The sequence below is a fragment of the Triticum urartu genome, chromosome 4A (assembly GCF_056163025.1).
Source record: "Triticum urartu cultivar PI428250 chromosome 4A, HENAU_Tu73, whole genome shotgun sequence".
In the NCBI taxonomy this organism is placed as follows: domain Eukaryota; kingdom Viridiplantae; phylum Streptophyta; class Magnoliopsida; order Poales; family Poaceae; genus Triticum; species Triticum urartu.
The window spans coordinates 333,150,942-333,223,030 of record NC_141876.1 but is presented as its reverse complement, the minus strand read 5'-3'; the positions used below and the strand labels follow the sequence as shown (position 1 = coordinate 333,223,030).

General features: G+C 45.7%; 1 long non-coding RNA gene across 1 annotated transcript; it reads left to right on the top strand.

The window, feature by feature from the left end:
- Window positions 1-28,514: 28,514 nt before the first annotated feature.
- LOC147975764 (uncharacterized) lies at window positions 28,515-31,919 on the top strand. The gene is made up of 2 exons (XR_015602074.1): window positions 28,515-30,420; window positions 31,661-31,919. It is a non-coding gene; the product is annotated as an uncharacterized LOC147975764 (long non-coding RNA).
- Window positions 31,920-72,089: the final 40,170 nt, after the last annotated feature.

The window sequence follows — 72,089 nt, the reverse complement described above, 5'->3', positions numbered from 1 at the left end:
TACCAACATCCAAGCTTAAAATATATAAGTGAAGCACACAAAGCATTCTATAAAGCCATACTCAAAAGATTTAAGTGAAGCACAAAGAGCATTCTACAAATAAATAAAGGGCTATCTCATAGTAGCATGGTTCATAAAGGAAAAGAAAACAAAAATAAACATAGAAGACGCATATCATGTGAACAAAACAAAAACCGAGGTATACCAATAATTGTTGAAGAAAAAAGATGGGATGCCAACCGGGGCATCCCAACCTTAGATGCTTGAGTATCCTTGAAATATTTACTTGGAGTGCCTTGGGCATCCCCAAGCTTGAACTCTTGCCTCTCCTTATTCTTCTCTTATCGGTAACTCCGCGGTCTTCGAACACTTCATCCACACAAAACTTAACAAAAAATCTTGTGAGATCCGTTAGTATAATAAAACAAATCAGTACTTTTAGGTACTGTTGTAAACTCATTCCAATTTCATATTAGCATTATATATATACTGTATTCCAACTTCAGCATGGTTCATACCCCCCGATACAATCCATAGATTCATCAAAATAAGCGAACAACACATAGAAAACAAAATCTGTCAAAAATAGGACAGTCTGTAGCAATCTGGAAATTTCGTATACTTATGTAACTCCAAAAATTAGGAAAAAATAAAAATTTCATAGAAGTATTGTGTAAAAGTTTCAAGATTTTATCACACTCCAATAAAAACATAAATTCAATTACTACAGCAAAAGTTTCTAATTTTTCTGCTGCACACACCAAACAAGCAATTTAAACATTCTAAAGCCAAACCTTGACACATTATTTTTATAATACAATGGATATATACAAGGGGATGATTATTTTTGAGAAACTTCCATGAAAAATTCTACATTGTTTCCATGAGCATGAACACAAGTGTTCAAGGTCGACCCTCACTTCTCCAATGCACAACCTTTCAATCACTTCTCTTTTCGAAAAAGTTTTTTGGCATAAGAGGCAAGTAATTTTTTTTGTATTTTGCATTATTTTAAAAAAATTGTTTGTTTCACCCACAACTAAAGGAAACAAAAACAAAAGGGAAATAAAAATCTACTTAGTGAAGAAACCAAACAAGCAGACACAAGAATATCAACCCCACGCTATTGCTCCCCGGCAACGGCGCTAGGAAAAAGCTTGATAATCCCCAAGTGCAAGGAATCATTTTAGCAATTTCCAAAGGTGGAAGTGATAAGTATCGAGTGTTGAACCCACAAGGAGCTAAAGGTAAGATCAATATTCTCTCAAGTCCTGTCTACCATTGATATGACTCTACGTACACTGAACGTTTGCTTCCATCTAGAAACAAGAAAGAAAACTATGTTGTGGGTATGAAGAGGATAGCTTTGCATGATATCGTAGAACTAAAATATAAAAGTAGGTGCTGTTAGCATAAACTTAGAATATATTATAATATATTACAAATAGGGAGTGTGGAATAATGATGGGTCGGTGTGCGTAATTGTCCTAGACAATTGTTAACAAGATCGGTTGTCGTTATTGCAATTTCATATGAGCGAGAGGCATAAGCTAACATACTTTCTCTACTTGGATCATATACACTTATGATTGGAACTCTAGCAAGCATCCGCAACTACTAAAGATCATAAGGTAAAACCCAACCGTAGCATTAAAGTATCAAGTCCCCTTTATCCCATACGCAACAACCCCCTTACTCGGGTTTAAGCTTCTGTCACTCTATCAACCCACTATAAGCAAATAATGAACGTATTGCAACACCCTACAGCGGGAATCCTTGAAGTGTGCGTGGCATGAAAGGCACCATTGGGCAGCACCAAAATAAAGCATACAACTCAAACCAATCTAGATCATCAATCAACTCAAAAGACAAAAGAAATCTACTCAGAACATCATAGGATGGCGAAACATCATTGGGTCACAATATGTGGAATAAAGCACCATGTTCAAGTAGGGAATTACAGCGGGGTGCGGGAGAGTGGACCGCTTAAAAGAGATGAGGAAGGTGATGAAGATGGTGAAGTTCATGAAGATGATCACCGCGGCGATGGTTCCCCCGGCGACACTCCAGCGCCACCAAGAGAGAGGGGGAGAGAGTCTCCCCCTTGTGCTTCCTACTCCATGGCCTCCCCCCTAGATGGGGAGAGGTTCTCCCTCTGCTCCTTGTCCTCCATGGTGATGAAGGCCCCCTCCAGTTTCCTCCTCCATGGCCTCCGGTGATGATGGCCCCCTCCGGCAGGGTGCCAAAGAAGGCCTAGATTGATTTTTCGTGGCTACAGAGGATTACACCGGCGGAACTTCCGATCTAGGTTTCTTTATGGGTTTTTTTGGTATTTATAGGAATTTTTGGCGTCAGTCTCTCGTCAAGGGGGGTCCACGAGGCAGCGGCAAGACAGGAGCACCCTCCCGGGGTGTAGGGCGCGTCCCCCTACCTTCCCGTCGGCTCGGGACTCTTCTAGCCCAACTCCGATGCCTCGGAGGTCTCTTTTGGTCCATAAAAAAACACCGTAAATTTTCAGCCCATTCCGAGAACTTTTATTTCTGCACAAAAAATGACACCACGGTAGTTGTGCTGAAAACAACGTCAGTCTAGGTTAGTTCTCATCAAATCGTACCAAAACCATATGAAATTGTTGTAAACATGGCATGAATACTTCATAAATTATAGATACGTTTGAGACATTTCAGAGTTGGATGAGATTCACCATGTAATTGAGTTAGTCTTGGTAGGGCTTGATCTCTAGTATCCATTATGTTCTGATATTGATGTTGATATGACATTGCCATGCTTAATGCTTGTCACTTTGGGCTCGGGATCCATGATTTAAGATATGAACCATTTATCTTAGCACCATCATATTTATGTTCTAGATCCAATCTCGCAAGTCATATTCACCTATTACATGTTATGATCCGTAAACCCCAGAGTGAGAGTATTCAAGATAGTTTCCGCTGATGACCGTAGTTTGAGGAGTTCATGTATTGCCTATGTGCTAATGCTTTGTTCCGGTTCTCTATTAAAAGGAGGCCTTAATATCCCTTAGTTTCCATATGGACCCCGCTGCCACGTTCTTTCCGTAAGCATGTATAACTATTTACGGAATACTTGCCTACATTATATTTATGAACTGGACCTACTTTTGTATTGCCCTAGGTTATGACTATTATATGATGAATATCATCGAACGAATCTACTGATCCAATGCCTACGAATTACCTACACATTGATCTTGCTAAGTTACTACTGCTACTATTACTGTTACACTTGCTACAAAATCATTGATATCATTGTTACCGCTACTGTTACTGTTACCACTACTATCAAAACTATCATACTACTTTTGCTACTGATCACTTTGCTACAGATAATTGATCTGTAGGTGTGGTTCAATAAACTCAGCTGCTAATACTTACAATTATTCTTTGGCTCCCCTGGTGTCGAATCAATAAATTTGGGTTGAATACTCTACCCTCGAAAACTGTTGCGATCCACTATACTTGTGGGTTATCAAGACCTTTTTCTAGCGACATTGCCGAGGAGCATAGATATTTGTTGAGTCACTTGGGATTATTATCTATTTATCACTATGAACAATCTGAAGGATACCAAGACTAAGATTTTTCCCTCTAAGACGAGGGGAGGTAAGGAACTGCCATCTAGCTCTGCACTTGATTCACATTCTATTTTGAGTAGACTTGCAACACCACCACATTCTATTAATCCTGATATGTCGCAAGTTATTGATGATGCTACTTCTATGAGTGCTACCCATGATGATGCTAGTACCTTGCTTGATGATAATGTGCCACTAGGAAAATTTCTGGATGAACAAATTTCTAGAGCTAAAGATATGGAGCATGCTGAAACTAATGATATTATTGAATCTGAAAATCTCGAAACACCTGTTAGACCTAACGCTCCTAGATATGAATTGCCTAAGATACCGAAAGATTATGTTATGGATGAGGAGACAACTAAAGATTTTACTCCTTGCAATGATAGAGATGATCTTAAGAAATTATTATGCACACTACTAGGAAAAGGCCTACTAATGGCGCACCTAATTTGGCCATTAATGGCGCATTAGTGGTGCGCCATTAGTGCCACGCCATTAGTATATTTTACTAATGGCGCACCACTGGTGCGCCATTAGTATCTGGTATACTAATGGCGCACCCCAGATGCGCCATTAGTATATACAACAGTGCGCCATTAGTATGCCTCCCAGGGGGCCATGTATACCCAGGTGCTTTGGCATACTAATGGCGCACAACAACAGGATGCGCCATTAGTAACTTCGGCATACTAATGGCGCACTGTTTAATGATGCGCCATTAGTATCCTTTGGCATACTAATGGCGCACTATGAAGTGATGCGCCATTAGTATGAATATTAGGTTTTTTAATTTTTTAATTTTCTGTTTTTTGCACAGGTTACAAAATGTATAATTGGACAAAATATAGACAGCACACATCAACAACAGATTCATCGAATACAATAGAAGATTAGTCTCTGAATACAATTCATCATTTTAGTCTCCGAATACAATTCATCATATTAGTCTCCGAATTGAAAAGACCGAACAAAGATAGAACATTATATTACAAGTCTCGAGACCGCGAGTTTGTCTTCACATTACAAGTCGATATCGATCATCTAAACTACCATCACATAGAAGAGAGCTGCGGTCATCACGATGAGAATCATCACGATGAAACTCGTCTTCATCCGGTTCCTCCAACACTCCCTCCCCTCTCCCGCTAGATAGCGGGCGTATCTAGATTCGGCCTCGGTCCTAGTGGCGTACCCTTTGTAACTGTTACCGCTGAATCGGTGAACCTGTCTCCGACACTCCTCCCAGTCGCCGTAGACTCCGGGAACCTTACCCTTGTACACGACATACCACGGCATCGCTATGCAGTAGCCAAACGAAACGTTAGTACCAATTCACAGACAATACATAAGCAATATATAAGTATGCAACAAAACGATTGGAAGAGAAAAGCAAGACATTAATAGCATCGATTACATCTAAGTTGAACGACTCTCGAAACCAAAGAGACATACTACATGTTCATTAAAGTTTAATTACAACATGAGCCAATCGATGTTTCAGAACTAGACACAACATCACTGCTTTCGACTCGACTCAAGGGACCGGAGTGTGGATGAAGCCGCCGTCTATCGTGGGAGTCATGAAACAACGGGCGTTGTCAGCCTGCATTTGTAGGATTGTGTCGATGTCACTGTTGGACGGTTGATTTCTGAGGTAGAACTGCCCCGAGGTACGAAGGACATCTTGATGGATGATTTCCGCAAACTCCGACTGGATGCGAAAGAATTCTTGTCTGATGTCCGCGTCCTGGATTGCCGACACGCTCGCGGCCCAATCTTTGAGTCTACTCGGTAGCAGAAGTTGATGATGGTCCCGTACGATCGCCCGCATGTGATGGATGGCGTAGTTGGCACCCTTCTGGCCGCCAGGCGGCTGCTTGACGCAGCAGAACGTCGTATTGTGGGAGAACACGTGCTTGCCGTACTTACGAATAGGCCTGGTGAAGGTGCCTCCAGATTTGACGTAGCCGGGGAGAACATCATTAAGAACCTTCTTGACATTTGTGTAGTCTATGTTCGACTGACGGTCCGGGTCGAAATACGTGGCCATGGAATATTTGGGGCTTAGGAGGATGAGCGTGCAATGTGTGTCACTGCAGAAAACACGGAATGTTAAAAGAAAAACGATCCAAATCTAAGAATTCATATGTTACGGGGCGGTTGAGGGGAGGACTTACTCGGGAAAGTAAGGTACGAGGAAATTATCCTTATCTTGGTTTGCCAGAATGACGCCTTCGAGGTAAGAACTCGCGACTTGCCGGTCCCCAGCGCTGCCCAAGATCTTGGCACGCATGTAGAAGGGGTCGACTATCACGATGTCTGGGGTCTTGTCGCGAATGATCCGCATCTCCATACTCAGCGAAAATAGCCGAACGAAGGTGTAGTGCAGCGGATGAAGGTTCAACATAGCGTGGATGTCATCAAACCGCAGGACGATCGTACCCCCGATGGAGTTATCCACAAAGCCCTTGCCTTCTGGCACCTTGGCCGCGAAAACCGGGTATGCCACATCCTTCTCTCCGAGACGCCGCTTCTCCAAAGAAAGAACACTGTCATGCAGACTCCGCATAGCGCCGGTTGCAGCATCGAGCATATTTCTCGGTAGCATCGGCCTACCCGCCACATGCACCCTCCTCGAGATATCCTCAGGTGAAGGTGGCCCGTCCTGAGCACGGATCGTACTCGGTGCCGGCTGGCCCGCACCCTTGTTAGTCTTTCTTTTGCGTGCCTTCTTCTTCTCCTGTAATGGGACCGAGTTCTGCTCACAGACCGCCTTCTTGAGTGTGTTGGGGCTGATCATATTTCGCACCTCGCCTATCTGAGGCTCGGTGAAGTCGGCAGCTGGAGGCGTCTCCTGAGAGCTGAACTGCAGACGACGCCTGTTGCAACTTGGCTTCTCCGCGGTACCAGCTAGATCGCGCACGTCTTTTGTTGGGTTGGGTTCTTGAGAAGGAGGCCCCATGAAGTCGCCACCGTACCCATGATCGGCAAAGTACTGATCGACGTTGGCAAATGTATCGTCGTCGTCGTCGTTCTGATCCTGTGCCATATGCATGTTTGGATCCAGTGGCATAGGGATGTCCGGCACCGTTGCGGCGGTCTTGCCATGGGGCCAAATTGGCGCCGGCACGATTGGCGGTGTTGTCTTTGGGGTGGTGTCCCCCGCCCCCAAACGAATCTGGCTCTTCGGCCAAAGCAGGGGCCAGCTCAGGCAGGCGCTGAGGGTCATCACGTCATCATCGTCGGCCCCGACGGGTCGAATCGGAGGTAACAACTCGTCGCAGCCTGGCAGCACCCGAACCAGTTGAACCCTAAACAAGTTGGGTGGCATCTGGGTACCGTGGAACAAGGGGTTGCCCGGTTGAACGATTTTGCCCTTGGCGACATCGACCAACTCGTTGTTCACGAAGTGCAGGAGAGTGCACGGAACGTCGGCGGTGCCCTGCGAAAACATGTAGGGCGTTAGGGATGCCCAGTAAAAGGCAAGGAGATGAAGTCCTCGGCCGAGAGAGGCTTAATTAGTTACCGTGATGATGGCGTCGAGCTCGGCTAATGTCGAGGCACCGCCAACGGCGGGCGTGCAGTTGACGGAGGGGCCGCTTGCTGCAGAGGTGCCGGCCGGCGTACACCCGGGTGCATTAAGCTCCCGTGCCGGCGTCGGAGACACCAATGCCGCCTCCGCCGGAGACACCAATGGCCCTGCCATCGCGTTTTGCGAGTTGCTGGCCGTGAAGCTAGGAATCGGGGGCGGCCCCTGTTGGCCGCCCGCAATCCACGCACTAATCCCCTGGATCAAGGTAGGCACAATGGCGGTGATCGTCGCTCCGAGTTGTTGTTGCACTTTCTCTTGGACAATCTCCGGAATCCGCGCCACCTGTGCCCTGAGTTCTTGAACCTTGCGCGCCTGGCTTTCCGAGCTGGTCTTTTTCTCCTTTCGCCCACCAGTGTTATAGTATGATGACCATTTTGTCGACAAGCCTTTGCCGGCCACACGACCAGCTGACGTCGGCTTACTGAGCTTATCCTTGTTCTTCATTACATTCAACGCCCTATTTAGAGCGGTGTCCCAAGGGTTGCTCTTAGTCGACCCCGCGCTACTGCTTTCAGTCGCCTGCGGAAGGAATGTGAACCATTTAGAAATTTGGCTTCATTAATTAGAATGCAACCATATGGAGCTAATTACGCGGGGGTGTATTCCTTACCAAAACAAGCTCAAGCGCCCTGGTCTTCGGATCCATGGTAAGCTCCTTTGTTTTCGGGTCCTTCTTGTACCGGGCCCTGACAAAGTTCCTGGTCTGCTTGTCACCGTATTTATCGAAGAGGGGCGGTAGGCCTTGCTCGGCACGGTCCGCCTCCTCCTTCTCCCATATAGGCTCCGCCACTCTGTAACCGCCGGGACCGAGTGTGTGTTCCCCTAAGTTCAGCTCCCGCATTTCTTTCCCCCACTTACTTGATTCGGAGTTTGCGGTGCTCGAGCAATTGATCTTGAAGTCATTGTAGTCATCTTCGGTGATCGAAGGATTTTTCTCCTTGATCTTCTCATAACTCTCACCTTTCTCGATCATTCTCTTCACATTGCTTTTCCAAGTAGACAGGGCCTTGCTCATCTTCGTGAGGGCAGCATTGTTCACTTTATTCCCTTTGAGGCTTGTGTTTTCAAATTCAGCGGGGAACTTGTATCGTTCGTGCAGCTTCGTGAAGAGGAGGTTGCGCAAATTCCGTCGGTCAGGATGCCTCAGGTTCTCGGTGTTGATCGAGACGGTGCTCCGGAGAATGCACCCGAGCTGAAGCGAGTACCCCTTGACTATTCGTTCGGGCGCCGTTGGATTCCCGTCGGAGTCCACTTCAGTAACTTCCTCCTTGAGGGTGCGGAGCACGGTCGGGCGCCGGTCCTTCCGTTGCCTCTTCGGTTGGCTGCCATCTGTGCGTGCGCCGCCATCATCAGTGGTGGCATCCTCGGTGGCACCATCAGTGGTGGCATAAGTGGGGTCATCCTCGGCGGTACCATCAGTGGTCTCAGGATCGGTGGGGAAGGCGGCGTCCTCATACAAGTGAGGTTGTTCCTCCATCTCCCGGGACAGCTCCCAGAATGCCTTGACGCCCGAACCCCCGGCCTCATCGTTGTTGGCCATGTTTCTCTCTAAATAGGAACAAAGTTTGGTCAAAAAGTTGGTTATTGTCAAGGAACAAGATCATGGTCTCATCATTTAGGGTTTGTCGACACCGAGGCATCCTAAAAGCCAAGCTTTTATCATTGAGGGTTTTTCGACGCCGAGGCACCCTAAAAGCCTAAGCTTTCATCATTTCGGTTTTTATCGACACCGAGGCACCCTAAAAGCCATGCATTAGTCACAAGTATGCCGGGGCACTTGATCCTACTTAATTAACTACTAAGATACCCCGGCCCATGCATTAGTCACAAGTACCCCATATGTCCTATTTTTTAGCAAAGTCATGCTAAAATTCACGGAAAATTTTAGCATGACCTTTGCTGAAAATAGGACATATGGAGTACCCGAATTTGCCGGAACGGAAGTTAATCGACATTCCGGCAAACTCAAGGGCCTCTCGGGGTACCTGCAAAATCATTATCCAATGAAGGAATTGTGCCGCACACTGCTGCCTCACACTGCTGCCAAAATCATTATTGACATGCTGAACTTGTATTTCACTCTGCATAGCTGAACAGTCTAACAACCAGAAATATATAACAAGAACTGCACTGCAACGATACAAACAATATATAACAAGAATGAGCCTATACAAAAAATTTAATCATGGAGATTACACTGAAAATATGGGCTAAATTACACTGTAATTCTAGGGTATATTACATTCAACTGTAATTTACTATTGTCTATATTTACCAGGAGAGATTACACTGTAATTTACTAAATCACATTCTTAAATTACAGAGAAAACAACATGCAACTTTCACCTTTGCCCTGTTACTATCCAGGGAGAAAAGATTCTTGTTTTTACTCCCAATAAAAATCAGGAAAGCATCTACATCAATGAACTCTTAGGAAGAAGAAAGTGCAACATACAGTGAATGCATAAACAAGAAGAGTGTCAAGTACATAGTAAAAGAGATACCTAAAATCACATTTTACTAAATAAACTGCTCCTCAAGTTATGTTATGAAAAAACCATATTCAGTTTTGAGGCACCAACAATAAAGATCCTACACAGCAACAAACCAGCTAAACTAGCATTCCACTACTATCCACTAGATTGGATATTCAGTCACAACTGCTACATTTTCAGTTTTTTGAACAACAGATAACATCCTAGAAGGTCCCATTTAGTAATCCTATAGCAATAAAAACACCAGAAGCCGAGCAAGGATACTTAGATGGAAATATTGCAATTTATTGCACTAAATGTTGATCAAATGGCAGGCAAATTTTAGAGGAAATGGCAAGTACATTTGCATGCAGTCTATATGCAGTATGCGTTATACTAGTACACCCTCAGATCATCTTTTACTTATCAACAATTAAACAAGGGGAGGAGGGTGGAGGATCATGAGGCTTCATGGTGAAAAGGACCAAAACTAAATGTACTAAGAGCAAAATGCCCAAATCACAATGGTCAGTGGTCTGGCCATTGTGAACACAAGTACCAACTGTCTACACCTTCAGTCAGATATGGACCATCAAAATGGAAAAAAGAATAGGGCAGTGGGGCGCGGGGAGGATGGGGAGAGGGGGAGAGGGGGAGAGGAGGAGGGGGAGCTCACGGGGGCCGTAGGGATAGGGCAGTGGGGCGCGGGGAGGATGTCGGGGACGAGGTCCGGGTGGTGGTGGTGCTCTGCTGACGGTGGTGTGGACGGGGCGGCGTCCGGGCGGCGGGGTCGCGTCGAGGCGGTGGGGCAGCGTCGAGGCGGCGGGGCAGCGGCGTGGGGGCAGGGTCGAGGCGGCGTCGGGGCCGCGGGGCAGCGTCGAGGCGGCGGGGCAGCGGCGTCGGGAGAGGAGAGGGGAAGGGGATCGAGGGCGAGGGAGAGAGAGGGGATAGGTTAATTTGGGCCGGGGAGGAAATATGGATGGGGGCGGCACAATACTAATGGCGCACCACCCCTCGGTGCACCATAGGTACATCCATACTAATGGCGCACCTCACCGTGGTGCGCCATTAGTAGTTTTTTTTCTTATAGCAATGGCACAATACTAATGGCGCACCACCCCTCGGTGCGCCATAAGTACATCCATACTAATGGCGCACCTCACCGTGGTGCGCCATTAGTATTTTTTTGTAAGACAGTAATAATTTTTTAAACTTGTTTAAATCATAACAGTAATATTTTTTTTATAAGACAGTAACAGTAATATTTTTTTATAAGACAGTAATAATTTTTTAAAAAATATCATCAAACAGTAATGCCGGTGGAGCGGGGGAGGGTGCGGGGGGTCGGCGGCGGCGGTTGAGTAGGGGAGGGGTGCGGGGGGTCGGCGGCGGCGGCCGGTGGACCGGGGGGTGCTCGGCGGCGAGGGGGACCGGATCTGGCGAGGTGGGATAGCGATCAGGATGGAGGGGGATCGAGATCGAGTGTCCATGAAATTTAAAAATATTCATGATAGTTCAAAAAGTGCCCATGAAATACAATCGAGAAATGAAGGCTACGATTTAAATACAATCGATCTTAGCTAGCTATTTGTTCACAATCTTCTTGCCCTTCTTTTTCGCAAATGGAGTTCTTCTGTGGAACGGACGTCCTTTAGGTAGGGTGGTCCTGCTTCTTCTTGTGGTGTATGCTGCTACTTCATCATCGTCGTGATGTTTGATCCTCGGGTCGCCGTACTTGTCGAAGTCTTGCTCATTGGCTACTCCATCCATTCCGATGATCTTCCTTTTGCCTCTCCTCACGACAACACGACTGGGCTTTGACGGGTCGGTAATGAAGAAGCATTGGTCCACTTGGGAAGCCAGTACCCATGGCTCATTTTTCGCGGTGACGTTTGCGCCCGCGGTCTTGGATTTGGCTTCGGGTATAACCATGGTGGTGAAATACCGGTCTTCTTTTAGGACGCTCTTGGCCCATCTGACATGGAACATCGGGACCTTCTCTCCAGCGTAGCTCAGCTCCCAGATCTCCTCGATCCTTCCGTAGTATCTGTCCTTGTCATTACCGGTGTAGGATTCCATCGTTACTCCGGAGTTCTGATAACCATCGCTCTTCATGTCCTTGGCCTCGGTGTAGAATGTATAGCCGTTGATATCGTATGCCTCATAGGTCATCAGGTTGTGCTCGGCGCCCTGTGACAAGGCGAATATGAGTTGTTCTTCCGCGGAAGAATCCTCATGTAAAGGGTACGACAGAAGCTTCTGCTTGAACCAACACGTGAAACATGAGTTGTGCTCTTTGAGTATATCTCCGTCCGTCCTCTGTTGGCCTCGGTCATTGTACGTCTTCTTAATAAAGGTTTTGCACTCTACCACCCAAGGATCGACCACGTCTATGTGTTGTAGCGCGCCTAGGTTTGCTCTTTCAAAGTCGGCGAGTCGCCATCGAAGTCGACATGCATTTCGCGACGACCCTCACGGTGACCCCATCCAGCGAGCCTGCCGAGGTGCCTGTTGACGGGCAGACCAACGGGGTTCTCGATGCCTAGATAATTCGTGCAGTAGGAGATGCACTCTTCAGTCAGAAAGCCCCTGGCTATGCTTCCCTCTGGACGTGACATGTTGCGAACATATCCTTTGATGACACCATTCATCCTTTCGAACGGCATCATGCTGTGCAGGAATGTCGGCCCGAGTTGGATGATATCGTCCACGATATGGACCAGCAGATGCACCATAACGTCGAAGAATGCGGGCGGGAAGTACATCTCAAGCTCGCATAGTATCACCACGATCTCTTCCTGTAGCCTTCTGAGTTGCCTCATGCCAACAGACTTCCGAGAGATGATGTCGAAAAAGTTGCATAGGCCAAATAGGGTTTCACGGACGTGCGCGTCCATGATCCCACGGATTGCAACTGGAAGTATCTGCGTCATCAGCGGGTGACAGTTGTGAGACTTCATCCCGCTGAACTTCTGCTTCGCTGGGTCTAGGTATCTGCTTATCTTCCCTGCGTAACCGTAAGGAAGTTTTACTCCTACGAGGCAGGTGAAAAACTGCTCGATCTCCTCCTGACTTAGAGTGAAGCACGCGGGAGGGTAGTCATTTCCGGTCTTCTTGGCCTTTTTGCCTTTGCGACGACTTTCCGTGTCCTGCTTCGCCTCATCATCATCATCATCATATATAGCGTGAAGCTCCTGCCTGATGCCCATTGATTTCAAGTCTGCCCTTGCTTTCGGCCCATCTTTGGTCCTCTCTGGCATGTTGAGCAGGGTACCAAGCAGACTCTCGCACACGTTCTTCGTGATATGCATGACATCAGGGCTGTGAGGCACACGGTGGATATTCCAGTACTGCAAGTCCCAGAAAACAGACCTCGTTTTCCATACCTTCAGCAGCGGCTCTGGCGCCTTTCGCTTCTTTCCCGGCTCTGGTGCCTTTTGCTTCTTTCCCGGCAGTGGGCAGTCTTTCCAATTTTTCAACAACTCGTCTATTTCCTCGCCGCTCCTCGTACGCGGGCGTCCTCGGGGTTCGGTTTCACCATCGAATAGATCCTTGCGTTTTCTCCACGGGTCATCGTCGCGAAGCCACCTTCGATGTCCCATGAACACGGTTTTTGAAGACCCGGGATCTCTATCTAGCTGGCGATACGTTGTGTCATCCATGCACCTGACGCATCCAGAAAATCCGTGGACCACCTGCCCCGCGCATATCCGTAACCGAGATAGTCGTGCACCGTCGTGAGCAGCGCGGCTCTCATAGGGAAATATTCTTTCTCTGCGGCGTCCCACGTATTGGCTGGCGTTTTCCACAGCGTGTCAAGCTCCTCTTTCAGCAGCCCCAGATACAGATTGATGTCGTTCCCTGGTTTTTTCGGTCCTTCAATTAGCATACTCATGTGTTCCTCTTCATGCACAACCAAGGGGGAAGGTTGTACATCCACACAAACACAGGCCAGGTGCTATGTGTGCTTCTCTGGCTGCCAAACGGATTGACTCCATCGGTGCTCGCGCCCAGCACGATGTTCCTTGGATCGTTCCCAAATTCTAGGTCTTCGAAGTTCAACGCTTGCCACTGGCTCGCATCCTTAGGGTGACTCAGCATCTTGTCTTTTTTATCTACCTCCGGATCATTTGCGTCATCTTCTCGCTTCTTCTCCTCCCTATCCGTGTGGCAACGCAGGAGCTTTGCTACCTTAGGGTCCGCGAAATACTGCTGCAGACGAGGAGTGATCGGAAAGTACCACACCACTTTTCGAGGAGCTTTCTTCCTCTTCTTGTATCGAGTGATGCCGCACACCGGACATATGGTAGACTCCGCATGCTCGTCGCGATAAATGATGCAATTGTTCATGCACACATGGTATTTCACGTGCGGTAAATCCAGAGGACACACGATTTTCTTCGCCTCCTCCAAACTGGTCGGGCACTTGTTCCCCTTGGGAAGATGTTCGTGCCAGATGACATGTTCTCGTCGAAGCATGCGTCGGTCATTTTGTGTTTTACCTTCATCTCCAGAGCCATGAGCATTACTTTCAGGCGGGTATCCTCGGGCCTGCATCCTTCATACAATGGAGTAACCGCGTCTAACTCAAGTTGATCCATCTTGGCTTTCTCTCGGGCGGCAGCTCTTGCGTTATCCGTCTGCTTGAGAAGTAGCTCTTGAATATGAGGGTCCTGCACCCAGCCCATCGATGGTCCAGCGTCGTCTGCTCCGTCGGCATCATCATCTTCATGATCATGCCCATCGTCTGCTCCGGCATCTTCCTCATCATCATGTCCTGCATCTTCTACCTGATGACTGTGTACAGCATCACCGTCGTGATCATCTCCTGGGGATTCTTCGTCTTCTCGCCCGCCCGAGCCGCGGTGGTTGTCTTGCTGCCCTTCCTCATTTCTTGCCCGGCCCCCATGGACGACTTCGTAGTCATCTTCATCACCTTGCCACCGATAGCCATCCATGAAACCACACAAGAGCAGGTGGTACCGCACCTGCCCGGATTCCGGGTCCGCAATAAGGCTCTTCAGCTTGCATCTTCGACACGGACATCTTATCTCCGTCTCGTTCTTTTGAAGCATCTCGGCCTTCGCGGACCTCAAAAACCTATTCACGATGCCTTCGGTCATCATGCAGACCATGGTCGCCTGCGGGGTAGAGCAAAATGATATTTTAGAACCAAGAAAAAATTTGGCATGACTTTCCCTAAAAATAGGACCAAAAAGAATGCTTAATGCCAAAATTCTCGCCGAAACAGAAATGAATCAACATTCCGGCAAAATATTGGCAACTATCGCATTTCAAATACCGGTACACCTCCAAACACAAACACATATGCAACACCACAAACATATGCAACACCACGAACATACATAGATCTAGCTAGGCCATAAAGAGTGCATGTGCACATTGTTGTAGGGAGAACAACATAAATATAGCTTCCCCCCTTACTTACCTATCAAAACAAGGTAATTTAACCACTTAAATTGAATGAATCTATGGTGGAAATGAGGTGAAAAAGAGGAGGCACCCGAGACAAGGAGGAGGTGGAGAGAATGAAGTGGGGAGAAAGTGAGTGTGGGTAGGAGAGGTTGTCCAAAATATCTTGTTGCTGCCCACTTACTAATGGCGCACCAACTCTAAATGCACCATTAGTAATCCAGGTTACTAATGGCGCACCTTCTGGTGGTGCACCTTCTGGTGGTGCGCCATTAGTAGTTTTGCACTGTTACGCAGTGCGCCATTACTAGTTTAAACTAGTAATGGCGCATGGTGGAACAGTGCGCCATTAGTAGTTTTGCAAAAAAGGGAATAAAAAATATAATAGAAAAAACAACATTAGTGGCGCACTTTCCGGCATTGCGCCATTACTAGTTACAACTAGTAATGGCGCACTGTGTCTGGATGCGCCATTAGTATGTTTGGACAGGCGCACTAGTTAAAAAAAATTGATACTAATGGCGCACCCTGGGCCAGGTGCGCCATTAGTAGTTTCAACTCTAATGGCGTATCAGAAGGTGGTGCGCCATTAGTATATACTAATGGCGCACCACTTGTCTGGTGTGCCATTAGTGTCAATCCCATCTATAGCCCTTTTTCTAGTAGTGGCAAATTGAAAGAAAAATCTTTGAATGCTAAAATGAAATGTGATCCTAAGTTTTCTACTTCACTTATCTTTGTTGATGATAAGGATTATGAATTCTCTATTGACCCAGAGTTAATCACTTTGGTTGAATCTGATCCTTTCCATGCTTATGAAAATGAAACTGTTGTGGCACACCTTACCAAATTAAATGATATAGCCACAATTTTGATCATGTGGATAAAATTTGCTACTATTATATTCTCAAATTATTTCTGTTCTCATTAAAGGGTGATGCTAAGATATGGTACTATACTCTTACTCCTGGTTGTGTGCGTAGTCCCCAGGATATGATTTACTACTTCTCTGAAAAATATTTTCTTGCTCATAAGAAACAAGCTGCCTTATAGGAAATATTTAACTTTATGAAAATTGAAGAATAGAGTCTCCCACAAGCTTTGGGGAGGCTTCTCCAACTGCTTGATGCCTTGCCAGATCATCCACTTAAGAAAAATGAAATATTTGATATCTTCTATAATGGACTAACCGATGCTTCGAGGGACTTCCTAGATAGTTGTCTTGGTTGTGTTTTGAGGGAACGAACTATTGAACGAGGTGAGGAATTATTGAATAACATATTGAAATATTATGATGATTTAAGTCTTCCTGAACCACCACCTAAACCCACTCCGAAGAAGAGGGGTATCTTATATCTCAGTCGCGAAGACATGCAAGAGGAAAAAATGTATGAAGGAAAAAGGTATTAAAGTAGAGGATGTTAAAATTTTACCTCCTATTGAAGAGATACATGGACTTGATATACCACCACCCAATGTGGTAGAGGTAAACTCTTTGATGAAATTTGATGAAAAGGATAATCCTTATAATAGGAATCCTAGTCAGTGCCTTTATGAGTTTGATAACTACATTATAAAACAAGATCACTTCAATGAAAATGTTATGAAACAATTGAAATACAACTCTGATATGATTGCTCGCTTGAGTGACTTATTATTTAGAATCTCCAATGATGACAGAGGTGTATGAAAACATGCCTCTATGGTTCACACTCAGTTAGAACAAGTTGCTAAATCTCAAAGACAATTTCTTGATGAAATGAACAATAATATCAATGTTCATGATGTTAGAGTAATGACTAGAGGAGGTAGAATGACTCAAGAACCACTTTATCCTGAGGGACACCCTAAAAGAATTGAAAAAGACTCAGATAATTAACTCTAATGCACCTAGTCCTTCTAAAAAGAAAAATGATAGGACTTTTCATACCTCTAGTGAACCTGAAATAGAAAAACCGCCTGACGATAATAATGATGTTTCTATCTCAGATGCTGAAACTCAATCTGGTAATGAACATTCACCTAGTGATAATGAAAAAGATAATGATGATGTTCATGAAGACACTTGACCAAACAATGATAAAGAACCAAATAATGATATTAAGATAGAACCAGTTGTTGATCTTGATAACCTACAACCTAAAAATAAAAGATATGATAACAGAGACTTTGTTGCTAGAAAATATGGTAAAGAAAGAGAACCATGGGTGCAAAAACCCATGCACTTTCCACCTAAATCAACTAGTAAGAAATATGATAAAGAATTTGAACACTTTGGTGAAATGCTTAGGCCAGCCTTTTGTGCACTTGCTTAACTGATATTTTAAAGATGGCCCCTTATGAAAAGTGCATGAAATACATCATCACCAATAAAAGAAAGATACCAGAAAATGAAATATCCACCATGCTTGCTAATTATTCTTTTAAGGATGGAGTACCTAAAAAACTTGGAGATCCGGGAATACCTACCATACCTTGCTCCATCAAAAGAAACTATGTTAAAACTGCTTTGTGTGATTTCGGAGCTAGTGTTAGTGTTATGCCTTTCTCTTTATACAAAAGACTTGAATTGAATAAACTCACACCTACTGAAATATCTTTGGAAATGGCTGATAAATCAACTAACATACCTATCGGTATTTGTGAGGATGTGCCCGCTGTTATTGCAAATGTTACCATCTTAACTTACTTTGTTATACTTGAGATGTCTGAGGACTACAACATGTCGATTATCCTTGGTAGACCCTTTTTGAATACTGCAGGGGCTGTTATTGATTGCAATCAAAGCAAGTTCACTTTTCATATCAATGGTAATAAGCATACAGTGCACTTTCGGAAGAAACAATTGCCAGTGAATGGTATTAATTTTATTGAAATATCTCTGACAATCACAATTGGAAGTTTTCAACTACCTTTACCTACTACCAAAAAGAAATATGATATACTTATTGTTGGGGATATACATATCCCCGTTGAGGTAACTTAGTGTTTTACGAAAGTTCTTCAGCTTCATGCTAATCGAAGGTGGTTGTTAATAAGATTTGATCAACCTTATTAATTGATAATCTTTGAGAGGCACGAAGTTGATGGATTTAGTAGGCACTACCTTCTGTCATTACTTTTAGTTTTCCATTTTTCTTAGTTAAACAAAGTAAAATGCCATGTTTATCCCATTTTCTCGATTTTTCGTGCAATAAAAAAATGACCCAAAAATAAAAGTGCTTAGAATACCCTAAAAATTTAATAGGATTTTTATGAATATTTCTGAATTTTTAGTGCAAATAACATCAGAGGGGGTGCAGCAGGTGGGCGCAACCCACCTGGGCGCACCAGCAGCCCCAGGCGCACCCTGGTGGGTCATGGTCCCCACGTGGCCCCCCTCACTTATCTCTTTAGCCCATGTCATCACCTTCCCCCAGAAAAAAATTACCATTGCTCTCTCTCTCCCTCTCTCTCTCTCTCGTGTTCTTGCTCTAAAACCCGCGGATTTCGATCTCTTTGCTTGAAGCTCCATTTCCAAAACTGTTTTGGTGGATTGCTACTAGGTATTTGACTCCTCCATTGCTGCAACTAGTTTTTGCTTTAGTGGATTATATTTTGAATAATTTGCTACTCTTGGTGCTGTTGTAGATGAGCTTGCATGTTGAATTCAAAGAGTTCTAAGTAGTTTGAATGCTTGATATGGCCTATATTAATCCTTATGAGTAGTTGCTATCAATCTTGTGAAGTCTTGTTGACAAAAAATTTGTGGACTGAATTTTTTTAGAATTTTATTTATAGGAATAAGATGAGTATCTTTAGGATGTTTGCTTCCAAGAAGAGCTCTAAGGGAGACATTGGGGAATCGTTGGACAGTGACCTCCATACTCAGAGAAGGGCAGAGGTGCGATAGTGCGAATGGCCGCACAACCCCTTCATGGATGGAGCCGGGTTCCGTCAAGAGTTCGCACAATTCGCTGCTAATGTTGGGCTCACCGACTTCATCACAACTGAGTGTGAAGAATACCATCTCCTTGCAAATTCCTTTATGCAAAGATTCCATTTGCTGAGTAGGAATAACCCTCCCAAGGTGTAGTTTAATTTATATGTTGAAACCCGTCAGATACCACTCACTAACTTTTCTGACATATGCTTGATCCCTTCTGATGAGGAAATAAGAGAGCCTAGACCTGTAGGTTTTGAGGACTTTTATCATACTCTGTCAGTGGGAGATGAGAGAGGGGTATCGAGTGTCACCACCACTAGCTTGCAGTTTCCTTCTGTGCATTATTTTGCTCTATTTATCGTGAAGTCTTTACTTGCTAGGGAGTAGGTTGGCACACTTAGTGCCCCTGATTTTGCTATATTACGCCGTGCACTATACGACGATAACACTTATAGCATAGGGGCCATTGTTGCACGTCGTCTGCACCTTAACGTGGCCAAGGGAAAAATTCATGGCGGGATTTATGCTACTCGTTTATGGAGTCACTTTAAAATTCAGATTCACCCACATCATTTCGATCGCCAGGCGATGAAAGATCACCATTTTATTGATATTAATGATTATATTATTAATATTCCTTACAACCTGGTCTTTAGTGAGGATACCAGTGATATTATTCCATTGCTTGCACCTACTTTGTTTGGTTATATTTCCAGGGGCGGATACAGGATCATGCCGGACGACATCATTGCCTACCGGAATGACCAGGAGGCGGAAGAGGAGGAGCCTCAGGAGTGGGATGCTCAGGTGCCGGCTCCACAACACTTCGAGATGGTGCCAGACTGCTACTACGGATGGTGATTACCAAGCTAGGCCAAACCCCTAAGCCTGGGGGAGTACGTATTTCCACCGACATTACATTCATGCTCACACATTTCATTCCATTTGTCGATGTCCACACTTTTTCATTGTACTATCCATGCTAAATTTATTTTTCATGCTTTCTTCTTGTGTGTTTGAAAAACTTTGAGAAAACCCAAAAATATTTCTTGCTTCTTTTTGGTTTTTCTTTCTAGTTTAATTAGTTGTAATATTAAAAGAAACCAAAAAGATTGCTCGATTCTTCTTACTTTCAAATTGTTGGGAGCTTTCCCGTGTAAATAGTTTTTCTCGTTTTTGTTTTTCTTCCTTTCATATTGCCTTCTTCAAGAAAAAATAAAAACTCCAAAATATTTCAGTGTGTTTCTCTAGAATTCTTTTCTTTTTATTGAGTCATACCAAGGAGAAGACCACGATGAAAATTTTGAGTGGCTCTCATATGCATTCTTGTTGATCTAATAAAGAGCCCAAATTGTTTTGTCTTCTCCTTTTGAATAAAATGTTTGCAGATTCCATCTTAGTGCATGGCACTCTTGCACTATTATCATTTTCATATCATTCGATCATGCAAGTGAAAAGGCAATAATGACGATATTTGATGAAATGGCTATGGCAGAGAGATACGGGTATGAACTCGACTTGTTCTGCTTTTGTAAATATGTTTAACCAAGTATCCATGATTCAACCTATTAAGATCAAACATGTTTGCAATGACAATTAGAGATTATAGTTTCTCATGCCATGCTTAAGTAGCTAGGAGTGGATAATGATTTATCTTGGGTGTTAACATTGTGTTAAAATGATTGTGATGTGGTATGATGATATGGTATCCTCCTCCGAATGTTTCAAGTGGCTTGACTTGGCACATGTTCATGCATGTAGTTGAATCAAAACCAACATAGCCTCTATGATATTTATGTTCATTGTGTCCATATCCTACTCATGCTAGTACCCAATGTTTATTATTCATAATTCATGTTCATGACCGTTTTCACTCTATAGCTAGCCGCTTCTCAACCTATCTGCTAGCCTTCGCCTATACTAAGCGGGAATATTTCTTGCGCATCAAAATCCTAAACCTATATGTGGTATTACCCTTCCGTTCTAAGTAAATTTGCATGTGACACCTCTCAAAACTTCAAACAAATATCTTTTTTTGTGTGCCTGGATTATTCATAGAGCGACAGGGGGTATTCGGTGTCTTCCATGCTAAGCGGTTATTCTCATGTTGAGTGTTTATTCACTCGTCCTTGCGCGAGAGGGGCGGTAATAGGGATTCACAGTCCTGAATTCAAAAATTGCAAATAATTAAATAGAACTACCCCATGTCTGATGTTGGCATGTACGTTATCTGTGATTCGGCTAGTCGTGGAGTGTGTTTGTTTGTGGAGGGGGATTAAACCTTTACTTTTACCGCTTGGGAACCGCCACTAATGTGTAAATAGGAAGGGTGCATTTATCAAAATTTCATTTATCTCTGTTTTAAAAAGTTGAGCTCTGGCACCGCTACAAATCCCTGCTTCCCTCTACGAAGGGACTATCTATTTACTTTTATGTTGAGTGATCGCCTTCTCAAATAAGCACGAGATCTGAGATCACTATTGTTATCCTCATGCATTATGTATAGTTAATGTTGGATGTATCATGACTGGATCTTTTCTACCATGAATTACAATGTTCAGTCGCTGCTTGAACTTTGGAGGTGCTCCACATTTATGTTTTGCGGTCTCAGAAAGGGCTAGCAAGATACCACTTTTGTCATATTATATCTTGATTGTTTTGACAAAGTGTTGGCTTTTGAGATATCTTATAATTGCTCGCTAGTTGATTATTCCATTGATATGAGTTAATAATGTCTAAGAGTTATTGTTGACATGGTTAGTCATGATCTTTGCTAAAAACCTGGGTGCTGCTTAATCTTATTTATGTAAACAAGAGCAAAAGAGTTCATAATTCTTTTTCACTTTCAGTTTGTCAACTGAAGCAAAGGTATAAGCTTGGGGAGTTGATACATCTCCGTCATATCTAGTTTTCTTTAAGATTTTCCTCTTATTTTGGACTCTATTTTGCATGATTTGAATGAAACTAACCCAGACTAATGATGTTTTCAGCAGAACTACCATGGTGTTGTTTTTTTGCATAAATAAAAGTTCTCATATTGGAATGAAACTTCTTGGAGAATTATTTCAAAATAAAAGAAAAATACTGGAGCCAAGAACCACCGAAAGGGGCCCCTGGGTGAGCACAACCCACCAGGATGTGCCTCCCCTCCAGGCACATCCAGGTGGGTTGTTCCCACCTGGTGGCCCCGCAGACCCTGATTCCAACTCCATAAATACCTATTTTTCCAGAAAAATTGAAGGAGGGAGAATTATATCGTTTCACGATACGGATCTGCGGCCACCTCCTGTTCTTCATCGGGAGGCCAGATCTAGAGTTCGTTTGGGGCTTCGGAGAGGGGGATCTTCGATCTTCATCATCACGAATCCTCCTTCATCGCCAATTCCATGATGCTCCCCATCGAGAGTGAGTAATTACTTCGTAGGCTCGCTGGTCGGTGAGGAGTTGGATGAGATTCATCATGTAATCATGCAAGGATGAGGTGCCTAAAACTAGCACCTCTCACAATCTATCTTTAGTGTTGTCTTCTCTATTCCAGGAATTCCAAGATGTTTTCCCCGACGAGCTACCGCCGGGACTACCTCCACTATGAGGCATCGAACACCGCAATGACCTTATACCTGGAGCACCTCTTCCTAAAAAGGCTCCCTACCACGTCAACCCCGAGGAAACCAAGGCGATCCAAGAACAAGTACAACAACTCATTGACAACGGCCATGTACAACAAAGATTGAGCCCATGTGTCGTACCGGTAATCCTTGTTCCCAACAAAGATGGAACATATCACATGTGTTTCGATTGTCGTCCTATCAATTCTATCAATGTTCGTTATCGTTACCCCATTCCACGCCTTGATGATATGCTGGCTTAGCTCAGCGGAGCTACAATTTTTTCTAAAATTGATCTTAAAAGTGGCTATTACCAAATTCGCATCCAATAAGGTGATGAATGGAAAACAGCTTTCAAAACCAAGTTTGGCTTATATGAATGGTTGGTCATGCCTATGGGCTTATCCGAAGCACCCGACACCCTTTATGTGTGTGATGCATTTTGTTGTAGCGTATTTGTTGTGGTCAATTTTGACGTTATTCTTGTTTTTAGCAAATCTCTCAAAGATCATGTCACCCATCATAGAACCATTTTGCAAACTCTTAGAAAAGAGCGCCTTTATGCTAATATGGACAAATGCATTTTTGGTGTTGATAAGCTAGTTTTGTTGGGTTTCGTTGTGTCTTCTAAGGGTGTTCATGTAGATGACTCTAAGATTGAAGCTATTAAAACTTGGCCCCAACCAACAAACTTGTAACAAGTGCGTAGTTTTCTTCGCTTAGCCGTATTTTATCATCACTTTGTGAAGGATTTTAGCATCGTTGCTCTAGCTTTGCATGCCTTGAGTAAGAAAAATGCACCATTTGACCATCTCAATATACCGGATTCAATGAAGTTAAGTAATTTGCTTACACATGCCCCTTTGCTTGCATTACCAAAATTTGATAAACCATTTGAGATACATTGCGATGCTAGCGGGTACGGCATAGGAGGTCTGTTGATGCAAGAGAAGCGCCCCATAGCTTACTTTAGTGAAAAACTTTCCAGAGCACAACTTAACTAACCCATCTATGACAAAGAGGTATATGCATTAGTGAGAGTCTTGCATGTTTGGGAGCATTATCTCCACCCTCATGAGTTCGTTATCCACAGGGATCATGAAGCACTTAAATATCTTAAGAGTCCAACTAAGTTGAAAAAGCGTCATTCTAAGTGGAGTGAATTCATTGAGTATTTTTCTTTTGTCATCAAATACATCAAGGCAAAGAAAATGTTGTGGCGGATGCTCTTTCGCATAGTTGCATGCTTGTTACCCAACTTGAATTGAATGCCATTGGCTTTGAGCACATAAAAGACTTGTATGCGCATGATCCTACTTTTGCTATTCCTTAAGCCAAATGTTTGATGCATACGTCTTGGTAATGCTATTACATCAAAGATGATTATCTTATGAGAGCTTACAAACTATGTATCCCCGATTACTCTCTTCGTTTGTTACTTTTGCAAGCTCATGGAGGACTTATGGGAGACACTTCGGACACGACAAGACATTCGCCACACTCTCCAAGAACTACTTTTGGCCCAAGATGTTCGGTGACGTCTCATGCTACACCAACCGATGCTCTACATGTCACAAAGCTAAGTCTAAAGCTCAATCCCATGGTTTCTATATACCACTTGCAATTCCATATCACCCGTGGGAAGATATAGTATGGACTTTGTGCTTGGTTTACCTCGAACTAGGAACGACAAAGATTTCGTGTTCGTTGTTGTGGACCAATTCTCTAAGATAGCTCATTTCATTCCATGCAACAAGAAAGACACATGTTGTAAATCTTTTTTTAGGGAAATATTGTGCCTACATGGAGTGCCAAAGACGATTGTCTCGGATCGCGACATCAAGTTCCTAAGTTACTTTTGGAAGACTCTATGCGCCAAGCTTGGAATCAAGCTTTTGTTCTCTTCAGCATACCATCCTCAGACTGACGGGAAAATGGAGGTCACGAACCGGACCCTATCTACACTCCTACACGTCTTGATCAATAAGAACATCAAAGAGTGGGAAGAGTGCCTACCAATCGCCGAGTACGCCTACAATCACACAAGACACTGTACGACCGGCAAGTCCCCCTTCGAGGCCGTCTATGGATTCAAACCGTTGTCCCCATTGGACATTATTCCTCTACCACTACAAGAGTGCGCCAACATGGACGCGAGTGCACATGTGAACTACCTCAAGAAGATGCATGAAGATACATAGCACACCATCAAGCACCAAGTTCAATGACTGGCGACCAAGCTCAACATCAACAAGCAACCCATGATATTCCACATTGGATATCTTGTTTGGCTACACCCGCGCGAGGACCGCTTCCCCAACGAACACAAGTCCAAGCTTCTACCTTGAGCCGATGGACCCATCAAGGTGCTCGCACACTACAACAACAATGTCTACAAGATCGACATCCCACGCGACAAGTACTCCGTCAGTGACATCTTCAACATCAAAGATCTCTCTCCCTACCATGGCGATGAGGTTTTTGATCCGAGGTCAGATCTTTCCCAAGGGGGGGCGAGATGATGCGGAGCATCCACGGTCATCCCCATGGATACTACCACGACTACCCAAGCACCAAGTGGACCCATGACAAGAGCTCGCACACGTGTTATTCAATCTGAGGTGACATCTCTCCTACTTGAGTTCCCCTTACATTCGAGTGAGACATGGCTTCTGCGTAAGTCAGAAACACTATGTGTAATCAGGTACAACACACAAGCTACTGCACTGAGAGCTGAGTAAGAAGGATCAGTCACCAACTCTCTGTTTAGCCCGGAAATTCCAGCCAGAGCCCGGAACCTCCGGCTCCCGAAATCTCCGGCCACCCCGGAACCTCCGACCTCCGACGACCCAGACGAACCCGGTCGTGCCAACACTCCCGGAACCAGCCCGGAACCTGGAACAGACCTTTTGGCCGCTGGAACATCCGGTTTGCTGGACCTTTTGGCCCCCGGACCCCAGCCTCGCTCACGCCATGCCAACTCTCTGGCTAGCCCGGACACCGCCCGGAGTCCTGCCCGGAACCTCCAGCGCCTAGAACTTTTGGCCAACCCCGAAACTTCCGGCCCTGCCTACGCGCAATGACTTGGGCCGAGGCCCGTGTACCCTTTTGCCCCCTAGACAATAAATACTCTTCTCCTACCTACGTTTTAGGGTTAGCATAGGTTTAGCTCGTTTGAGATATAGAGCTTTGCTAATCCACTTGATACCTTCTCCATCAGAGTTCACGACCTCTACGGAGAGGATCCACCAAGTGGATTCAAGACCCCATCACCGGAAGACCCCTCAAGACCTCCTCACAGAGAAGACATTTTGTATCGTCCTTTGTTGCGTTTGGATCTTGTATCACTCTTCATGATAATGGATCTAGAACATGTGTGACTGTTCCTCGTTGATTTGAGTGTTTCCTCTCGTTTCCCCTCACGTTTTCCCTCTCGTGTTCTTCATCTTCTTCGCGGGATCCCCTCCAAATCGTGAAATATCAACGCTAGGGTTTCCACCCTACATCACTCGGCAAATCCTATTTGGCACTGCAGGCGCCCGCTACTGTGTATTTTGCAAACGGGCGCCTGCAGTGTACCAAGCTAGGTCGGCCCATATTATTTCCGCAAACTCGCAAAAAAGGTGTTGCAATTGGCTTTGAACCCGTGACCTTGTGTTCGGAGGGAAGGGCACTAGCCATTCGGCCATCCCAGCCATATTGAAAACATTCATTTCTCTCTTCTTATTTCTTTCTTCAATCGTGGTTTTTCTTCTGCACGTTTTCATTCACATTTTAGTTTTTCTCCTTGCTTTTCCCTTTTTCATTACTTAAATGCATGGATTCTTAAACGAATCATGAACTTATTATTCAAAATCGATGAACCTTTTTTCCAAAATCCATGGACTTTCATTCAAATTCATGAAGATTTTTTCAAAATCGATGAACTTTTTTCAAATTTGTGAACTTTTTTAAAATGGATGAACTATTTTGCAAATTTGATGAACTTTTTTTCAAATTGATTGAACTTTTCCAAATTGAATGAACCTTTTCAAATTCAATGAACTAATTTTCAATTTTTTGTGAACTTTTCTTAAAATCAACGAACTTTTTCCAATTTTTTGTGAACATTTCTTAAAAAATATGAAATTTTTTAGAACCGATGAACTTTTCAAGTAATTTTTAAATTTAACTAAACGTTCTATTAAAATCAATAACTAGAACTCTTTTCTATTAGTGGATACGAAGATGAGGTTGGTCTAGTAATTGTTGCTTTAGTCTGTAGATCTCAGGTGGTGAGTTCGAACCCCAGCTCTCCCACTATTTGTTTTTCATGTTTTTCTTTGTCAGTAGGTAATGGGCCACATTCAAAACCAGCCCAATCAAGAAACATGCGGGTGCCAAGTTGTCTAACCCGCACTGAAGGCACCGACTAGGGGCTCCCGGAGTCCTCCCCCCACTCCAATTCGGCTTCCAAGTGGAAAAGGTGGGGCCTCTATAATGCCCCGAGTTCGATGCGCCAGGTGTCTTCCAGTTATTCATCGTCGTTGCCATGACATTTGCTTGTGTGTTGCATTTTGCCATGTCATCATCTCCATTTCATCATCATGTTTTTCAAACTTGCATCCGGTCACTTTCTCCGTTTTTCGTTTCGGAATCCGACACTCTCACATGCACCCATTGCACCTCTCAGATCTCGTTTCGCGAGCGGGATAAAAACATCCTCGGAATGGGCCTGGATTTGTCGAGTGGTCTTGGTACATCACTGGTAGACCGCCTGTCAAATTTCATTCAATTTGGAGGTCGTTTGATGCCCCAACAGTTAACCACGTTAACCGAAGCCCTCCTACTCTTTGCGGCCCAGCACCCTCGACAACAACCCACTAGCCCATCTAAACCCCCTCCATGCTCTTCGTCGTTCGATCACGATCGTGTGGGAGAATGCCACACCTTAATAGCCCTCTCCTAGATCCCTTGACCTATATATTAGCCTCCCCTCCACAATTTTCGGGCAAACCCTAGTCTACCTCCTCCTCCGCTGCCTGACGTGCTCCTGGACCGGACGCATCCACGCCGCCGGCCCGCAGCCTCTCCCGGCGTACCACGTGGCCCGACCGCCTCTCTCCACCGCGCCCCACCGCCAGGCCCGCCGGGGCTTGAGGCCGGCCCGCCCCAGGCCGAAACCGAGCCGCACCTGACCTTCCCGCGCGCCCCCCTGCGCCCCATCGCCCGGACCCGCAGCTCGTCGGAGCTCCGCCGCCGCCGACCTCTCCAGGTCCCTATGCCGCCTTGCCTTGTTCTCTTCCCCTCCTCTGCCTTCTCTCTCTCTCTCTGCTCCTGACGCTCACCCCGTTAGCGATGCCGTGCAGGAACCTCGCCACCGGCCCCGTTGTGCATCGCGCCGCAGAGTTCATCGCCCGCCGCCGCTGGGAATGGGTTCCCCGAGGCCAGATTTGACCAGATCCACCGCCCTATGGCCTCCTCCGGCCAGATCCGCCGACTCCCGACCCGGCCCCCGCCGTTGAGCCATCTTGGTGTTGCGCCTCCGCCCTGCCTCCCCCCGATCCAGGAGGGATCGAGGAGGACCGACCGTGTGGGCCCCGCGAGCTCGACCCAGCTCCGGGCCTCTCCTCAACCCAGCCCCCGTGTCCAAGGCAGCCTGCCCGACCTCTTCCTCAACTGGGCCAGGCCCATGGTGAACCCTTCTGCAAAATCCCGCCCCGGGCGTTGTTTAGTTTGCCCGCGCTTAGTTCTGATTTTTGGCTAAGTCTTTTTCGCCTGAGGATAATCATCATATTGCATTTTGGCTTGCTTGTATCTCGGTAACCGTGCATCATATTGAACCAATATAGAAATGTAAATTGATCTACTCTTTGTGCTCTTAATGTTGATGGCTGTTTAATTCATGATAGGATGCATCTTCTTGTCATAATCATCGTTGCAAGAGTGCTAAATGATGTTAGTTGCTGGAGATTGTCATAACTTGCTGATTTGTCTTTTTCATAGCATTTTGTGTGTTTATCTTTTGAGAATCATGTCTACATGTTTTAGAAGCATATTCATGCCATCTTTAAAGTGGTGTAATCCATGTATTTTTATGTGCCCTTTCATGACTAGCACAAGCATGCAAAGTAGGGTACTTGCTGTTGCTGATTTCAGTGACTGTGATTTGTAGTTAACTTTATGCTACAAGTGAATCCATGCATAATCTAGAGATACTCAATAAGGGTGGTTTGTAGTTCTTGTTAAGCTCTATCCATCCATGCCTTTTTTGCAATTATGGCCTGATGTAGCTTGTTGTTACCATGCTCTAAAGTTGCTAAATAATGTTGTTGTCAGCCTGTTAACAGTAAGTTCATTCTTGCCATGTGAATAGCTAGTGATCTATGCATCCTATGACCATGTTCTTGACATGAGTAGTTGCACAAATATGCCTTCTTGCTGTTGGTTAAAGTCACATGCCCTGAAATGCTTTTTGGTGAGCTTCACAAGCTCGCAAACATGTCTACTTGTCATTGTTCCTGCCATGTTCAGTTTATTTCACTAAGTCTGTGAATCTGTTATCATTTGCATTCTTGCCATGACATTTTGAGCATGTTCTAGTGCTTTGTAGCAGTAGCTTAGTTTTCATGTTTTGTAGTGCTTTACCTGTACACGCTTGCTATATCACTTGATGCCATGATATGTTCATGTAGCATATACTTTTGTTGTTTCAAAATATGCATCATGAATCTATTTTCAGCCTTACTTTGTTTTTCACTAAGTTTGAGAATCTGTTATGTCTTGATGATTGCCATTGATCTATGGGTTATATGGAGATGCTTAGTAAAAATATTTTGCGATGTTTAACCTGTACTTTAATGCCATGCTTTTTTTGTCATGATCTTGCACTATAGCATGTTTGTTTCATGCCTCCAACATGTCAACATGTTATTTCTACTCACATGGATGCCCTATTTTTCACCAAGTCATAATCTGTGTTATAAAGTGGCTTGTTGCATTGATCATGTTGGTTTAATCTTGATGCCTATGAACATGAATTTTGTTGTTATTTGAAGCATGTAACCTGTACTTTGAGCGCATATGAAGTTTGTGTCCATATGTTTCTTGTAGCATGTTGTTTCCTTGATTGCAAAGTGCTTAGTTGCTGTTTTGGGCACATTGTGTTTGAAAATTGTATTGAGTGTATGTGTTGAACAGTGGCTCCGTTTGGAGCATGCTCTATATGAAACTTGCTAGGTTTTTCATGTAGTTTCATCATGCCATGTTGCATCCATGTTTGGGAGTGTTTGTGATGTTGCGTTGCATGCATTTTGCATCAATGCCATGTTAAACTTGTTTTGCTCATATCTTCTAGGCCGTAGCTCCGAATTAAATGAACCTTATATGTAACTTGACTAGAAAGACGCGTAGATCATCTTGGTGCACTTTAACTTTATGTTTAACAACTTTAATATAATGTTTTGTTCAGATCAGTACCAATTTCGAAATTTGCATATGGGGAGTTTCCAGAATTGTTATATGTTGTTTTCGGCCTCAATTAAACTTGCTTTGATGTGTTGCTCTTGTATGCATCCTCTCTTGCCATTAGTAGCATCATATAGCCTTTTCATACATCATACTTCATTGAGCATCATGTATTTGTTTATGTGTTGTGTGTTTACCATGTTGTTTGCTTCTTTCCGGTTGTGCTCCTTCTCGATAGTTCTTGTTCGTTGCGATTGTGAGGATTCATTCGACTACGTGTGATTGTCTACTTCATGGACTCGTTCTTCTTCCTAGCAAGATTTCGGGTAAGATCACCATCACCTTGGATCTCACTACTATCTTTGCTATGCTAGTTGGCTCGATGCTATGGCTATGTCGCGCTACCTACCACTTGTTTATCAAGCCTCCGAAATTGCCATGATAGCCTCTAACATTTTTACCCTTCCTAGCAAACTGTTGTTTGGTTATGTTACCACTTTGCTCAGCCCCTCTTATAGCGTTGCTAGTTGCAGCTGCAGCTGCAGGTTGTTCCATGTTGAGACATGGATATCTTGGGATATCACAATATATATTATTTAATTAATGCACATATATACTTGGTAAAGGGTGGAAGGCTCGGCCTTTTGCCTGGTGCTTTGTTCAACTCTTGCCGCCCTAGTTTCCGTCATACCCGTGTTATGTTCCTTGATTTTGCGTCCCTAACATGTTGAGGGTTTACGGGCCCCTCTAGACAGTTCGCTTTGAATAAAACTCTTCTAGCAAGGCCCAACATTGGTTTTAACATTTGCCATAATAATATTGAAATAAATAATTAATTGGCATAGGGCGTCATGAACCCGAGGATTCTTTTCTACGTACAAGGGGGCCAGTGCTGATGGTGTTGGTCCCAATAGAGCAGCTTGCGGCGCCGCCCCTTGGCAACTTGGGGTATTTTGGTCGCTGTAACCATAGCTCATCCGCCGTGCCCTGAGACGAGATACGCGCGGCTATTATCAGGGTGTCGGCACGTCGGGAGGTCTTGTTGGAATTGTTTTACCATTATCGAAATGTCTTGTGCACCGGGATTCCGAGTCTGATCGGAGGGTCCCAAGATGGAGGATTGTCTCCATGGATCATGAGTTTGTCATGGGCTAAGTTGGGACACCCCTTCAGGGTTTAAACTTTCGATAGCCGTGCCCGCGGTTATGTGGCAGATGGGAATTTGTTAATATCCAGTTATAGTGAACTTGAAGTAAACTAAATTAAAATACACCAACCGCATGCGTAACCATGAATGTCTCTTTTTGGGAAGTTCGACAGGAGAACATGGTTGGGTTATGTTTGAATGTAAGTAGCTCACGATTACTTCTTGATCATTACTAGTTTGCGACCATTGTGTAGTTTCTCGTCTTATTCTTGTACTCGTAAGTTAGCCACCATACAATGCTTAGTGCTGTTGCAACCTCACCACTTATCCTTTTCATACCCATTAAAGTTTGCTAGTCTTGATACGCATGGTAATGGGATTGCTGAGTCCTCATGGCTCACAGATTACTACAACAATAGTTGCAGGTACAGGTAATGCGATGATCATGACGTGAGAGCGATGTTTACTTGTTTTGGAGTTCTTCTTCTTCTTCGTCGATCTTGGGTTAGGTTCCTGGTCGGCAGCTTGGGCTAGCAGGGTGGATGTCGTTTGAGCTTCTGTTTGTGTTTCATCCGTAGTCGGATGTTGTTCTCATGTATGATGTATGATGTATTCTTGTGGCATTTTTATGCCCTTTGTATGTATCCCCAACTATTAAGTAATGGTATGATGTAATGATATCCACCTTGCAAAAGCGTCTCCAATATGCGCTTCTATCCTTGGTGGGACCTTCGAGTTCCTCTAGGATAGGGTTGCATATCGGGTGTGACAGCCTCCCCCTATTGGGCCCATGTGGCCGAATTCTCCTTCCACCACTTAGCCTTTTAAGGCTCGTTAATATTTAATTAAATATAAAAGCCTCCTAACTATTATTAGATCCTTTTAATATTAATTTAACATCTTCGTAAACAATTTCGACCTATATATTTCTGTCGGTAATACTCAGTATCGTCCGATAAACTCTGAAACCCTTCCGGTGACCTTGAAGCGCTTTCGGTTCCTCTCGAAACTATTTCAAATGTTAGTGAAACTATTTGACAAATGTATTCTCAATATTTCCCTGTCCTAATAACACTCAACAGATCATGATTACCTTAAGCTTGTGACCCTGCAGGTTCGGTAAAACATAGACATGAACAAAACCCCTTTTGTTGAATGGCCAATAGCGGAACCATGGACATCCATATCCGTCCCTATGAGTACACGAATGTCATTCGAGTGAACCTTTGGTTATCATGTGTTATTCATTTTCTTCATGATATTTACAAAGCCCGAGGTGAGATATATCAGTATCTTCTTGAATCGCACACATGCTCACTATACCGGTCTCCTCGTTATTGGTTTTGTTCTACCTTCACGTTGACATGTTCCGGCATCCCCGTAACATAGTCACGTGTGTCTACCCAAACTATAATGGATACCATCACATAGAGAGGTACCTAAGAATATCTCTCCATCATCGGAGGAGCAAATTCCACTCTCGAGCTATCTAGTCCCTTATCAAACTTTTCGATGATCCTATAAGTTGTTGTTATGATCACGGTGTTACAGATGACTTTTGAGAAACCCCAATGTTAATCATACTGTAAGAAGTGCTTACGATACTCTCATGGTCTAAGGAACTGAATCACACATTAACACTTCATGTTATAACAATTGACTTCTGATGATATTATCTGAAAGTACAACAAACAAGTTTGGGTCTATTCAATACGATCGTTCTTCTAGCGTCATACTCTCAATGTTGTTTTTAGGACTATCATTATACTTAACGGTATCCTAACATCCAAAAAACATGATCAACAACAACACTTGAGCTAGTCTTAGTTATATGCAAGACTAGGAACAAAATTTTATCGTTTATCATTCGACACGTGCATATGAGTTTTCCACTGAATCGCGTATTCCAGGATCATAGCAGTTATCGCATAAAATATAAACTCTCAAGTATGAATATGGAAATATAATAATATTATTGCCTATATGTAGCGACCCGACCCGAATGGATCAAGTCTCTGTGCTTAAGTGTCATCCCTGGATCGGTATGCTGACACACACAGTACTCGAGGATTTATAACAGAGGTAAATCACATGTATAAGTAACGTAAAATACTATTGCCTCAATCCAAATAGCGAAAGTAACAAGGTTGTGGATTCCCATCAACACCAACGGCAAAGTTGAGTGTAGAAATCGTAACCCTAACGTATCACTTACTCGTCGCAAGAAATCCTGCAACATGAGACGTTGCAGCCACAAAGGGTCAGTACATTGAATGTACTGGCAAATTCACACCATAGAGAATGATGAACAATGGCTATCACTACATGCATATTTGGCTGGTGGAAAAGCTCTACGGTTATAAGGTTTTTGCGAAAAGCCAATTTTTCCTTACTGCAAAGAAATAGATTTTATTTTACTATCATGGTGGTTGTTGAACATTGAGAACGGTTGACAGCATTCTCAATCCCAATTAAGTAACATCATTAAACCCAACAAACTTAATTTAAAGTAACATGATGAGATTCACATGATAATCCAAGTACTAGATACTCAAGATGTCCATAACCGGGGACACGGCTAACCATGATTAGTTTATACACTCTGTAGAGGTTTGCGCACTTTTCCCCATAAGACTCGATCTCCTCCGTTGGATATCTCGCACTGCACGGTGTTTGAGAAACGGATGACCGAGACATAGTCTTTCAGAAGTGCTAGCACCTTACGATCGGGTACACCGTACCACGTACATCCCCTACATCTGCTAGTCTACCACTGTAAGAGTTCGCACGACTTAGTCAACTATGCTAGAGCCCATAATAGCTTGTGGGTGCACACGGAAGTTTCTAGCATGAAAAATCTCATGATCCCTTTGAGCCTGGGTGGCGGTCCATAAAAAAAATAGGCAATCCTGGTCTACCCAGGTGACTAGACAGGCAATCCTAGAATAACCAGGTGCCTCAATCCACCCAGATGTGTGTTTAAGTTGCCACCTTAATTAAACCATTAATTAACAATCTCACATCTGTCATGAATACTCTCAAAACCCAATCCACGTCTACGAGCATAGCATGGCAATATAAGCATAACGTAATAGTAACTCCAAGGGGTTTGATAATAAACAGGTGATAGGTTCCTACCTCATCAACTACTTCCCATCCCACAATTTAATTAGATCCTAATCATGCAATGTTGGAGGTTTGACTGGGTATGAAAAAGGTATGATCAAAGTGTGAACTTGCCTGCAATGTTGATGAAGATGATTCACACTCAAAAATCTTGATAGATCTACTCGTCACACTCCGGTCAATCTATCGTAAGCAAGCAATAGTAACCATACATAAGCAATCACTCAAAAGATCAGAAAGATCGAAGAAGTCGATTCGGAAAACATCAAAACCAAGCAAATATCTCTTGCAACATAAAACAATTTCTAACAGCACCAAAATTATATGAATTTGGCCTTATCAGAAAGTTTAGGTCAAGAGCTTCGATTTGCAAAAAGAATCAACTCAAACGGAGCTACGGAACTCAAGTTATGTTCAAAAGAAGTTTGAATATAAATCTGAACAAAATTCGAAATTTGAAAATTTCAAAAACATGTTTGGGTTGGATTACTGGATAGAGAGGATCATAACGAAGAAGTGGGCGTTGGTTTCGTTGGATTTGGACAAACAAGTAAAAAGTTATGGCTATTTGAGAAATCAGGGCCAAGCTGTTTTACGGGTAAAAATATAGATACAGGCTAGGGTCTAATGTATAAATACGTAGACTAATTGATAATCTAATTATTTTATCGTATTAGTCTAAAAAATAATAAACTACGAAAGTATAAGAAGAAAAAAAACAAAGAGAGATACCTTTATAAGGCAGACAAAAGATGACTTTGGAGAGAAGAGAAAATTTCTAGAAGTCGTGCCAGAGAGGAGAAATATATTTTTCTTAAATGAATCTAGTCAAACCAAAATATTGATTTAACCCGAATCGGATGATTTTTGGAGGCTCTATGGGTCTATATTTATTGGTGGAAAAGAGGTTTAGAGGTCAAAGGCTAGGCAATGTGGGACTAAACATAGACAAAAATATACGAAACAGAGAAGAAAAGAGACGGATGGGCCTAAAGGCCTTCGGCCGACCGCGCGCACGCTGCGGTGCAGTTTTTTATGGAAAATTCGGCCTAAGAAAAAAAAAGAAAAAAAACTAAAAAGGCTGGCTGGGCCTAGCCCATAAAGGATAAAGAAAAAAAATAGGGCGCCCGCTGGTACTATGATGCGCACGTGGGCGACAGTTAGTTTCAGGCGCGCGCAGTTTTTTTAAACAGAATGCGATAAACTAAAAAAATGAAAATAAAAATAAAACTTTATATAGGCATATTATATATCAAAATTTTCAGAAAAAGATTTTCTGCGACATGAACATTTTTATAACTTCAAATAAAATCCACACAGATTCAGATAAATCAAAGAGTGCTACTGGTCTATTAAAATCCAGCAAAAATCATTTTAAAAATACCAAAATGATTTCAATTTAATTTTTCTCCAATTTTCTAATGTAGGGAATCATGTTACCCTAATTTCCATATATTTTATTTTTTGAGAAAAATAATTTGAATAAAACTCAAATAAATCCAAATTGAAAATTAATTCCAAAAGGACCTTGAAATTGATCCTTTGAAACTCCCAACTCATATTTCATATAATTTGAAGAAGTCATTTTATCTTCGCTCGTGAAAATCATTGAGTTGCATAAAGTTTCAGAATTGGAAATATTCTCAAATGAAATTCAAATATTTTCAACACCCCTTGTCATTTAAATAAATGGAAGAAGTCATGTCATCTTCTCTCCAGGGTTTCGTGGTGAAAAGAATTTGAATTCACGGAGATCATAAAATGCAAAGGTGAAAGTTTGGGAAAGTCCTTTTATTCCCTCTCATTTAACTTTCAAAAAGCTTCGAATTTCACTCACTTTCCGTCAATCAATCAAACATTCAATCAAATCTATCTATTTATTATAACATTCCAGAATTTAGAAATTTGGGATGTTACACTATAGGGCATATTTCCAACATGTTCCCCCTACACAACAGAATTTCGGCAGCATATCATTGCCGGACGGGTCTAAAAGTGTCGGGGCACAAGCCTATGCAAGCTGGGCCAAGTTTAAAGAAAAATTAATGGCCCGTGTAGACAAGGTCAAGCCAGAGCTCACATGGAATATTGTCAACGAATTACCACACCGAACTTGAGGAATTACCAGTAGAACATCGCCTAGCTTATGAAGCACTTACGAAGAAGCGTCAGGAGTAGTTGCTTCAACCATATATCAAGTATGTTCCTCCACAGAGCAATCAAATTGGCCCTTTTACATTGTTGAGGCAATACGAAGAAAGGGAAGTCTTGCCAATTAGAGGAACCAATGAGAAGCAAAATGGTTCGGATAACAAACATAATTCTGTTATTGAAAAGGCCGAATCAAATAGTACATGTGCCAAATCTATTCAAGAAAAATAGGTTGACAAGGTGTTGGAGAGTAATCCAAAAGTAGAGAAAGCTATTGTTCATATCACACAACCATCATGCTATCCCAACATGCCGGGGTTTCTGATCCACGGGCACCTATGGGACCGGCGGACCGGGTCCCTTTTGGTTCGGCGGGGGGCGGAGGTTGCGCAAAGAGCAGATCGAGGCGAAGCAAGCGGGCGGTTGGTCATGCGAGGAGTAAATCGAGGTGAAGCACGCGAGCGATTTACCCAGGTTCGGGCCGCAAGGATGCGTAAAACCCTACTCCTGCTTTGTGGATTGGTATTCATTTCTAGCTCGGGAGTGAGCGTGAGTGTGTGGGATTGCTGAACCTCGCGAGAGATCTCGAGGTGGCCGACCCCCTCTACGTTGCACACGGGCCTCCTTTTATACTCAAGGGGTTACCGACATAGAGCAACGGGGGCCAAGGGCAAAAATGGAAAGGGTGCCGTGGGTAGGCACAGCTAGGTGCTGTAGTAGGCACAGCTAGCTGCTACATTGTTATCATACCTAACCCCGATGGCAGGGGACAAGGGCATTAAATGCCCATCTGCGTCGCCTAGACGGCACCGAAAGGGACCGCTAGGGACGCCACCGTCTTGCCACGATGGCTGTCTTGTCAGCGCCTGCGTGCCACCGCACGCACCTAGCTGCACAGCCTCCTGCCACGTGCGCTCGGGAGGGGCCCCAGAGCGACACGTGGGTGGATGTGCTGGAGCGCGGGCGTGGAGTGGGGGCTTGCCGCGGCAAGCGCCTTGCCGCGTCCGTCGACTTGTCGCTTCCGGGAGTTTGTCGCTCGCCGGGCCTTGTCGGGGCGCGTAGCGCGCCGCGGCAAGTTCCTTGGAACGCCTCGGACGGCCCTCCCGGCAAGCGCCTCTTGCCGGGGCCTTGGGACGCTTCTGATGGCCTTCCCGGCAAGCTCCTCTTGCCGGGGCCTTGCCTTCTTCCCGGCAAGCTCCTCTTGCCGGCGTCTTGTCTTGGGTACTTTGTTCTTGAATGGTCTTCAGAGGGACCACAAGGAATCTTGGCGGTGACCTGGCAGGCCTTGCCGCGGGACGCTGCAACTGCCCGTGCACAAGTTCGGGGTACAAGGGTACCCCCTACTCTGGTACACCAACAGGAGCCCCCGGGCCTAGGCCAGACACGGTGCCGAGCGCTGTTGGGCCAGGCCCAAAACAGTGCACGGGCACGCGCGGCCTAGGTCACGCCGCACCTTCCTCCGCTTCCCCCCGCGCCCTCCTCCCGAACGGCACGCGTTGAATGCGGCATCGTGGGGGAGGTCGTGGGGGTTCCTTCTCTCGAAATGCGGAACGTCCGCCCCCTTCCCCCTTTAAGAGCAGGGGAAGCGGGGGCAGTTGGCCCATTCGCTCGTTGCCGTTCCCAATCTCGGAAATCTCTGCCGCCCTCTCGCCTCCCCAAAGCAGAGAGAGAGAGCAGCGCTCCGCCCTCCGCCGCCGCCAGCACCACCAACGCCGTGGACCCCCTCCACTGCTTCCGCCATGGCTCCGAAAGCCGACAGGGGGAAGACCGTGAAGACGACCGAGGCGCATCGGCTCGCGGCGCTGCGGAAGACGCGGGCTGTTTTCCCCCCAGGCTCGGCGCGATGGAGCTGAAGGCGGACTATTCTCTGTTCTGGTCGGCGGAGACGCGCGCGCATCCGCGCACAAGAGTTCTCCCCGCCGCCGCCTGTGAGACTATCCCAAATGGGTATGCCTTCTTCGCGTTGTTCTTCTATTGCGGGCTCTACCCGCCCTTCTCTGATTTCTTCTGCGACATCATGAACACCTATGGGTTCCACCTGCTCGACTTCACCCCCAACGCCGTTCTGACGATGGCAGTTTTCGCGCATCTCTGCGAAAACTTTGTCGGAGTTCTTCCCAATGTGGCCCTCTTCCGCCATTTCTTCACTCCTCGAGTAGAGAGAGGAGAGCCTCTATCCGGCGGGATCGCCTGGATTTCGAGGCCTGGCAAGAAGGAGACCTATCTGGAGGGAGAGTTCCACGACAAGTGGGAGGAGTGGAGGGCTGACTGGTGCTGGATTGTCGAGGAGAGTCCGCGGCCTTTCACCGCCCGGCGCCAAACCCCGGTGGCGCGCGGCGACGACTGGAGCGACCTGGCCCCGAGGACGACAGGCTGGGGATCGCCGTCACCAGGATCCTGCGTCTCCGGAATGCCGGGCTCACTGTCGGCGCGGTTGGCGCAGACTTCCTCCGCCGCCGCATCGCCCCCCTGCAAGAGCGGGGGAGGCCAACTTGGGAGTTCAAGAACGCGGCAGACATTATGAGGCTGCGGCCGGGCCTCAACTACAACTTCACAGTTCTGGAACTCCACGCGATGCTGCAGGAGCTGTTCAGGTATGACTCCCAGCATCCCGAGGTGTTCAGGTTACCGGGGGGCGGCGTGCCTTTGTGAAACAACTCCGCGCTCGACCGCATCCGTGCAATGATGCCGGAATGCGACTCAAACGGGATTGTGCCAACTTGGCAGGAGCCTGCCGACGAGGTCGTGCAGCACTTCTTCGACAACTTGGTGGAAGTGGCTGTCCGCCTCGACAAGAAAGACGGCCTCACCCGCGACACTACTGACGCGGAGATGGCGCGCATCGCCACCAGGCTGGAGGAGGAGGCGGCAGCCGCAGCCGCGGGCGAGTTTGGGTTCACCACCGTGGAAGCAGACGCGGCAGAAGTGGCGAGCTGTGGCGAGCAAGGGGAGTCCGCCGGCAAGGAGGGGCTTGCCGGGAAAGACGCCGAGCCGAGCGAGCCTACCAAGGATACGAGCAGCTCGCGGCAAGTCGACTCCTCTTCCTCCTTGCCTCCAGACGGCCCACCAGAATCAGAGGCCCCAACGCCGCCCAGGAGGTGTCTCCACAAGGTTCGCGACGAGGCAGGGCGGCAAACGGGTCAACAGTCACCACACCGCGTGACGCGCTCGACCACGGCAAACACCGTTGCCGCGGGAGCGCCTCATGCTACGGCGGCAACTTGAGCGGGGTCCACCCGAACCACCGCTTCGATCCCTGCCGCTTCCCGTGCCGTGCCGCCAGCCGGAGCGGGGTCTTCTCAGACCGCCACCACCGCACCCGCTAAGCGGCCAAGGGAAGCTTCCCCTCCGCCTCCTCGCTCTGGGAGCGCGCTGGGCTTCGACTTCTCCGCGCTGAGCTCCGACGAGGAGGATGAAGAAGAGTAAGCTTCTCTTGCTGCGCTCGCACTTCTTCGGTTTTTGTTGTTGTTCTTGTTTCTCAATTGCTTCTCCCTGAGCCTGCTCCTCTTTAGGACTCTGGCCCAGAGAGCGGCAAAGAGAGCTAAGGCCCCGGTGGTCATCGTCGAGGACGTGCCCACTGTGACAACAGGTGGCGCGCCCGAGACAACCTTGCCGGACCTGGCGACTTTCCTCCATGGCAGCCCCCAGCGTAAGTGTGTGAACTTTTTGCCGCGGTGAGGCGCGCATGGGTACTTGTCTTGCTGATATCCACTTGTTGCCTTGCGTAGGAGCAGAGCAGCCTCACCAGGAGCATCCGGAGACAGCCCCCGGCATGCCATCTACTTCAACTACGCCGCCTAGGGAAAATTCTTCGGCAAGAGATTCTCCGGCAGGGGGTGGCTCTCCGGCAAGGGGGAGCTCTCCGCCAAGGGACGGCGCTAGCATCCGCCCAGCGGCAGAGACCATGGCCACCGAGCCCAGCGCAGGTAATATCCTTGCTTCAAATCTTCCCTTGGGTTCTTCTTCTTCTGGTCTCTTTGAGTTTTTGGCTGGATCTTGTTTGACTCTTTCCCCCTTTACCGGCCATCAGACCCACCTGCTGCGGAGCGGATGGAGACCGAGGTCGCCACTGAGGACGCCGCCGGTGGTGGTGACGCCGCCAGCGCCGAGGCCGCCGAGGTTGGCGCCGCGGCGGCTGGCGAGGGATCTGGCAATCGTACTGACTGCCCAGAGGCCGCAGGAGCGCCAGGCGCTGCACCGACCACCGACCCGTCCGCCGAAGCCGCAGCGCCAAGCATCGAGGAGCCCCAGCCGGGCGTTTACTTGAAAGCCGGCGAAGGCGTCTTCATCAACCTCCCCTGGGCATCAAGCTCCAGGGCGCCGGTCGAGGGGAAGGTCTTCAACGGGGAAGTGCTTGCCTTCGCGGGTCTGAAGCTGGCCGACGCGCCGAGCAGCAGTAGCAATGAGCCCGAAGAGGAGCGGCTGCTGCGCAGGTTGATGTCGCTCTACCGCGCGCGACAAGCCAAGCTGGAGTCCCGCGAGGCGCTTGTCGCGAAGGCGGGAGCTGACATTGAGAAGCGCGCAGACGAGCTCGCGGGTTTCCACCGGGAAGCCGTCCGATCCTTGGCAGAGGAGCGGGAGCAGCTCGCTGAGGCGAAGAAGGCCTTTCTCCTCGAGAAGGCCGAAGCCGAAGAGCTGCAGCGACTGGCCGCCGTGAAGCTAGCCGCGGAAGTGGGCGAGCAGGCGCAGCGGAAGGTCGACCTCGACGCTCACGAGGAGGAGCTTGCCGCGCGCGAGGAGAAGCTGGGCGGAGCCCTCAAGCAAGCGGAGGACGCTGCCGCCGCTGCCGAGGCCGCCAAAAAGGTGCTGGAGATGAAGGTGGTGCAGCTGGAGGCTGACCGCAAAGCATACGGCGAAGAGCTCAGCGCCGCCAAGGACTCCAACGCCGCCCTTGAGTCGAGGCTGGTCGCTTTGACCAGGGCGCTGGACGGCGCCAAGGAGCGGGAGGCGGCCTTGAAGAAGGAGATCGATGCCGACAAGGCGCTGCTAGAGAGTGCTGCCACCACCCAAAACGCCTTTAGGGATACGGTGGAGCACTGGACAGAGAGCCTCGTGAACGCCGCCGGGGACATCGACAAGGAGCTGGCGCAGCTGGGGGTGGAGGGCTTCGGGTACTCCTCCGACGAGAACCTCCAACCTAGCGCCAAGCTCACTATGTTCTTCCAAGGCGTGGCGACGGCACTCCAGCGGCTCCGAGATGAGATCCCGAAGCGGCTGGCCGACGAGTCGCGCGAGATCTGTGCGGGAGCCCTTCAGAAGGTGTTGATGAAGGTTGCCTTCCGCAATCCAGGCCTCCGCCTCCACAACGTCCTCAGGTCCTTGCCGCCTGATATCGATCAGGAAGAGCTCAAGGCCCTTGTCGCACCCATTGTGGACAAGGTGAGCGGGATCAAGAGGGTCGAGGGCGACCGCGTCGACTAGGTCGCCGGCTTCCTTCTTTCCTTGTCGCTGTTAGCTATGTTATAGAAAACATTTATTAGAGCTGCAACAAGCTATTTTGTAATATAATTTTCTTCTGGATAGCCATTGCAATGTTATTCCCTTTACTTGACTCCTCCCTTTGTATGTTTTTGCCCTACGCTTTTAGGGAACTTGCCGGTGCAGGCATCCGGCCCGCGAGCGCTGAGCGCGGAACTGGCGGTGCCGCTACCGACAAGAAACCTTGTCGCAGCCAGCTGCAGCTCACTTAAGTTGCTGAGCGGGGCTCGAAGCAAAGTAAGGGCGCGGCTAGTGTAGCAACTAGCCGCAGCTAACTTACGTTGTTGAGCAGGCTCAAAACGATGCAAGGGCGCGGCTAGTGTAGCAACCAGCCGCGGCTCACCTAATGTTGTTGAGCGAGCTCGAAACAACGCAAGTGCGCAGCCGGCTACGAGTCGGCTCCTCCGCGCATAGGCTTCCCATACAAAGTGCAGTCGTTCAAGGGAGATAACTTGGAATTTAAAAGATTTGGCTGCTCAAACTTTGGCAACTTAGCTTTTCTGTCGTCTGCTTCCCGGCAAGACGAAATTCTTGAACGACGCCTGATCCATACCCTTCTCTTCTCCCCTATCCCCCCGGCAAACTTGTGGGCGAGGGATCCTTTCTTTCCTTGGAAGAAGGAAGAAAAGAAAGAAGAGAAAACAAAGATTGAGAGCCTAGCAGCTCGTCAACGCTTGCCGTGGTGTTGGTGCTGCACAAATGTCAGATCATATATGCCAGAAATTAGAAAGCATAAAATCGACAAAATGTGCGGAGCACGCGGGCTCTACTGCGCACGGGATCTGCGCATGGCCTCGTACAAAGGATTACATGCAACAGCGGCAAGACTTTGTACAAGAGGTGGTTGCCGGAACGGGTTCCGGCAACCGCGCCTTACGGGTAAAACTCACGAAGATGCTCGATGCTCCAGGAGTTGCTCACTGGGATGCCATCTTCGGTCTCAGGGCGGCTGGCGCCGGGCCCAGTGACTCGTTTCACCCGGTAAGGGCCTTCCCATTCCGGCGTCAACTTTGTATGTTTTTACCCCACGCTTTTAGGGAACTTGCCGGCGCAGGCATCCAGACTGCGAGCGCTGAGCGCAGAACTGGCAGTGCCGCTACCGGCAAAAAACCTTGTCGCAGCCAGCTGCAGCTCACTTAAGTTGCTGAGCGGGGCTCGAAGCAAAGTAAGGGCGCGGCTAGTGTAGCAACTAGCCGCAGCTAACTTACGTTGTTGAGCAGGCTCGAAACAATGCAAGGGCACGGCTAGTGTAGCAACCAGCCGCAGCTTACCTAATGTTGTTGAGCGAGCTCGAAACAACGCAAGTGCGCAGCCAGCTACGAGTCGGCTCCTCCGCGCACAGGCTTTTCATACAAGGTGAGCCGATCCAGGGGGGATAACTCAAAAATTAGAGATCTGGTTGCTCAGGCTTTGGCAACTTATCTGTTGACGTGCATGGTGACCATGGGCGCCCCGAGATCCACCAGCTCGTTCTTGATCCAGCGAGCGCATGGTACCGTGAGTACCATGACGCGGCCAGTCCCGCGCCTCCTGAGATGGGCGCGGTGCATGCACGGACGCCGAGGTCTTGGAGTGCGCCCGGTCGTTGTGGGAGCCGGCCACGCCGCCGATGGGCAGCGCAGCCTTGCCCTGGGACTTGGCAGCACCAAGAGTTCCCTAATCGATGCGTGCCCTTCCGCCGGCGCCTGCCCCACCGTCCGTTTGCTCCGGCGGTGGGTGGCTCGGCGCGGACGGAGCAGCTGCCTCCGAAACTTTCTTCTTCGGCGGCATGTTGATGAATATGGTGAAGATCGATGAAGAAGATTAAGATCTAGCCAGCAAGAACGCCGGATCTGATTCGCAATACTTCGACGCCCCCTACCTGGCGCGCCAGAGATGCCGGGGTTTCTGATCCACGGGCACCTATGGGACCGGCGGACCGGGTCCCTTTTGGTTCGGCGGGGGGCGGAGGTTGCGCAAAGAGCAGATCGAGGCGAAGCAAGCGGGCGTTTGGTCGTGCGAGGAGTAAATCGAGGTGAAGCACGCGAGCGATTTACCCAGGTTCGGGCCGCAAGGATGCGTAAAACCCTACTCCTGCTTTGTGGATTGGTATTGATTTCTAGCTCGGGAGCCAGCGTGAGTGTGTGGGATTGCTGAACCTCGCGAGAGATCTCGAGTTGGCCGACCCCCTCTACGTTGCACACGGGCCTCCTTTTATACTCAAGGGGTTTCCGACATAGAGAAACGGGGGCCAAGGGCAAAAATGGAAAGGGTGCCGTGGGTAGGCACAGCTAGGTGCTGTAGTAGGCACAGCTAGCTGCTACAGTGTTATCATACCTAACCCCGATGGCAGGGGACAAGGGCATTAAATGCGCGTCTGCGTCGCCTAGACAGCACCGAAAGGGACCGCTAGGGACGCCACCGTCTTGCCACGATGGCTGTCTTGTCAGCGCCTGCGTGCCACCGCACGCCCCTAGCTGCACAGCCTCCTGCCACGTGCGCTCGGGAGGGGCCCCGGAGCGACACGTGGGTGGATGTGCTGGAGCGCGGGCGTGGAGTGGGGGCTTGCCACGGCAAGCGCCTTGCCGCGGCCGTCGACTTGTCGCTTCCGGGAGTTTGTCGCTCGCCGGGCCTTGTCGGGGCGCGTAGCGCGCCGCGGCAAGTTCCTTGGAACGCCTCGGACGGCCCTCCCGGCAAGCGCCTCTTGCCGGGGCCTTGGGACGCTTCTGATGGCCTTCCCGGCAAGCTCCTCTTGCCGGGGCCTTGCCTTCTTCCCGGCAAGCTCCTCTTGCCGGGGTCTTGTCTTGAGTACTTTGTTCTTGAATGGTCTTCAGAGGGACCACAAGGAATCTTGGCGGTGACCTGGCAGGCCTTGCCGCGGGACGCTGCAACTGCCCGTGCACAAGTTCGGGTTACAAAGGTACCCCCTACTCTGGTACACCGACACAACATATTTGAAGAGTTATGTCTATCAAGTGATTTACCTGTTTTCCTATTTGGTCGCAACTTTATTGTTGATGTATGATACGTCCATTTTGCATCACGTTTTCCTACTATTATTTATAATTTTTTATCACTATAACACTTTGGGATGCAATTCTAATGCCTTTTCTCTCTCAATTTGCAAGATTTACATGAAGAGGGAGATTGCCGGAAGCTGAAATTCTGGACCTGAAAAAGCTATATCAGAGATACCTATTCTACACAACTCCAAATAAGCTAAAATTTCAAGGAGAATTTTTATGGAACATAAATACTAGAGCGAAGAAGTACCAGAGGGGACCCACCAGCTGCCCATAAGGCACTAGGGCACCCCCCTTGGCACACCCTAGAGCCTTGTGGGGCCCCTGGCAGGCCTTGATGCACATCTTCTCCTATAGGACACCATTTTCCCTAGAAAAAAAGATAAGACTTTCGGGATGAAGCACCGCCGTCTCGAGGCGGAACCTGTGTAGGAGCACTCCAGCGGAACGATTCCGCCAGGGACACTTCCCTTTGAGAAGGGGAAATTGAAGCCATCGACATTACCAATAACCATCTCATCATGGGAGCATCAATCTTCATCAACATCTTCACCAGCACCATCTAATCTCAAACCCTAGTTCATTTCTTGTATTCAATTTCTGTCTCAAAACCCTAGATTGGTACCTGTGGGTTACTAGTAGTGTTGATTACATCTTCTAGTTGATGCTAGTTGGTTTATTTGGTGGAAGATTATATGTTCAGATCCTTGATGATATTCAATACCCCTCTAATCTTGAACATGAATATGATTTGTGAGTAGTTAGTTTTGTTCTTGAGGACATGGGAGAAGTCTTGTCATAAGTAATCATGTGAATTTGGTATTCGTTTGATATTTTGATGATATGTATGTTCTTGCTTCCTTTAGTGGTGTTGTGTGAACGTCGACTACATGACAGTTCACCATACTTGGGCCTAAGGGAAGGCATTCTGGAGTAATAAGTAGATGATGGGTTTCTCGAGTGACAGAAGCTTAAACCCTAGTTTATGTGTTATTACATACGGGGCTGATTTGGATCCATATGTTTTATGCTATAGTTAGATTTATCTTAATTCGTCTTTCATAATAGTGGATGCTTGCGAGATGGGGTAATCATAAGTGGGAGGCTTGTTCATGTAAGAACAACACCCAAGCACCGGTCCACCCACATATCAAATTATCAAAGTAGCAAAGGCGAATCAAATAAACATTATGAAACTAATAGATGAAATTCCCATGTGTCCTTGAGAACGCTTTGTTTACTTTAAGAGAATGTTCCGGCCTGTCCTTTGCTATGAAAAGGATTGGGCTACCTTCCTGCACCTTTGCTACACTTGTTACTTTTTGCTCGATACAAATTACCTTGGTATCAAACCATTTGTTATCGGTAATTTCAGTGCTTGCAGAGAATACCTTGCTGAAAACCACTTGTCATTTCCTTCTGCTCTTCATTGGGTTCGACACTCTTACTTATTGAAATGACTAAAATTGATCACTTATACTTGTGGGTCATCAAGACACTTTACTGGCGTCGTTGCCGGGGAGTGAAGTAGCTTTGGTAAGTGGAATTTGGTAAGGAAACATTTATATTATGTGCTAAATTTACTGTCACTTGTCACTACGGAAAGGAATCCTTTGAGGGGTTTGTTCAAGGTATCTTCACCTCAATCGGAAGCAATAAGGGTTGTCCCTCAACCTACTGAACCTACTCAAAATATCTATTATGATATTCTTTCGGGTATGTTAGAGAAACTGCTAACTAATCCTTATGCAAGAGATGGAACAGTACATCCTAATATGCACTTAATCTATGTGGATGAAATTTGTGGATTGTTTAAGCTTGCAGGTTTATCTGAGGATGGAGTGAAGAATAAGGTATTCAATTTATCTTTGGAGGGAAAGGAACTGACATAGTATTGGCTATGTGATGATCTTGGAACATGGGATTGGAACTGATTGAAATTGGAATTTCATCAGAAGTTCTATCCTATGCATTTGATTCATCGTGATCAGAATTATATATATAATTTTTGACCTCATGAAGGAGAAAGTCCCTCTCAAGCTTGGGTGGGGGGATTAAGTACATGATGTACACATGCCCCAATCGTGAGCTCTCGAGAGAAATTATATACAAAATTTTGATGCTCGGCTTTCTCATAATAATCAATCCATGCTCGACTCTTCTTCTACTGGTCCCTCTATGAATAAAACTATTGAATTTGTTGGGGATATAGCTACCAGGTATGACCCACCCAGAAGGGGCCGGGTCAATCCTAATGACGGGTTACTAAAAAATTCAAGTGAATATACAAGGCGATGGTTTATTATAAGACTTGTAGTAGGCTCAAACCCAGAGGAGGCTTGAGGCCCGTGATTGTAAACCGCCATGGGTAAGGAAGAATTGTAAAGAAAGGCATGTAAAGGAAGTCACCGAGCCGGACACGTTATATGAGCCGGTCGGGACTCTGTAGGCCGCCAGGCGTCAACCCGTGTATATAAGGGGACGACCTGGTGGCGGCTTAAGGTAAGAAACAAGAGATCGAGAAGCTAAGCTAGCCTGTTTTGCTCCTTGGTCATCGAAACCTAGCAATACCTTTCGTGTCCTTTACCTTCACCACAAGGGGCTGAACAAGTATAAACCTTTCGTGTCCTTTGTCCCAATTAACCCCTTTAGCTTCCTAGTTGCGATGGCTCCACGACTAAGTTCTTTCACTAGGACATCTGCCATGACAATTCCATGAAAGTTGGCGCCCACCGTGGGGCTAGCGCATAGTGGATTTGAGTTCTTGAAGGGCAACTTCGAAGGGCTCAAGGGACACGCTATGGGCCCGATGAACAAGAGTCGTCGCTACAAGCTCTACATCGATGACGAAGGCTGGGGCCCCGATGCCGGCTCAATTGAGTACGGATACCGGGTCCCCTTCAGTGGAATCCACGTCTTCATCGGCCGGATCGGCGAGCCGGGCCCTGAGCCAGACATGTGCATCAACCTCGTCGAGACGGCTCAGCGCACGAGATCCTCCCGTGCTCAACCCGCCGTGAGGCATGCCTTCATGGGTTGCATCCATGGAGGGGAATTTTCTGAAGGATCGGTGGACAGTGGTGAGACGGCCGTTTGCTCTGACGGTGAGTCTTCCATAGGAGAAACAAATTCTTTGTATTAGTTACAAGATGGCGGGCTTGGGGGATGTTCCGATGGCACCAGTATTCTAGACCACTCTGAGCCGCCGAATCGAGCGGGAGTCTTCATGGCTGGCACTCAACCTGGTCAGAATTCTACGGCTGCAGCAGCAATAACCACTGGTCAACAGCGGCCGGGTCAGGAGACCCCGTGCGCCCACCGGCTCAGGTGTTAATGGACCTCATGGATAGGATGACGACCCTGTTGACTTCTATGGTTGAGCCGGTGGATAAAGCTCAGCATGTCGTAGAGGTAGCATGGCTACGCGGAGAGGTAACACAGGCCAAGGAAAATTTAGCGACTGAAGATGTCAGGATGGCCGCAGAATAGGCGGCTCTGGATGCACATGCTCAACAGCTTCAAGCGGAGACTTTCTGGCTTTCAATGGATCTGAACGTGTCAAACGAGGTCATGAGGAGAAGGCGCCAAAAGGCTCAATCACGTCTGCCTCTGACTTATGATCCTAGGAACCTTTTTCACACATCCGGGGCTGGTCCCAGTAACCCGACGGAGGCAAACCAGATCACAACACCCGGAGCTGGGGCGCCGGTTCAACCGTGGATCATGGAGCCTCCACGTGTGAATACTGCTCCGCCTCACTACACACCAATACCACCGGGTCACTTCTCTAACCCTTTGGAGAATTTAATTGTTGCGTCGGCTCATTTGGAGGCTCTCCCGATGGAAGGTGACTCTCTGACGGTGATTGAAACATGAAGGGTCAGAGAACCTCTTCAAACAGCTCTGGCACAACAGGATGCATATTCTTACAGTCGAGATAGAATCCATTAAACCCCTCGCCCAAGCCGGAGCCCAAGCTATAGCAGGCATATGGACTCAGCAGCCGTGTCGAGCAACGCCCAGCGCCGTAACCAACCACACGGGTGTGACCCGGCCCCGGGCAGAGCCCTTAACTTGGTGCACTAGGAGAGGATCCATCAAGAGGCTAAACGGGCGATTCAGCAGGCGGCTGAGCAGGCGGCTCAGCAAGCTTTTCTGGTTTATCCAGCGACCTAGTTGAGGTTGGGGTGGCCACAAGGACAGGAGGTGTCCCTTGTATTGTGCTGGCTCTGTGTAATGAGCGTTTGCCAAAGGACTTTAAGGGGCCTCATAAGGTGCCCAATTACACAGCCGACCTGCAGCCCGGAGCGTGGATTGAAAGTTACGAGATGGCCATTGAGTTATTAGAGGTCAGTGACGCGATAATGGCCAAATACTTCACCATGATGTTGTATGGAACAACTCGTACTTGGTTAAAGGGGCTGCCGTCCAATTCCATCGGCTCATGGGCGGAGTTAAAGGCCCGATTCATTCAGAACTTCAAAGATACATGCAAACAGCCCATGTCGATCGTGGACTTGACCAAGTGCAAGCAAGAGGAAGGTGAATCCATGACCCATTGGGTGGGTCGGGTCAAGGAAATAATACATTGTCGGCTCCGCGGTCTTAATGTTGGAGAAAAATTGCCGTTTTGAACCCCTGAAACAGAAGCTGGGGAGGCTCAAGTGTGATTGTACTGACATGGGCCAGCTGATGGCGGCTCTCGTCAAGTACGCTGATCCTAACAGTACCAAGGACCCCATGTCTGACGAAGAGAAGACATGGAAAGGAAAGAAGAACGACAATGGCAAAGCTCACCAGCACAACCCGGCGAATCAAGGAGGTAATAAACGTAAGGCTGACGAGTTCGTGGCTAACACCAATACGCAGGGCAACAATCAACGACGCAAGGGGAGTCCGCCTCCACGATCTGGCGGGTCAGGTCCCACCCTTCAGCAGCTGCTAAACGAACCTTGTCCAAGACATGGCACCCGGGAGAAGCCAGCTACCCATCTGTGGAAAGACTGTACGATCATGAAGGATTTTAAGAATTTTAACATATTCGATGGTAACCATGGACCTGGTGGCGGTTCAGGTGGTGGCGGCTTTCATGGCCCGAGCGCCGGCTCAGGTGTTGGCGGTTTTCATGGCCAGGGCCATCCGGGTAGTCAAGGTGGCTATAATCAGCAATCTGGCTAGGGCAGTCAACAACAACAGCAACAGTCCGGGTATCAGAGTAACCCAAAATAGCTGAACAGTGGGTAGTACCGCGTGTTTACCACCAGTTTGTGCAAGAGGGATCAGAAGCTTCATAAGAGGGCTGTAAATGCTGTTGAGCCGGTGGTTCCCCGTTATTTGAGATGGTCTGAACAGCCTATTGTGTGGAGTAGGGAGGATCACCCACCCCGGGTTGATAATCCGGGTCATCTGGCTTTGGTGGTGGTGCCTCAGGTTGGTGGATATAAGTTCACTAAAGTGCTCATGGACGGAGGCAGTAGCATCAACATCCTCTATTATGAGACATTCTATCGCATGGGGTTAATTGATAAGGGTCTTAAAACATCCAACACTGCTTTTCATGGGGTAGTGCCTGGCAAGTCGGCGTACCCAGTTGGTAAGATTGAGCTGGAAGTAGCCTTTGGAGATGAGTATGATTCTAGGGCTGAGAAGCTAACCTTTGAAGTGGTTAAGATCAAAAGCCCATATCATGCTCTGTTTGGACGGCTGGCTTATGCTAAGTTCATGGCTCGGCCGTGTTATGTGTATCTGCAGCTCAAAATGCCGGGTTATAAAGGCACTATCACAGTACATGGAAGCCGGAAAATAGCCTTGGATGATTCCAATCACTTGGCCATTTGTGGTTTGGGGGCTTGATATGGTTGGACCTTTCAAAAGATCCAAGGATAAAAAGACACATCTTTTGGTGGCAGTTGACAAATTGACGAAATGGGTTGAGGAAGAGCCGGTGAGCAAGTGTGATGCAGCCATGGCGGTTCAGTTCATGAAAAAGGTGATCTTTCTCTTTGGTTTTCCACACAGCATTATAACTGACAATGGTACTAATCTGTCCAAAGGTGCTATGGAGGAGTTTTGTCAACGTGAGCATATCCGGCTTGATGTTTCATTAGTAGCTCACCCCCAATCCAATGGTCAAGCTGAGAGAGCAAATCAGGAAATCCTAAAAGGTCTCAATCCCCAGCTTATGGTTCCTTTACAATGGACGCCGGGTTGTTGGGTAGAGGAATTACCCTCGGTGCTGTGGAGTATCAATACCACTCCTAACGGGTCTACAGGTTATACACCTTTCTTCATGGTTTATTGAGCAGAAGCAGTTCTGCCTAGTGACATCCATCATGACTCGCCTCGCGTGGCGGCTTACGTTGAAGCTGATAATGAACAAGCCTGACAGGATGCACTTGACTTGTTAGATGAAGAGAGAGATTTGGCGGCGGCTCGGTCAGCAATTTATCAATAGGACCTGCGCCGTTATCACAGCCGTCGGGTTAAGTCCAGAACCTTTCAAGAAGGTGACCTGGTGCTCTAGCTTATCCAGGATCTGTCTGATGCACACAAGTTATCCCTGCCTTGGGAAGGACCCTTTGTGGTCATCAAGAACTTAAACAACGGGTCATATTACCTCATTGATGTTCGACAGCACAAAGACTCACGTAAGTCGGAGGAGGAGACCCACCGACCGTGGAACATTGCTCAACTTTGGCCATACTATACTTAAGCCACCGGCTCTCATCATGTACATACTTTTACGTTGTATATATTATGATAAGTAATAAAGCAGGACTTTGTCCTTTTTCCCCTTCAATGATCATATATCTTTATTATTCTCATTATTTAAAATGACCAAAAGGGGGCTGATCGTATCCGAATCTAGCTTAACCTTTTTTGTCTGGCTCATGATCGTATTCGAATCTAGCCGATAACCTCATGGTCACTTGGGGGCTTCCTGTTCAAACATAGGTCATATTCGAATCAAAGAGAACATAGCTATCGTAACCCTCTTGATCGGCTCAAAGGCAAACTCACTAGGGGGCTTCTTGATCGTATCCGAATCATAGCTTAACCCCTTTTGGGTCTGACTTGGATCGTATTCGAATCAGGATCGTTAAAAACCTCTCAAGGTCATTTGGGGGCTTCCTATTCAAACATAGGTCGTATTCGAACCAAAGAGAACATAGCTATCGGTACCCTCTTGATCGGCGCAATGCCAAAACCACTTGGAGCTATATGATCGTATTCGAATCTTAGCTTAACCCCTTTGGTCCGGTTTACTAATCGTATTCGAATCAGAAGCCTCCAGTTTTGATTTAAATTTTTGATTTACATTGTCTAAAGCCTCATCTTTTGTCTTACTGTTATTTATCGTCTCAAATCTAACTATCAGTATGGTTTTAAATTAAACCTGCTCGGTTATTTGACAATGAGTTGCCAAGGCATAACAGTCATCAGACATATGGAAGTATTGACTTCTAAAAAAAGATTGGGTTATCAACCTCATCATCCGGGTCATGTAAGCCGGCAGTCCAGATTAAAAGAACACATGTATGACTGTCATTCATGAACAGATTTCTCTGTGTTTTTTCGTTAATCAAAGGTTTTTTCAGCCTTGTTTATCTGACATCTAGTTCTATTTTTTCCACTATGATAATTTCATAGTCATATACCGGGTGTTTTGACCCGTCCGGTGCTAAACCGCCAAGACAGTTTTCTCATCTTTTACAGGAACAGAGTTAAAACATTACAGATGTAATCACGGATGTGATGCATATATAAATTGACATCATGGGCAAAGAGTCATATGCAACATTTTATGCACGATGGCATAGGCAAAACATGCAGTTTTCAAACTGACCTATTACAAGGCTTTGAGAGCCCAAAAGATGGTTATGACTCTCCCCTCGCCAGTTCACCTCCCTCCACTTGTTGGAAGCTGGGATTGGACCAATCAAAGCCGTTCAGAGCAATGAACTCCGCTTCATCGTCAATCAGGCCGGCTGGGTCGACTTCCAGGGCAAAAGTGTGTTGGCGAACCAGCGGGATAAGATCTGTCACTTTGCAAGAGGGATTCGCCATCTTCTTATTCTCCATATCAAAACCCGGCTGATATTTGTCGAGGTTGGTCTCCTCTCCAAGAATGGTAGCCTGAGGACGAACTCCCCTCACACAGGTAATAAAGTCATCTTGTTCAAACGGAGTCCCGTCTTCCTTCACGGTAGGGTACCCCTTAGCCACGTCCACCGGGTTTAAATCTGGCACCCAGGCTTTGGAGCGGCTCAGGGAAGTCAGGGCTCTGGCTCTGGCACAGGATCGTTTGACCTCTTGATACCTGGTGGGTAAGATCAATAACTTCTTCAAAACATCACTCAAACGGTTGGGTCCTTGGTTGGCAAGGGAGATAGTAGGAACTGCTCGTTGAGCGCCAGTATACAATTGCTCCACCAAGGTATAAACCGCCTTCAGTTTTGTCACACTATCTTGACTCAGATTTTTACTTTGTGGACCTGTGAGTGTTTTTTAACAAAGGCTCAACAGACGGCTTATATTCCTGGTCAAAATAAAGTGTAAGTGACTAATACAAATGACTCACTGAAGATGGCAGAGACCATTTGGGACACACGGTTTTTAAGCCGGTGAGCTCCGTGGTAACCTCCTCAAGAGCCGCCTCTGCTGTCCCGGCATGTTATATCAGCAAGGTCTTCTCATCGGCCCAGGATTTCTTCTTTTCAGTCAAACTGGTCTTCAATTTTTCAGATTCAGAGAGACTCAATTGAAGTTTGGAGTTAGCAGTCTTTATCTCTACCTCTTGATCCACCAGCCGGGTCTTTGCATTCGTCAATTGAGAGCCCAATTCAGTTAGGGTGGTCTGCAAAAATGCAGAAGTGTGTCAAGATTTAACTAAAGGTTATAATGATTGAAGTCCCAAGTGCTTTGCAAACGCAATATCACTTGGCACTTGGGGGCTAATGTCTGCCAAAACAATTTTTATGCAAAATGACTCTTCTATGCTTCAAGTCCCAAGTGTTTTACAAAGTAACAACGCTTGGCACTTGGGGGCTAATGCATGACATTCAGGAAGTTTTTTAAATTGAGCCGGATCACACTACTTATTTGGACTAATTTAAGATAGTTATGAAGTTAAGTACCGGCTCATTTATGATAAATTGAGTCGGCCCTTGGGGACTACAGGTGAAAGTTTATACTAATCTATTGGACTTAGGAAAAATCTAAAGAGAAGGTATCAGCCTATATCATAAGTCTATAGATCATTCAGGTTCATCATAATCTGAAGACTTGGGGGCTGACAGAGTATATATAAACCGGAGAACATACCTCATATTTCAGTTGCAATTGCTTAACCATCTCAATTTCTGAGTCACGGCTGGAATGCACATGACTAAGATAGCCGGACAACACATCACTAACATTCAGGTGAGCATAGTGAGAGATATCAAACTATACCTTTTGCCTTTCCAAGGCCTCCTGTTTGGCAGAATACCTGGCCAACACAGTCGGATTACCCGGCGCAACAAATCTACTGCCAGTGATCAGAACGTCATGATCAGAAGACGCTGGTGGGTTAGCCGAACCGGATGGTCTGACGGTGGATGGATCGACAATGGTTTCATCAGCTGATGACTCAGGAGGGTCCAATTGAGCATGGACAGCCGGATCTTCTAGCGCTTCATATTGAGCGAGAGGAGTTGATGTGGCCGGTTCAGGTGCAGGATTTTTTGGGTCTTCTGCCGCTTTAATCACCTTGGCTTTCTTGGACTTCGCTTGACCACTAAGAAAGGTTTTTATGAGACAGTTAGTATAATGATGCAGTTTTAAAGATGACGAGGAAAGATGATTTTCCTTAGCCAGGGGCAGTCTTGAAAGCCAGAAATTGGGTCTGGGATGAGTCGCCAGAAGAGCGATAAACCTCCTGCAAAGGTAAAATAAAGTTAAAGAATATAAGGAAATAGATTCATGGATAAAAACAAAGGACAAAGGTGAAAGAAACCTCATTCTGGCATTTTCGAGGAGTTTTTTGTAAGTTGGAAGGTGGTTCATCATCATCATTAGTCCGGGCCTGACGGCGGCTCTCATGTTGCTGCTTTTTCAAAAGAAAATGAGGGTCCAAATAAGCCAAAGGGTGTGAAAACCTTACTTTCTGGGTTACGGGTCGAAGTTTCTGTCTCGGCAAAGGGGCTGAGTCGGAGGAAATAGTTACCTCTTCTTCCACGGCCTGGCTGGCCCCCGTGTCGTCCTGGCAATAGTCAGTGCCAATAAGATAGTTGAAAAATTGGCTAAGGGAGTCAAGGGCTACCTCCGACTCAGATACATCATCCAGCTGGAACATGTCAGATGCAGTCTTCTTCTTCTTGGGCTTCCGGGTCGTTCTCCTGGCGGCTATGGCAGCGGCTCTAGCCTTCTTGGCAGCTTGATGATCGTACTTGGCCTTCCAGAAGTCAGATTTGTCCTATAAACAAATAAACAGGTTAAAAGGTCATGGAAGTATTTAAACTACTGAGGAAAACACAAAAAGAGAAAGAGGTCAGGAGTTTTTCACCTCTGGTGCCGGGTTAAGTTTGCAGAAGGGATTTAACCCAACCTTACTGCAATCCTCATATTTGTCATTCACAAGGATGGTTGACATTGCAATAATGTCTTCTTCAGTCAATTGAACAAAGCTATAACGCAGAGAGTCATCTGGGCCTCCGCCATATTCATACATTAACTTGGATCGGCGGCTTAGAGGGATGACCCGCCACGAGATCCAGCAACGGATCAGGTCAACTCCGGTTAAGCCATTTCCCAATAAAGCTTGAATCCTTTTGATAGATGGGATAAGCTTCTTGCGTTCAGTAGTAGTAAGTTTGTCAGGGAGCACAAACTTGGAATCAAGACGCTCCGCACGATAACCCGGCAGTGGTTTTTCATCAGCTAGTGATGTAGCTTGGCAGTAGAACCAGGTTTGGTTCCAGTCTTTGGGATGGCTTGGTAAGACCACTAAAGGAAAAACGGCACCTTGTCGGCGTTGAATTGAAATTACGCCAAGCTCCAAGCTAAGGCCGTTGGTGCACTCATTCTGGCGGTTCAAGTAAAGGTACTCTCTGAAGAGTTCCACAGTCGGTTCTTCTTGAAGATATACCTCACAAAGAACTTGAAAATTGCAGATATTGGATATAGCGTTCGGTCTAATGTCTTGTGGACGAAGCTTGAAAAAATGCAGAACGTCTCGGAAGAACTTTGAGCCGGGTGGTGAGAAGCCGCGGTTCATGTGATCAGTGAAAATGATAACTTCACCGTCTTTGGGCTGAGGCCGTTCTTCGTCTGGGTCAGGAGCACGATAAGACATAATGCTTTTCTTTGGCAAAAATCCTATGGTGACAAATTCCTTCAAGGTATCCTCAGTAACTATGGAAGGGACCCAGTTGCAGACTGTTGGCGCTTTGGACGGCATGATGAAAAAAGGGCAAGCTAAAAAGAAAGTAATTTGCTGGTTCAATTTATTGATGAAGTTACAGGCTCATGATTATAGTACAGATGAGTAATGGCGGCTTAAATAAGGGCTAATGACATGTAAAGGAAAAATAAGCCGGAGTCATAAGCCGCCATGACTAAAAAGAATTCGAAGGTTGCCAAAATCAAAATTGGCTAAGTATTGAGACAAACAGGTTTCCCAAGCTGTGGCTATTATTATGGATCAAAATGGTTCAGAAAAGAAAAATAAAGTTAGACCAAAAAACGAGCATAGAGGAGTTCGTCAGTTCTAAAGAGGCATTTATATAATAGAAGGGGATCTGCTAGCGTCTAAAATGGATGAGAAACAGCTATCGCATAAGTTCTGCACTACTTTTAGATCAAAAGAGGGTGCGGTAAGAGAAGTTCCAACGAATCTACGACGAACAGCGAAGAACACAAGAAGGAAACCTCCTGAACCCTAATGCAAATCTATGGGGGTGAGAAGGTGAGAGCTTACGAGTGCGGAGTTGCTGCGGAGGATCGTTGCCGTTCTCTGGACAGAATCAGGATGATGCAACGGCCGGAGTTGGGGACGACGGAGCGCTGCGGCGGTAGCGGAGCTCGAGCGGCAGAGAAGGTGCCAGAGGAATAAGAAGAAAGAGGAAGGACTGGCCAAGCCTATTTATAAGGGGATAAGTGAATAGTCAGGCGTGAAAATCAAGGAATACCAAAGTAATGATTATCCAGCTAATGGACGCCTCGATTCTCAGAAGACATTTAAGGATAAGGCCGTTAAAAATGACATCATGGCAGATTTTCATATTTTCTGAAGATGACGTCATGGCGGGTTACAAGAGCTTTTACAAACAGAGGAGGATGGATTTCATTTAAAGTGTTAGAGATTGACAAGAACAATGTTCAAATCAGCATGGGGCCTAATGTTGGGGATATAGCTACCAGGTATGACCCGCCCAGAAGGGGCCGGATCAATCCTAATGACGGGTTACCAAAAAATTCAAGTGAATATACAAGGTGATGGTTTAGTATAAGACTTGTAGTAGGCCCAAGCCCAGAGGCGGCTTGAGGCCCGTGATTGTAAACCGCCATGGGTAAGAAAGACTTGTAAAGAAAGGCATGTAAAGGAAGTCACCGAGCCAGACACGTTATATGAGCCGACCAGGACTCTGTAGGCCGCCAGGCGTCAACCCGTGTATATAAGGGGACGACCCGGTGGCGGCTTAGGGTAAAAAACAAGAGATCGAGAAGCCAAGCTAGTGTGTTTCGCTCCCTGGTCTTCGAAACCTAGCAATACCACATCAACTGGACTAGGCTTTACCTTCGCCGCTAGGGGCCGAACCAGTATAAAACTTTCATGTCCTTTTTCCCAATTAACCCCTTTAAGCTTCCTAGTTGCGATGGCTCCATGACTAAGTTCTTTCACTAGGACATTTTCCATGACAATTCCATGATAGAATTCAAATGGGATCTTCTAGAAAGTATTAAACGCAACTCTGAAGATTGGGAACTCGAAAAGTTAGAGGCAGGTAAAAAACTTAAGTTTGATTGTCTTAAATATTTTATGGAAACAAATGTTTTTCATAAGTTTAGTGCAAAATACGGACTTGACTGTGAGATAGTAGCTTCCTTTTGTGAATCATTTACTACTCGTGTTGATCTCCCTAAGGAGAAGTGGTTTAAATAGCATCCCCCTATTGAAGGAAAGATTGAGGAACCCATTATGGTTAAAGATGAAACTATTATCTATAATGTTGATCCAGTTGTGCCTACTACTTATATTGAGAAACCCCATTTTCTTGTTAGGATTAAGGAACATGCTAAAGTTCCAACTGTGGTTAATAAAAGTTATAATAGAACACCTAGAACCTCTGAACAACTAAATGTTGAACCTAATATTTCTATAGTTAAAGATCTATCGGTCGATAATATTGATGGGCATGTTGTTTGTTTTTTGTGATGAAGCAACTAGGATTGCGAAGCCTGATACTAAAGATAAGAATAAACATATTATTGGCATGCCTTTTGTTTCTATTAAAATAGGAGATGATTGATATCATGGTTTGTGTGATTTGGATTCTAGTGTGAGTGCTATTCCTTTTACTTTATATCAAGAGAATATGAATGATATTGCACCTGCTAAGATATAGGAAATTGATGTCACTATTAAGATCGATGTCATGGAAGAACACGATCACCTATGGGGCCATGAGCCCCTTGGTGGTTCAGCAAGGGGGTGCTCACATTGCACAAAGAGCAGAAGCCGTGAGACAGCACGATGGTGATGACACAGATGATTTTTACCTAGGTTCAGGCCGCCGTGAGGCATAAAACCCTAATCCTACTTTGGTGGATTAGATGGAATAACACAACAACACGCAACGATCGAGCTCGGCAAGGTTGCCTCAGTGGAGCAGCTATGTGTGTATAAGTGTGAGGGGTCCGAATCCCTCTATAGGTTTCCTTGGACCTCCTTTTATACCAAAGGGGTAACCACAGTGGCAAAATAGTATTTATCTAGTGATTAGATAGCTAATAGTGATATCATACCAAACTCTGGCAGTTAGGACAAAGTGCATTAAATGCACTGCTAGGTGTTGTGCTGAGGGTGAAGCCCGGCAAGCCTGCTGTGCCACTTAATCATCTTCCGCTTATCTGTTCTACATGCCTCTGGACGGGTGTCAAATGGGTGTGATATGTCTTCCAACCGGCCGCCACATGCTTAGTGGAAGCCACTTAATCATCTATAGGCTCGAAACCGCACTTACAAGTGATTTGCGTCACTGTGCAGTGGGGCGACGGAGCGGTGGTGCCTTGGCGGGATTTCTTGCCCTTGGCGGACCCGGCAAGCCTGGCGGGGCAATCTTGGACTTGTCCTTCAAGGAGGCCTCGACCCGGCCGGGCTCTACTTCCCAGCAAGGGATTCCTTCCCAAGGTGGTGCTCCGATGTCTCGCATATTGACTTGGTCTTCTTGATCCGCTCCTTGATCTCACAAAGAGCAGCTTCTCTGGCTTGGTCTTGCTTTGTACATTGGTGCCGGACATGTGACGCCAGCATGCCTGTGTGTAAGTCCGGGCAGCGAACATGAATGTTTGTTGCACCGAAACTAGAAAATAGAGGTACCATTTCACCGCTTGGGATTGTGAGAGATGTTGAAGTATTATGTGGTAAGATCAAATACCCTACTGATTTTCTAGTTCTTAGTTCTCCCCAAGATGATTTCCGTCCCATTATATTTGGTAGACCATTCTTGAATATGTTAGTGCTAAGATTAATTGCAATAAGGAAAGAAGCAGTGTTAATTTTGGTAATGTATCTCATGAGTTTAATTTCTCTAAATTACATAGACAACCTCATGATAAAGAGTTGCCTAGTAAGGAAGAAATTATTGGTCTTGCTTCTATTGTCGTACCTCCCATTGGTCCATTAGAACAATATTTGCTAGACCATGAAAATGATATGCATATGAATGAAAGAAATGAAATAGATGAGATATTCTTTAATCAAGCACCTATACTTAAACATAATTTTCCTATTAAAACTCTTGGAGGTCCTCTTCCATCTAAGGGTGATCCGGTATTTTGACTTAAGAAATTACCTAATACATTGAAATATGCTTATCTTGATGAAAAGCGGATATATCATGTTATTATGAATGATAACCTTTTAGAGCATAAAGAAAAGAGATTACTTAAAACTCTAAGGAAGCACCGAGCTTCTATTGGATATACTCTTGATGATCTTAAAGGCATTACTCCCACTCTATGCAAGCACAAGATAATATGGAACCTGGTGCTAAGCCAGTCATTGATCATCAATGATGATTGAATCCTAAAATGAAGGATGTGGTAAGAACTGAAATATAAAGCTTCTGGAAGGAGGTATAATTTATCTCATAGCTTATAGTATATGGGTAAGCCATGTTCGTTGTGTTCCTAAGAAAGGAGGTATAATCATTGTTCCTAATGATAAAAATGAACTCATCCCACAAAGAATTAACTGGCTATAGGATGGTAATTGATTTTAGGAAATTAAACAAAGCTGCTAGGAAAGATCATTACCCCTTGCCCTTTATTGGTCAAATGCTAGAAAGATTGTCTAAGCATAGACACTTTTGTTTCCTAGATGGATATTCTGGTTTTTCTCAAATACCTGGGTCAAAAGAAGATCAAGAGAAAAATACATTTACTTGTCCTTTTGGAACTTATGCTAATAGACGCATGCCTTTTGGTTTACGTAATGCACCTGCTACTTTTCAAAGATGTATGACTGCTATATTCTATGATTTTTGCGAAAAGATTGTTGAGGTATTCATGGAAGATTTTTCCATTTACGTGACTTCTTTTGATGATTTCTTAAGCAACAATGATCGAGTTTGTAGAGATGTGAAGAAACTAATCTTGTCTTGAATTGGGAGAAGTGCTACTTTATGGTGAATGAAGGTATAATACTTGGTTATAAAATTTATGAATGATGTATTGAAGTAGACAAAGCTAAAATCTATGCAATTGAGAAAATGACATGTCCTAAAGATATTAAAGGTATAAGAAGCTTCCTTGGTCATGCTGGTTTTAATAGGATATTCATTAAAGACTTCTCTAAAGTTTCTAGGCCTCTTACTAATGTTTTGCAAAAAGATGTTCCATTTGTTTTTTATGATGATTGTGTAGAAGCCATTGAAATATTTTAGAAAGCCTTAATCTCTGCACCCATTGTTCAGCCACCTGATTGGAACCTACCATTTGAAATTATGTGTGAGGCTAGTAACTATGTTGTTGGTGTTGTTCTAGGACAAAGAGTTGGCAAGAAATTTGATGTTATTCATTATGCTAGTAAAACTCCACACAATGCCCAAAGAAATTATGATACTACTAAGAAAGAATTTTTAGCAGTTGTGTTTGCATGTGATAAATTCTGATATTATATTGTTGATTCTTAAGTAATTGTTCATACTGATCATACTACTATTAAATATCTTATGGAAACTGAGAATCCCGTAGCTGATAATTTGACTTGCATATTATTGATAGAAAGGGAGCTGAGAATACAGTAGTTGATAATTTGTCTCGAAAGGAAAATGTTCTTAATGACAAACTGCCTATTGATGATAGTTTTCCTTGTGAACAATTAGCGGTTACAAATGCCTCTTGTAATACTACTTGCTATGCGGACTATGCTAATTACATTGTTGCTAAATATATACCACCTAGTTTCACATATGAACAAAAGAGAAAGTTCTTCTTTGATTTAAGACATTACTTTTGGGATGAACCGCATCTATATAAAGAAGTACTAGATGGTGTTATTAGATGTTGTGTACTAGAGAATGAGCCAGAACAAACCCTACAGAAGTGTCACTTCGAGGCATACGGAGGATAACATGCTGGAGACAGAACCGAACATAAGGTATCACAATCTGGTTTTTATTGGCCTACTCTCTTCAAGGATGCATGTAAGTTAGTTCTATCTTGTGATGAATGTCAAAGAATTAGTAACATTAGTAGATGTCAGGAAATGCCTATGAATTATTCTCTTGTTATTGAACCATTTGATGTTTGGGTATTTGATTATATGGGACCTTTTCCTTCCTCTAATTGGTATATGCATATTCTAGTTGATGGTGATTATGTTACTAAGTGGGTAGAAGCTATTCCAACAAGTAGTGTTGATCGTAACACTACTATTAAAATGATTAAAGAAGTTACTTTCCTGAGGTTTGGAGTCCCTAGATGTTTAATGGCTGATGGTGGTTTACATTTTATTCATGGTGCTTTCCATAATCTTCTTGCTAAATATGATATTAACCATAGAATTGCATCTCCTTATCATCCTTAGTCTAGTGGTTAAGTTGAAATAAGCAATAGATATATCAAAATTAATTTTACAAAAGTTCGTTACTAGATCTAGAAAGAATTGGTCTAAGAAACTTGATGATGCATTATGGGCTTATAAAACTACTTATAAGAATCCTATGGGTATGTATTTGTCGACGTTCTGGAAACTAGGGTACCCAAACTTGACTGCCTGCGGCCCACGGCATGGCTCCCTCGATGGCCTGGTATGGCCCATCTTCAAGACCTTCAAGACAAGACCCTCGTGAGGGTCCAGCCTCATGAGGTGGATGACACCAAGACCTCTAGAGGAGTGGCCTCCCTAGGTGGCCTCCCGAGGAGCGGAGATTCATATGCAAGTGCCCAGCCTCACGAGGCTGCGATGACACGAGCCATAACGACCAAGGCCACATGGGTGCCAGCGGGCGTAGAGGAGATAGTTTCCCTTTTGGTGCTAAGGGAGCAAGGACAGATGCGGGTTCCCAAGGAATCCCCCAAAGGTTTCCATTCCGGTGCAACGAGATCAAGACCACGAGCTCGGCTGGATGGAGGTCACCGCCGAGCCCACCGCCGCGTCATGACCTAAAGCTTTGTAGGAGAAGATCGCCTTTTGTCAAGATTAGATGTACTTCTTGTCCCCTTTCAAATTGGCCATTGTGGAATCCCTTCCCGCCTATGTTTTGGGGAAGAGGACCAGGACTGCCATAAATATAGGTTAGCCACCACCGTAGAAGGGGTCGACTCATTCTCACTCCCCGAGCCCTCGCGGGGCAGCTCATCGACTGTACTAGTTCATCCTCAAACCTCCTCATGAGGCCAATCCACCACAAAGCAAGAGTAGGGTTTTACACCGCAAGGTGGCCCGAACCTGGGTAAAGTGCCGTGTCCATCTTCTTCCCCGCTCGAGCGTGTACCCGGTGAGGCTAGATTGTAGGATGACGAGCTTGAGACTTGAGAGGTTGAGATCTTCGCACACGCCCCAGATTTCAAACTTTCTTGGGTTAGCGCAGCCCTGAATCCGACATTTGGCGCGCCAAGTAGGGGCGTGTCGAAGTCTCCTTTCAGCCGCCGCTTCGTTCCTACTTCGTCACTCCATGGCCGATGAACACCGTGTCCAAGTAGATCGTTGGGCCACCCGCCTTGCCCAGACGGCCCCCGTGGACAACGGCGCCCCCCGCCGTTCTGCCTCTCTGGCGGCTAATGTTATCCCCGACCCTGGTGCTCGTGAGCAGTAGGACTTGTCACCGCCATCCTCCATGAGGCGCAATGGCCACTCCGCTACTCCGTTTCCCACTCCGGCCACGGCATCATCCTCCCACGCTCACCACGGATCAACGAATGCGCAGGCTGCGCTCCTCATGGCCTGTGAGCTGCTGCGCTACCGTCCTGCTGACGACTACTATGACAACTGGCTTGGCTGCATTGCCGAGCTTGTCAGCGCCGCCGGCGAGGCCCCTGAGCCATCCTGCTCGCTCTGTCCCCCGCCATCTCAGGCGGGCGACGTGGTCCATGGCGCTCCTCCTCCTCCCCCTCTGCGTGACGCGCCATCGCGTGAGCCGCCGTGTGTGGCGCTGGCGCGTGATGAAGCAAGCTGACAGGTGGTGCACCGACCGCAAGGCGGGGCGCGCGTGCGCTCCCAGCGCCGCCGCGCCAGCATCAAGACCACACATCACTGTAGGGTGCAGTGCATGGGCATCAAGACCGAGCCCTGCCCGAGCGGGCTGCTCCCGTGAGTGTGGCGGGCTATCGCACCTTCACTCCAGAGATGCACCATGTCATCTGGCCCGACAAGTTCAAGCCAGATCTGCCTCCATGCTACGACGGCACCCCCGACCCCGCGGAGTTCCTCCAGTTCTATTCATTAGCATCGAGGCAGCCAATGGAGACGAGAAGGTCATGGCGAACTGGTTCCCCATGGCTCTCATGGATGGTGCATGCTCCTAGCTCCTGCTCCTCCTGGTGGGGTCAATCTCCTCCTGGGATTAACTTCGCGAGGGCTTCATCGCTAACTACCAAGGCACCTATGATCGCGCTCCTGCGGTGGGTGGCCTACGGCATGTGAAGCAGCAGCCAGGCGAGACCTTGCACAACTACATATAGAGCTTCATGAACGTTCGCCTCAAGATCCCTAAGGCGTCGTACGAGGCCATCATCTGAGCATTAACTGATGGAGTCCGGGATGTCAAGATGAAAGAGGAGCTCGCCATCCATGAGGACCTGTGCTCGGCCCTGGAGATGTTCAACCTAGCAAACAAGTGCGCAAGGGCCGAGGAAGGCCGCCTCTCCCTCATCGAGCTTTCAGAGGCAGACCCTGAAGACAAGAAGGGCAAGGCTAAGGAAGCAAAGCACAAGGGCCCCGCTGTGCTTGCAGCTGAGCCTGAGATGAAGCGCTGCCGTGAACACGATGAGCCTCCAAGGGGTAACCGCTCATTTTGCATCTTCCACAATGTTCATAGCCACAACACCAACGACTGCCAGGAGCTCAAGGCACTTCGCGATGGACACCTTGCCCGCCGCCCCGAGTGCGGTGACCATGGCTACGGCCGTGGAGGAAGCCGCGGTGGAGGCCGCTGGGACAACCGCGACCCTCGTCAGGACTGGCGTGAGCACCCTCGCAAGGATCGCTGGCGTGATGAGCCTCGCGACACACCCTGGCGCGATCAGCCTCGTGAGGCCCGTCCTCAGGGGAATGTCAGCCTCCCTCTGCTGCCGCCGCCACCAAGGAGAAATGATGACAACCGCTAGGATGATGGGGCTGGGGGCGTCCAAGAGCCTCGAGCGATCGCTCGCATTCTGGGCGGTGCTCAGGCCCCCGCCTCACATCACATCTTCAAGAAGTTCTCTCGCGAGGTAAACGCGGCCCTCCCAAAGCTGGAGGCCATGCGTCCCCTCAAGTGGTCGCAGTACACCATCACCTTAGATTCCAAGGACCACCCCAAGTGCTCAGCCGCCGGAGGTGCGCTTCCCATGCTCTGCAAGCCCACCATCAGCAATGTCCTCGTCACCAAGACCTTCATCGACGGTGGTGCGGGGCTCAACATTCTCTCTATTGAGACATTCGAGATGCTCCAAGTGCCTTATGACCAGCTTCTGCCAACCAAGCCCTTCTTAGGGATGACCGACGGCTCCACCATCCCCTTGGGGCACATACACCTCCCAGTCACCTTTGGCAAGTGCGACAATTACCACACCGAGCTCATCGACTTCGGCTTCGCCCACATTGGCCTCATGTACAATGCCATCCTTGGGTATCCGACCCTCGCCAAGTTCATGGAGGCAACTCAACATGGCTACAACATTCTCAAGATGCCAGGGAGAGGCGGCATCATCACAGTCGCCTGCAATGAGAAAGATGTGGTGTGCTCCCTCGAGCGCGCCTACCAGGCTGCGGCAACCGATAACTCTGACGTTGAGGGTGCCGTTGCTACCTCTTGAGCACTTGCATTGGTTTTCCCTTGAAGAGGAAAGGGTGATGCAGCAGAGTAGCATAAGTATTTTCCTCAGTTTTTGTGAACCAAGGTATCAATCCAGTAGGAGGCCACGCACGAGTCCCTCATACCTACACAAACCAATAAATCCTTGCAAACAACGCGATAAGGGGTTGTCAATCCCTACATGGTCACTTACGAGAGTGAGATCTGATGGATATGATAAGGTAAAATTTTTGGTATTTTTATGATAAAGATGCAAAGTAAAATAAAAGGCAATAAAAATAACGAAGTATTGGAAGATTAATATGATGGAAGATAGACCCGGGGGCCATAGGTTTCACTAGTGGCTTCTCTCGAGAGCATAAGTATTCACGGCGGGTAAACAAAGTACTGTTGAGCAATTGACAGAATTGAGCATAGTTATGAGAATATCTAGGTATGATCATGTATATAGGCATCACGTCCGAGACAAGTAGACCGACTCCTGCCTGCATCTACTACTATTACTCCACACATCGACCGCTATCCAGCTTGCATCTAGAGTATTAAGTTCAAGAGAATAGAGTAATGCTTTCAGCAAGATGACATAATGTAGAAGGATAAACTCATGCAATATGAAATAAACCTCATATTGTTATCCTCGATGGCAACAATACAATATGTGCCTTGCTGCCCCTACTGTCACTGGGAAAGGACACCGCAAGATTGAACCCAAAGCTAAGCACTTCTCCCATTGCAAGAAAGATCAATCTAGTAGGCCAAACCAAACTAATAATTCGAAGAGACTTGCAAAGATAACCAATCATACATAAAATAATTCAAAGAAGATTCAAATATTGTTCATAGATAAACTTGATCATAAACCCACAATTTCATCGGTCTCAACAAACACACCGCAAAAGAAGATTACATCGAATAGATCTCCACAAGAGAGGGGAGAACTTTGTATTGAGATCCAAAAAGAGAGAAGAAGCCATCTAGCTAATAACTATGGACCCGTAGGTCTGAGGTAAACTACTCACACTTCATCGGAAGGGCTATGGTGTTGATGTAGAAACCCTCCGTGATCGGTGCCCCCTCCGGTGGAGCTCCGGAATAGGCCCCATGATGGGATCTCGTGGATACAGAAAGTTACGGTGGTGGAATTAGAGTTTTGGTCCGTATCTGGTAGTTTGGGGGTACGTAGGTATATATAGGACGAAGGAGTACGTCGGTGGAGCAACAGGGGGCCCACGAGGGTGGAGGGCGCGCCCAGCGGGGTAGGCGTGCCCCCCTACCTTGTGGCCTCCTGGTTGATGTCTTGACATAGGGTCCAAGTCCTCTGGATCATATTCGTTCCTAAAATCACGTTCCAGAAGGTTTCATTCCGTTTGGACTCTGTTTGATACTCTTTTTCTGCGAAACCCTAAAATAGGCAAAGAAACAACAATTCTGGGCTGGGCGTCCGGTTAATAGGTTAGTCCCAAAAATAATATAAAAGTGTATAATAAAGCCCAATAATGTCCAAAACAGAATATAATATAGCATGGAACAATCAAAAATTATAGATACATTGGAGACGTATGAAGCATCCCCAAGCTTAATTCCTGCTCGTCCTCGAGTAGGTAAATGATAAAAACAGAATTTTTGATGTGGAATGCTACTTGGCATAATTTGAATGTAATTCTCTTAATTGTGGTGTGAATATTCAGATCCGAAAGATTCAAGACAAAAGTTTAATATTGACATAGAAATAATAATACTTCAAGCATGCTAACTAAGCAATTATGTCTCTTCAAAATAACATGGTCAAATAAAGTTATCCCTACAAAATCATATAGTCTGGCTATGCTCCATCTTCACCACACAAAGTATTCAAATCATGCACAACCCTGATGACAAGCCAAGCAATTGTTTCATACTTTTAATGTTCTCAAACTTTTTCAATCTTCACGCAATACATGAGCGTGAGCCATGGACATAGCACTATAGGTGGAATAGAATGGTGGTTGTGGAGAAGACAAAAAGGGAGAAGATAGTCTCACATCAACTAGGCGTATCAATGGGCTATGGAGATGCCCATCAATAGATATCAATGTCACTGAGTAGGGATTGCCATGCAACGGATGCACTAGAGCTATAAATATATGAAAGCTCAACAAAAAGAAACTAAGTGGGTGTGCATCCAACTTGCTTGCTCACGAAGACCTAGGGCATTTGAGGAAGCCCATTGTTGGAATATACAAGCCAAGTTCTATAATGAAAAATTCCCTCTAGTATATGAAGGTGATAACAAAGGAGACTCTCTATCATGAAGATCATGGTGCTACTTTGAAGCACAAGTGTGGAAAAAGGATAGTAGTATTGCCCCTTTTTTTTGGGCCTTTTTTTCTTTGGCCTTTATCTTTTTTTATTTGGGACAATACTCTATGGATGATGATCATCACACTTCTATTTATGTACAACTCAATGATTACAACTCGATACTAGAACAAAGTATGACTCTATATGAATGCCTCCGGCAGTGTACCGGAATAGCAATGATGCATGAGTGACTTATATGAAAGAATTATGAACGGTGGCTTTGCCACTACTAAAATGTCAACTACATGATCATGCAAAGCAATATGACAATGATGGAGTGTGTCATGATAAATGGAACAGTGGAAAGTTGCATGGCAATATATCTCGGAATGGCTATGGAAATGCCATGATAGGTAGGTATGGTGGCTGTTTTGAGGAAGGTATATGGTGTGTATATGATATCGGCGAAAGGTGCGCGGTATTAGAGAGGCTAGCAATGGTGGAAGGGTGAGAGTGCGTATAATCCATGGACTCAACATTAGTCATAAATAACTCACATACTTATTGCAAAAATATATTAGTTATCGAAGCAAAGTTCTATGCGCATGCTCCTAGGGGGATAGATTGGTAGGAAAAGACCATCGCTCGTCCCCGACCGCCACTCATAAGGAGGACAATCAATAAATACATCATGCTCCGACTTCTTAACATAACGGTTCACCAAACGTGCATGCTACGGGAATCACAAACTTCAACACAAGAATTTCTCAAATTCACAACTAATCAACTAGCACGACTCTAGTATCACCATCTCCATATCTCAAAACAATTATCAAGTTTCAAACTTCTCATAGTATTCAACACACTCATAAGAAAATTTTATTTATTTAATCTTGAATGCCTCAAATAATTAAAGAAAATTACCATGATGTTTTGTAGGGCTCTCAAAATAATCTAAGTGAAGCATGAGATAACAATGGTTTCTATAAAACAAATCTACCACCGCGCTCTAAAAGATATAAGTGAAGCACTAGAGCAAAAACTATATAACTCAAAAGATATAAGTGAAGCACATAGAGTATTCTAATAATTTCTAAATCAGGTGTGTCTCTCTCAAAAAGGTGTGTGCAGCAAGGATGATTGTGGAAAACTAACAAATAAAGACTCAAATAATAGAAGACGCTTCAAGAAAAACACATATCATGTGGTGAATAAAAACATAGCTACAAGTAAAGTTACCGATAGAAGTAGACGAAAAAGGGGATGCCTTCCAGGGCATCCCCAAGCTTTGGATTTTAGGTGTCCTTAGATTATCTTGGGGGTGCCATGGGAATCCCCAAGCTTAGGCTCTTGCCACTCCTTATTCCATAATCCATCAAATCTTTACCCAAAACTTGAAAACATAACAACACAAAACTTAAAGTAGAAAATCTCGTGAGCTCCGTTAGCGAAAGAAAACAAAACACCACATCAAGGTACTGTAATGAACTCATTCTTTATTTATATTAGTGTTAAACCTACTTTATTTCAACTTCTCTATGGTTTATAAACTATTTTACTAGCCATAGATTCATCAAAATAAGCAAACAACACATGAAAAACAGAATCTGTCAAAAACAGAACAGTCTGTAGTAATCTGTAGCTAACGCAAGATCTGGAACCGCAAAAATTCTAAAATAAATTTCTGGACGTGAGGAATTTATCTATTAATCATCTTCAAAACGAATTAACTAAATAACGCTTTCCAAATAAAAATGGCAGCAGTTCTCGTGAGCGCTAAAGTTTCTGTTTTTTACAGCAAGATTAACAAGACTTTCCCCATGTCTTCCCAATGGTTCTACTTGGCACAAACACTAATTAAACACAAAAACACAACCTAAACAGGAGCAAAAAGCAAGGAATAAAAATAAAATGGGTTGCCTCCCAACAAGCGCTATCGTTTAACGCCCCTAGCTAGGCATAAAAAGCAAGGATAGATCAAGGTGTTGCCATCTTTGGTAGGCAATCCATAAGTGGCTCTCATAATAGATTCATAAGGTAATTTAATTTTCTTTCTAGGGAAGTGTTCCATGCCTTTCCTTAATGGAAATTGGAATCTAATATTTCCTTCCTTCATATCAATAATTGCACCAATTGTTCTAAGGAAAGGTCTACCAAGAATAATAGGACATGAAGGATTGCAATCTATGTCAAGAACAATAAAATCTATGGGCACATAATTCCTATTTGCAACAATAATAAATTCATTAATTCTTCCCATAGGTTTCTTAATAGTGGAATCCGCAAGGTGCAAGTTTAAAGAGCAATCATCAAAATCACGGAAACCTAACAAATCACATAAAGTCTTTGGAATCGTGGAAACACTAGCACCCGAATCACACAAAGCATAGCATTCATGATCTTTAATTTTAATTTTAATAGTAGGTTCCCACTCATCATAAAGTTTTCCAGGGACAGAAACTTCCAACTCAAGTTTTTCTTCATAAGATTGCATCAGAGCATCAACGGTATGTTTAGTAAAAGCTTTATTTTGACTATAAGCATGAGGAGAATTTAGCACAGATTGCAACAAGGAAATACAATCTATCAAATATCAATTGTCATAATTAAATTCCTTGAAATCCAAAATAGTGGGTTCATCAATATATAAAGTTTTGACTTCTTCAATCCCACTTTTAACAATTTTAGCATCAAGATCTAAAGACTCCGAATTTTTGGAACGCCGTCTAGGTAAAGGTGGATCATATTCAGTCCCATTATTATCAAGATTCATATTGCAAAACAAAGATTTAATAGGGGACACATTAATAACTTTTAGATCTTCATCTTTATTATCATGGAAACTAGAAGAACACGCTTTTATAAAATAATCTGTCTTAGCACGCATCCTAGCGGTTCTTTCTTTGCACTCATCAATGGAAATTCTCATGGCTTTGAGAGACTCATTGATATCATGATTAGGTGGAATAGATCTAAGTTTCAGGGAATCAACATCAAGAGAAATTCTATCAATGTTCCTAGCCAACTCATCAACCTTAAGAATTTTTTCTTCAATCAAAGCATTGAAATTCTTTTGCGAAGTAATAAATTCTTTAATATTAGATTCAAAATCAGAGGGCATCTTATTATAATTTCCATAAGAATTGTTGTAGGAATTACCATAATTATTAGAGGAATTACTAGGATACGGCCTAGGGTTAAAGTTTCCTCTATATGCGTTGTTACCAAAATTGTTCCTACCAACAAAATTCACATCCATAGATTCAATATTAGTCTCAATCAAAGTAGACAAAGGCATATCATTAGGATCAGAAGAAACACTTTTATTAGCAAATAATTTCATAAGTTCATCCATCTTTCCACTCAAAACATTAATTTCTTCTATCGCATGCACTTTCTTATTAGTAGATCTTTCAGTGTGCCATTGAGAATAATTAACCATAATATTATCTAGGAGTTTAGTAGCTTCTCCTAAAGTGATTTCCATAAAAGTGCCTCCCGCGGCCGAATCTAAAAGATTTCTAGAAGCAAAATTCAATCTGGTATAAATTTTTTGTATAATCATCCACAAATTCAAACCATGCGTAGGGTAATTATGTATCATTAATTTCATCCTCTCCCAAGCTTGTGCAACATGTTCATGATCAAGTTGCTTACAATTCATATATCGTTTCTAAGAGAGATGATCTTAGCGGGAGGAATATACTTAGAGATAAAAGCATCTTTGCACTTATTCCACGAATTAATACTATTTTTAGGCAAAGATGAAAACCAAGCTTTAGCACGATCTCTAAGCGAAAAAGGAAATAGCTTCAATTTAACAATATCATTATCCACATCTTTCTTCTTTTGCATATCACACAAATCAATGAAGCTATTTAGATGGGTAGTGACATCTTCACTAGGAAGGCTGGAAAACGGATCTTTCATGACAAGATTCAGCAAGGCAGCATTAATTTCACAAGATTCGGCATCGGTAGGAGGAGCAATTGGAGTGCTAATAAAATCATTGTTGTTGGTATTGGTAAAGTCACACAATTTAGTGTTATCTTGAGCCATCGTGACAAGCAAGCAATCCAACACATAAG